Below are 56249 nucleotides of genomic sequence, written 5' to 3'. Positions count from 1 at the left end.
CTTGACATACAGCTAGTTCTCTTCCTGGGATTTAGACAGGTGGATGCTTTGAGCACTACCAGGGGGTCTCTCCTTCTGGGGGGCTGCAGAGCCTGACAGGAAGAGATAGACCTCAAGTGTCCGAGTTTGGGGAAGGCATTTTGGTGTCAGACTGGCTGAAGCAGGGGAGCCGAAGAGGACAGGACCGGCGCTGGCCAGCGTCTCTGAAGTCCCCAAGTTCCTGGAGTAAAGGAGGCCTTGCCCACAGGCTGCCCACAGCTCTATAATTCACTTGCTCTTAAAGGGAGGAAGTCTTGCGGCTCCACCCCTAGACAGATGGACTGGCCACCCAGAAGCCCCAGAGGAGGGATCCTCTGAGAGCCGTGCAGACACTGGGGTAGGACAGGACCAGCTGTCTCCTACTGCCTTGGGGGGATAAACGCTGTGTGCACTAGTGTGCAGGTCCTGGCGTGCCTGTGCTCAGGTGCTGGGAAGTAACCCTAGCCCCAGCCGGGGTGCCCGATGTTCACTTTATTTTGGGAGGTTCTGCTGGCAGGCGTGGTTCTGAAACCCTAGGTGGGCTGTCTTAAGGATGCTCAGGTCTCCATAATCAGTGGGGAGACCACACGCATCACCACGTCACATCCAAGTGGGGTTTACTCCAGGGGAGAGGGAGGGACTCAATCTGCGGAAACCGTTTCTTCCATCTTGCCAAAGAAAGAAAACTGCATGAATTTCTGGGATGCCAGAATATTTTAACAAAATTCAGCCACCACTCATGATGAAAATGTCCAGTGAGCCACGATTCTATTCTTAGCTGGATAAAGAGTGTGACCAAAGGCTGGTAGGGAGCCCCTACCCCCAGGGGGCCCTGGCAGCGTCTCAGCCTCTGTACTTGGCTGTGTGTTTGAGGCACCCCTGAAACCAGGGAAGAAAAGCACGTGAGAAAGACCCATTTTGGAAAACAAGAGTCATGATTGTCCCTGCAGGCGTTCGGCAGCGTGTCCCCACTGGCCAGGGTGGCGAGGCACTGCAGGGTTGCACGAGGCCAGTGGCCCTCCCATGCCAGCGATAATCCCTAAGAGAGCAGGGAGCAAGATCATACACTGTGATGACAGAAATCACGCAGAAGTGAGCCAGACTTGCACAACCTCAGCCATAATCTTCCTAAAGAACCAGAAAGGAGGTTTGTGGGTTGTGAAGGAGTGCCCCGAGTGCCCACCTGGAGGATGCAACGTGATAAAAGTCATAAAGATGTTGGTTCTCTACATACACATGTGTGCGTCTGACACGACCAGAGCCACTCTTCACAGGGCAGTGAGGAACCTTCTCACGCTCTGGAGTGATGGGATGGGTGATAGATGGCAACCCGTATCTAGAAGCCTCTCAGGTAGGATGACAGGGGCGCTGCTGGCTGCCATGGAGGGAGCTGGGCAGGGGCTGGTGTATCACCATAGTGGGGATGTTGGTGGTCCTAGAACAGTGGCCTATGCAGGAAGGAAAGTCCTCAGCAGAGCCTGCAGGGGCATCGGGGCAGAGGGGATGGAAGGGCAGAGGCAGGAGGTGCTGAGGGGGCGCCTGGCCAGGCCCAGGGTGGGGAGGGGTCAGTTCTAAGCCTGGAGGGCACTCGTGGCAGAGTCAGGGCCAGACTCCCAACCCTCCCTGAGCAGTGGGCGCCCCTCCTCCAGAAGATGGGCGTGGGGGTGCCAGGCCGGCCTGCAGAATAGCTGTGCCCTCCACACCCACCTGGGCCTCCCAGCAGCCGAGAGCCCAGCCAACTGTAACGGTGGGCAGGAGCGTCTCAAAGTCACAGGCAGCCAGAGACTGGAGCCTCCTGCCCCCAGGTGGCCCCACCTGCAGCACCTGGCTGGACATGGCTGGCGCTGGACACACCTGGGATCTGGTCTCAGATAGATTCCTTTCTGCTGAAACAGAGGAGAACAGGGCATTTCGAGGTAATAATTCCCTTTTCAGGAAATGCAGGCCAGAGCACTTAGCAGGTAGATTTTCGAATCAAGCGGCAGCCCTTGTTATCCAAGGTGCCACTGGTGGCTCTTCCCACAGGACTGCTTGGTGGACGTGTCCCCCAAGATGCTGGCCAACTCTCCGCACACACTCCTCCCCACAATCTGCCGCTAACCCTCCTTGGCCTCTGCTCCGGGAACACTTGGAGTCTTCTCTGTACTTACTCAAACCCTGCCTTCACCTCTAGACTGTAAGCTACATGAGGGGGGGCAGGCAGGGCCTCAAAGCCCAAGTGTCTGAGTCTGGCACTCAGTAGTCATCAAGAAATACAAGGGTGTGGAAGGAAGGGAGGGAGTGAGGGAGGAAGGGAGGAAAGAGACAAGGAAGGAAGGGAGAGAGGAAGGAGCACAGCCACTGAAGGTGTGGGCAGATTCCAGGGTGGCAGGGGGCAGGCAGTGCCATCCCTGGCTGGCCCAGCTCCCAGGGCCGGTTCCCTTGAGGTCTTGGTGCCCTGGAGGCAGCAGGCAAGGGCAGTTGCTCCTGATCACTTTGCTCCACCCACATCGGCCTCCGCACACCTCCCCCCAGGGCTCCCACAGAGACTGCCTGGACAACGAGAAGAACCTGTGGGCAAATGCATCATTATGACATCCGAGTCATCCATGAAGTCTGGTGACATCACCACCAACAGAAGACTCCTGCACCACAGGGGAGGCGGACAGTGTCTGGCTCATGATTTGATAAAGTCTCTATGCTTGGGAGGTGCCAGTCCCTCTGGGCTGTCTGTGGCCACCTCTCTGCATCGCCCTGACCAAGGTAACAGGTCAGGGATGCTGTGGCAGATCAGGGGCGGGGACCGTTCCCTGACCTTGACCTCAGGAGGCTGAAGGCAGGCAGGCAGTGTAGCCATGTATAGCCTAGACTGTGCCAGGGAAGATGCCGGGAGGAGGGCCTGCTGCCACAGAGGGCCTATCTCCACCTGGCACGTGGCATTTCGTCTTTAAGAGGTGGTTGATCTCAAATCGCAGCACCGCAAAACCTGTGCCCAGTGGGCTCCTGCTCAGGGTGGGATTAGGTCGAGAACCGCCCAGCAAGGATATGTCGGCAGCCACATGTGTAATGTCCAGCTTCCTACCCTGTTTCCCCGAAAATAAGACAGTGTCTTTATTTTAAGGTGTACTCCCAAAGATGCGCTAGGTCTTTGTCGGTGTCGCAGGGCCGCTGACCAGCAGGGACGAGGACACCAACAAAAGGATCAAGGGCTCTTTATTGTAGAAATGATACAGCTCAGAAAAAAGCAAGCTCTCCTCTTCCTTCCTCTTCTTTCTCCTGAAATGGAATCTGTACTGCCAGGGTTTGAGGCAGGAAGGTTCACACGGGATTCAGACAGACCCGTGGGGCGCCCTGCAGGCAGTGCCGACGCGTACCCCGGGTGGAAAGCCTTAAGTAATGGCCAGAACAATAGTGGCTCTGAATCACGCCTAATGACCATTACTTAAGAAAGCACGGACACCTGCCTGACTAATCATCCTTACTCAAAATAATCTGGCTCAGGGCGGCGCCTGTGGCTCAACGGGTAGGGCGCCGGTCCCATATGCCGGAGGTGGCGGGTTCAAGCCCAGCCCCGGCCAAAAATAAAAAAAAAAAAAAAATAATAATCTGGCTCCTCGTGGCCCTCAGGCGAGAAAGCCTAATTGTCTCATCTTCCCTACAGAGTCTAAAACCCTCCTGGTGGGACGCCTCTGTACTGAGTCTCACCGGCTGAGGAGGGGGCCCCCGGGCTTAGGGAAGGGGCTCCGTTTGCCTAATGTAGTACAAGCAGTTAGCGCGTCATCTGTTTCTGGGGAGCAGCTATCTCTACAGGTTAGGTTTTTCCCATCCCTCCGCCTTTTTAGGCCAGCGGCCGTCGTCGTCTTACAGGTCTCTCCATAGGTCTTATTTTCAGGGGATGTCTTATCTTTCCTGTAAGTAGGTCTTATTTTCGGAGGATGTCTTATTTTCGGGGAAGCAGGGTAGTAACCACACTAGAAAGATGAAAAGAAGCGGGTACACACACTTCATGATGTGTTTGTACCTAACCCCAGCATATCCAGAGTGTTAACATTTCAAAATAGAATCAACACGAAATCCTGATAGAGGCATTTACATTCTTTTCTTTCACATTGCTCATGTGCTCGGCCCGGGGTGCTCTGTGCACACGCAGCCCCCTCAGTCTTCAGCTCAGTGGCTATAGTGGCTGGCAGCCACCACGCTGGTCAGCTCAGGGCCCCAGCCTCATGCTTGTCAGCTGAATGCTCAGATGTGAACCACCAGAGACCCTGTGGTCTTCCACACAGAGATTTATTGCTTTTCTTTCACCCGGTCAAGGCAAACTGGACCCGGAGGGTGAGGGCGTGTACACCCACCCATCAGGAGTGGCCGGTGCCCTCAGGGAACTGGACAGAGGCTTCCCTCGTTCAAGTTTGTGGCTCCTGAGGGCTGATGTCTGGACCACACCCTTAGGTTGGTGTTCAAATGCCTATTCATTAATCTATTGTTAGATGGTACAAAGATGTTGTTTTTTCTGGCTTAAAGTCTACTTTTTTCTCCCTTTTGCCCTAGGAGAGAATGATTTACAAAAGAAGAATACTGTTATTGGTTTCACTTGTTTTATTGCTGATGTTGTTTGAATACTATTTCAGGTAAATGTGAAATTTTGATGAAATATGACCTTTAGTGCTTGGCAGAGATGATCTAAACTGCTAAACTGTGTCCACAGAGATTAGTAACCCTCTCTAAATCAATCAGGAGTTACCTGCTCTTGGTGGGACAAAACAAAATAGACTTATTTTAATTCTATCCCTTTTAAACACTCAACAGTTATTTATCTTTGAGGTGCCAGGTCCCATTCTAGGTGCTGGGGACACAGTAACCAAAGTCCCTGCCCTTGGGGGACTTTTCATTCTGTGTGGAGAAGGCTGAGAATAAATAAATACAGAATGCCATGGCAAGGATATCACACTACCTATAACAAATGTCATAAAAAGTAAATCAAGGTGAGAGGCAGAGTGTGCCATGGCAAGGATATCACACTACCTATAACAAATGTCATAAAAAGTAAATCAAGGTGAGAGACAGAGTGTGCCATGGCAAGGATATCACACTACCTATAACAAATGTCATAAAAAGTAAATCAAGGTGAGAGGCAGAGTGTGCTATATTTCAGATAAATTAGAAACTACCTCCAGGATCTTTGTGCCTAATGTTAACCAGACACACAAGAAAAGCAATAAATCACACCATGGAATATTATGCAGCCTTAAAGAAAGATGGAGACTTTACCTCTTTCATGTTTACATGGATGGAGCTGGAACATATTCTTCTTAGCAAAGTATCTCAGGAATGGAAGAAAAAGTATCCAATGTACTCAGCCCTACTATGAAACTAATTTATAGCTTTCATATGAAAGCTATAACCCAATTATAACCTAAGAATACGGGGAAGAGGGAAAGGGAGGGGAGGGGAAGGGGGAGGATGGGCAGAGGGAGGGTAATTGGTGGGATCACACCTGCGGTGCGTCTTACAAGGGTACATGCGAAACTTATTAAATGTAGAATATAAATGTCTTAACACAATAACTAAGAAAATGCCAGGAAGGCTATGTTAACTAGTGTGATGAAAATATGTCAAATATGTCAATATGTCTATAAAAGCAGTCTATGGTGCCCCATGATCACATTAATGTACACAGCTATTATTTAATAAAAAAAAGAAAAAAAGAAAAGCAATAAATCTCCATGTACCAGACGGTGAGCCTGCCCACCCACTGACATCTCTCCAGATAAATTCAAATTCCTGCCCGTCCCCATGTCCATCTTCATATGCAATGCAACATTTCTGCAAGCTATTTGAAAAGCAGTTGTGTTGTCATGGAAAATGTCTTTAAAACTGAAGCCTTTGCATCTGATAAAGGACTGTCTCCAAAACATACAAATAGCTCTTAAAATTCAACAAGAAGGAAACAACTCAGAAAATTGGAAAAACTGGACAGACATCTTACTATAAAAGACACGAATGAAAAGTTAAGATATAAAAAGATGGTCAGTGTCATCTGTCGTTAGGGAATTGCAAACTAAAACAATCAGATAACACTGCACACCTGCTGGAATGGCTCGTGCCTAGAAATCTAAGTCTAAACCCCACTGCTGCAGGGGACCATTGGCCCAGCCCTGTGGAAGACAGTGCAGCAACTTGGCACCAAGCCACACAGCGACTTCCTGCCACAGCCCAGCATTGTGCTCCTAGGAATTTATACAGAGCTAAAAGCTTCTGTCCCCACAAAACCATGGACAAGATTATTCATAAGTGCCCTAAACTGGGAGCAAACAAGCTGCCCTTCAATAGGTGAGTGACACACACACTGGGGGACGTCTGTATCACTCGACAGTCAAAAGAAACAAGGTTCTTTCCCTTGGACCTGGTGGCTTGTGCAGCAGTGGCAGAGATCAAGGTTCGAGACCTTCACAGCAAGGAGGAGGAGCTCCTGAAACAGCTGGACGATCTCAAGGTGCAGTTGCCCCCCCATGTCTCCAAGGTGATAGGGAGCGTGATGTCCAAACTCTCCAAGATCTGAGGCTTCCGTAAATCCGACACCCATGTTCTCACTGTCATTAAGCAGACGCAGAAAGAAAACCTCAGGAAGTTCTACAAAGGCAGGAAGTACCATCCCCTGGATCTGCGAGCTAAAAAGACTTGTACTGCGCCTGACAAGCTCTGGAGCACTGATGATCAAGAGCACAAGGAGCAGCCGCACCCCCCACTGCAGGAGCACCGGTCAGGCCGACGGTCAGGCCCAAGTCTAACAGGACCAACGAAAACACAAAACTGGAAAAAAAAAAACGTGATTCAGACGTTGAAACACGAGGGGAAAGAAGAGTCTGAAAAGTCCACATGCTGTGACTCTGATCAGCAGGTGTTCTGGAAACAGCAAAACTTACAGAGGCGGGAGAAAGGTCAGCTGGGGGCTTGGGTGGCGGGTAGTGTGGGAGGGGTGAAACATAGTTTCTTCTTGGTGGTGACACCATCCTGATACCATCACAGTGGACGGTATGACACCCTGCACTTTTTCAAGCCCACAGGACTTCACCATATGAAGTATAAAACTCACCATATGAAAATTAGAAAATCTACCCCAGACAGGTGTGCAGACCATGAGAAAGTAATCTGCCTGTGTCACTAACGTCTAGGACACGCCCAGGTCACGCTGGGAATAGAAGCCACACGTGAGCCCTGTGTCCAGGCGGATCAGGCCCCTCCCCGCAGGAGCGCACACCAACAGCCCTCCACCTCAGTCATGTACGTGGAACTGAGCAGCGAGTGAGTGACGATGACCAGAACTCGGGGGTCTCACCGTTAGGGTGGGGATGATGGAAGGGGATCATATGAATTTGCGCTCACCTTAGCGTGAGAGACTCACCACACAGCTGCGTAGACGCAGGTTTGCAGGTGTGCACGAAGCTCAACTGGCGTTTCCCACCCTGTCAGCTGGGAAATGACAGGGACACCCAGTAAGAACGGCACGCCCGTACCCAGGTCTTGGCATCTGACTCTGCTCTCATAGAAGGAAGCCAGGTTCCTGGGGAAAGAGCTGGTTCTGGAGGGGCAGATGTTCAGGTGAGCCAGGCACCTTGTGCGGCGAGTATGGGAGTGATTCTCTGAAAGTCTGGTATTGGAGGGACACAGGCGCCAGAGCGGAAGGAGCTCCCAGAGCAAGAAAATACTTTAAGTAGCATTGAATTAAAGCCCAAATTATAAAGCAAACATTCCTGAGTTAGTTCATACTGATGTAAATAAATGATTGAGGGAAGGAGGGAGGAGGGACAGAGGTCTGCACAGAGCTCCCAGCACTTCTCATAGACGCTGCCCCTCAGGAGGTGACACCTGGGCCCCAAGTGTGTCTGTGCTAGGCTTCCCACGCCCTGCCCACCCTGCCCTGGCCCGGGGTCCTGCTGAGGTCTGAGAAACTGCCCCAGGGAAGAGGAACCCCTGCAGAGGAAGGTTGAGAGGACCCTAGGGTGTGGGGCCGGGTGAGGGGGCAGGAGGGGGATGGGATATCCTAGCAAAAGCTGCAGGGCTCTGGTTAATGACAGGGTCTCAGTATTGCTCTGTGAGTTTTAACAAGTGTCCTACACTCCTGGGGGACTTTAATAAAAGGAAGAGGAGAGCAAGCCAGGCGCGGTGACTCACCCCTGTAATCTCAACACTTGTGAAGCCAAGGCAGGTGGATTGCCTGAGATCACAGGTGTGAGACAAGCCTCAGCAAGAGTGAGACCCCATCTCTAACACAAGCCAAGTGTTGTGGCAGGTGACTGTAGTCCCGGCTACTCGGGAGGCTGACAGGAGCATCATTTGAACCCAGGAGTTTGAGGTTACTGTGAGCTGTGAAGCCATGACACTCTACTGAGGGCGACATAGTAACACTCTGTTTCAAAAAAAAAAAAGAACAAGTGCTAGTTTTCACTTTGTTTGGAACATAGGATCACATAAACTAAACTAAAATCTAGTTTATTAAAAAAATAAGAGGGAGACGCTGCACGGGGTTCTAGATGCTTTCTTTAGTTTTTTTTTTGTTGTTGTTTGTTTGTTTTGAGACAAAGTCTCACTCTGTCGCCCTGGCTAGAGTGCTGTGGCATCATAATAGCACACAACAACCTCAGACTCCTGGGCTCAAGTGATCCTCTTGCCTCAGCCTCCTGAGCTGGGACTACAGGCACCTGACACCACAATGCCCTGCTACTTTTTCTATTTTTAGTAGAGACATTCTTGCCCAGGCTGGTCTCAAACTCCTGAGCTCAAGAAATCCTGCCACCTTGGCTTCCCAGAGTTCTGGGATTACAGGCATGAGCCACCGTGCCCAGCCACTAGCTCTAGATATTTTGTTACTCAAATTTCATTAGGTCTTTATTCAAATTCAAAAATTAAGTGATTTTTTCATTTATTTAATGAACAAGAAATAATTTACTTGTAGGGTTGATACTTTTTTTTTTTTTTTTATTGTTGGGGATTCATTGAGGGTACAATAAGCCAGGTTACACTGATTGCAATTGTTAGGTAAAGTTAGGGTTGATACATTTAGGAAATAAATATACAGGATGTCCATTTACATTTGAATTTCACATAAACAAGAAGTCAGTTTTAGCAGAAGTATGTCCCATGCAAGATTTGAGACACACACTAAAAAATTATTCTTTGTCTATGTCAAACTAAAACTTAACGGGCGTCCTGTGTTTGGCCTGGCAAATCTCTCTACAGAAAAGCAGCTCTGCTGTCAAGAATCTCTGTGGGACAGACTCCCTACACGCTGGGGGGCACAGCTGCCAGGCAAGTGGGTTCTGATGGCAACAGAGGGATGGGGGCAGGAAGCACATTGCCTGTATGCATGTGGTCTGTGTGCGTGCGTGTGTGTGCTGAGTTGGGTACAGACTGACAGAACACGAGACAGGTTTTGCACAACAGGAGGCCTCTGCAGACGGCCTGTACAGCCGCCTCCACATGGGAGGAGAGAACAAGGAGAGGCCCACATGTGCAGTGGCGCTGCTGGGTAGGGGAAGTCACCTGCAGTTTAGTGGGTGTGGCAACTAGAGCGGGCAGAGCGTGTGTCTAGACGACATTTAAGGCAGTTGGATGTTCGAGAACTCTGTTGGGCACTTTCACGCCTTGGGCTCATGGTCCCAGCCCGCTGTGCGGAAGTCGCAGGCCCGTCTCTGCAGCTGGGGAACCTCACCTGCTCCCGCAGGACCAAGTTTGGCACTCACTGCCCTGTACATGTCTCTCCCATGGAAGATGTGTTTCTTCAGAGGGCCCTGTTCTCTGCACCCTTCATTCCGTGGGGCCCAGAGCCTCCATGAACAATGACTTTTCAGCAAGTCCCTCATTTGCAAGTCTCTCTTGTTTCTAATGAAGCTTGGAGTGAGCAGTCTGAAGTCTGACGGAGTCCAGCCCTGGGGAATCCCATAGTGAAATACCTGTGACTACGGGCACTCCTGAGAGTGTCAGACAGGGACTCAGTCTTACAGTCATTTATTTCTCTTAGTTACAAAATGCCCAGTGCCCAGGAGTTATGGGAGAGAGGAGCCTAATCAGCCTGTTAATTGAATAATCAACATGAACCATCAGTGACCTCTGGATGAGTAAAGTATTCATATGCAAAGAGAATCAGAGGTGACCATCTGGACCCCCTAGCCTCTTCAACATGCACTAGAGCCACTGGTGTTTGACAAATTTTAAAAATCTACATTTCTGGCTTGGCTTCCGTAGCACAGGGGTTACGGTGCCAGCCACAACCTACCCAGTCTGGTGGGTTCAAAGTCGGCCCAGGCCAGCTAAACGACAATGACAACTGCAACAAAAAATAGCCGGGCATTGTGGCGGGCGCCTGTAGTCTCAGCTACTTGGGGGGCTGAAGCAGGAGAATCACTTAAGCCCAAGGGTTTGGGGTTGCTGTGAGCTGTGACTCCACCGCACTCTACCAAGGGTGACATAGTGAGACTCTGTCTCAAAAAAAAATCTACATTTCTGTCTACATGAGTTCTCTCATATGATTTTTTTTTTTTTTCTTAACTCTTCCTCCCAACAACCACAGCCTTGGTCATGACCTCTGCACCCTGCATCTCTCCCAGACCAGTGTGGCCCCTTCCAGACCTGGCTGAGATCTCTCTTCTCCAAATGGTTTCCTGAACTCCAAATTTGGGTTGACAGCACTTCTAGGCTCCCACGGCACCTGGCCAGTCCCTGCCACCCCACCTGCTTAAAGCTGTCCTCTCCACCTCAAGCTCCCTGAGGACAGGGCCAGCTCTGTGGAGAATGTTAGCAGAGGAGCCTTGTAATCACCTCATTTTCCCTTTGTACCCAGGCGTCAAGTAGAACTTCAGCTGTCAGACTGGTTTAAACCCAGGTAAGAGAATGCACGTTCGTTTGCACGCACAGGAAAACAATATCTCTCAGTTTGAGGTGGTAAGTTTTCCCCTCAGTCACTATATCATAGCTAACCTGAGAGGTTTCCAGAATTGGAATTTTTAGTTTTAAGGCTCTTATATACAAACCTAGGGTTTACTTACCAAGAATTGGGCAATCAGGGTGATAAAAAGCCAACATGCTGCCTGCTTGAACGTGCCTGGTTCATTCAGGAAAAGGGCATCTCTTTGGAGATAGCTTGAAATGCTACAGTGACTCTGTCTGACTTGGGCACCCACCAGGTGGGAGACTTACTCTTTGTACAGTTATGGAGTGTCCTGCTGTGTGGTGTGGCGACAGCTCATTTAACCAGTTCTCTGTGGGTTTACGATGATTTATAGTTGGGGCTATTGTAAGTAAAGTTTTTGTGAAGAAATTTGAACATGTTTTTGTACACTCGTGTGAATTTCAGCATTGTACAAGTTTTGAAAATGGGGTCATTAGATCAAAGAGTGTAGCTATTTACAATATTGATGTAAATTTAAAACTATGAAATTTCCTTTTGATACTTACCCTTTTATTTTCTTGTCTATAATCCGTAAGCTGAAGTATTATTTTTCTTTTTGTTGTTGTTGGGGATTCATTGAGGGTACAAAGAGCCAGGTTACATTGATTGCATTTGTTAAAGTCCCTGTTATAATTGTGACCTGCCCCCAAAAGGTGTGTCGTACACTGTGACCCCCCCACCGCTCCCTCCTTCCCTCTCTCTGCTCTCCCCTTCCCCCCCCCTCCCTCTCTCTCTCCCTCATTCCCCCACCCTCCACCATGTACTAGGTCATCAACTGTCCTCATATCAGAATTGACTACATAGGATTCATGCTTCTCCATTCTTGTGATGGTTTATTAAGAATAATGTGTTCCACTTCCATCCAGGTTAATACAAAGGCTGTAAAGTCTCCCTTTTTAATGGCTCAATAGTATTCCATGGTGTACATACACCACAGCTTGTTAATCCATTCCTGGGTTGGTGGGCATGTAGACTGTTCCCACATTTTGGCGATTGTAAATTGAGCTGTGATAAACAGTCTAGTGCAGTCTTATGATAAAAAGATTTTGTGCCTTCTGGGTAGATGTCCAGTAATGGGATTGCAGGATCAAATGGGAGATCTGGTTTGAGTTCTTTGAGTGTTCTCCACACTTCCTTCCAAAAAGGTATTGGTTTGCAGTCCCACCAGCAGTGAAAAAGTGTTCCCTTCTCTCCACATCCACTCCAGCATCTGCAGTTTTGAGATTTTGTGATGTGGGCCATTCTCGCTGGGATTGGATGGTATCGCAGGGTGGTTTTGATTAGCATTTCTCTAATAATTAGGGATGATGAGCATTTTTTCAGATGTTTGTTAGCCACAAAAGCTGAAGTATTATCAACTTTTTTATTGTGGATATAACTGCTAGTGAAAATATCTCAATTTCATTTACATTGCTGTAATCATTACTGTTTGAACATCTTTTTATATGTTTACCGCTCATTTGAATTACACATTTTGTGTATTCTTTTTTTCACATGAACATTTTGAGCAGATTTCAGGAGCGCAGAACTTGACTAAGTATAACCCGTGGCTCACAGTAGCCATCTCTGATTTGTGTAAAACCTGCTCTTAGTACTTACATTTGCTTATTTTTAATAAAACAGAAACTATAACCTTCAACACTTATCTCCCATGCCCTCCCTCCACCCTCACTCCAGCCCTGAAATCATCAATGTCCTGAATATTGGCGATGAGGCAGGTGGTCCTGGTTGGTTGCAATCTTGCCTTCCTTTTTATACAATTTTGTCTCATCTGTAAGTATTCTGAAAAGATTCATTTTTAAATGTTAGTGGTTATAACTTTATAAAGAGGATATCCTGTTTCCATTGTCCTCTGGGGCTAACCTTACCCCCTTATGCCATATTGCTAAGATTCACCCAAATTTTGTGAATTCATCCATAATTGGTTTTGACAGTCGTATGATAATCCACAGTGGAAATATACCAGCTTACTCTTCTGCTGTCTGGCTCACGGGCACTTCAGTTGTCTTGCTGTTATGAATAGTGCTGCTGTGAATACTCTGCCGTGAGTGTCCCAGTTCATGGGATCAGGTGTGGGCACCTTGGAACCACTGGGTCGTGGGGCCTGTGGGGGTCCTGCCTAGGAGATGGTGCCTGTCTAAGTCTGGTCAGGCCTAGATAACAGAAATTTATTTTTCACAGCTCTGGAGGCTGGAAGCCCAAGGTCAGGGTGCCAGCGTGGTCACATTCTGGTGAGGGCCCCTTCCTGGCTTACAGACAGCAGCCTTCTCACTGTGTCCTCACCTGGCAGAGAGGAAGAGGAAGTGAATGCTCCCCTGTCTCTGCCACAAGGATGCTGATCTCACCACGAGGGCTCCATCCTCATGATGTAACTAGCTCCCAGAGGCCCCATCTCCAAATACCACAACATTGAGGAGTGGGGTTTCAACACATGAATTTTGTGGGGGGAGGGCCACAAACATTCAGCCCATAGCAGTGCCAAATAATTTCCCAAAGTAGTATACTAAGTCAGATTCTCAAAAATCTCCTTGTTCTTTGACACTGGAGCTGCCAAAAGAATGGATGTAAAAAATATCTCTTAAGTTATATTAGCAAAATGATAAAAGGTCCCTGACATTGACCTCTACAGAAAACCAGAGAGAAAACTGGACGTAGGAGTGAGAATCAGCTTCTTCAGAACTCTGGAAACTAAAGACGTGCCGTGATCTAGGGGCATATGCTCCACTGGAGCTCGGTGAGAACGGTGAGATTTTTGGCATTTTAGTTTGCTCTGGTCACACTGCTTCTCCCCAGCTCCACAGTAGCCTTGGAAACTAATAACGTATATGGGAAGTGAAGCCCAGTGAGCACAGTGGAGCTGAGCTCCCTCAGAGGCTCAACGCCAAAGAGCTCACCACTGACTCACCTACAAGTCTGTCTGTGCTTGGCCTGACCCAGATTTCTCTGAGTCAGGTCAGGAAATTTTTCCCAGGACATTTGTTGGAAACAAATATAGGCAATTGCTTAACTTCACAACTGCCCAAGGCGTGGCAGTGGAGCAAATAATAAGTTAAATTAAAAACTTAAGAAAAGCTGGGAAATTAGATACCAGGGTTTGAAAAACTGACTAATCGGAATACCCGGACATTTGTAGCATTGTGCATCCATTCAGAACAGACCTGAGAAGATGCTAAGCTCTTAACCACTGGAAGATCTTGGGCTCTGTGCAAACAGGAAGTGAAGGCTCTGGCGGGGTCAGCGGCCATGGGCCTGGCCGGGTGATGGGGTGTGCCCCAACATGCACACAGACCCATCAGGAGGACTAGGAGAATTATCAATTCCAGGCATTTAAAGAAATCTTCTCTATCACTAAGCTAAGTGGGCATAGACGTATGTTGCAAAAAATCAGAAAAGTTTTAAGTCTTAAGGCCATAAATCATGAAAAATGCAGACTTTACAAAATTGTTCAGAAAAGGCATGAAACAAATGAATAATAGAAAAAAGCAAAAACAACACACCCTGGGGAGGGAGGGAAAATCAGATTTTTAGAGTTGTCACATTATGATGTTTAAAATATCCAGTTTTCAATGAATAATTATAAAATATGCAAAGAAAAAAGGCAAAATGACTTTTACACAGAAAAAAAAAAAAAACAATTAATAGAAACTATCCCTGAAGAAGACCAGCTGTTGGACTTACTAGACAGAGTTTAAATCAGCTGCTGAAAGATGTGCAAAGAACTACAGAAACCTATGGACAAGGAGCTAAAGAAAAGTATGAAAACAACATCTTACCAAATACAGAATATCAATAAAGACATAGAAATTATTTTTTTAAACCAAATATAAGTTCTGGAGTTTAAAAGTGTAATAATTGAATTTTGAAATTCACTAGAGATTCTCAAGACATGCATTAAACTTCAGGTAGGATAAACTCAGAGAGATCCACAACCAGACATGTTGTAATCAGGCTATCAAGACCCAGAGCAAGAATTTTAAATGCACCAAGACAGAAGTGATTCAATATTTACAAGAGATCCTCGATAAGATTAACACTGATTTTTCATCAGACATGAGAATGAAATATTAGAAGTGCTGAAAAACAAAAACCTGTCAACCAACAATTGTATATTCATCAAAACTGTCCTTCCAAAAGTGAAGAAAATATTCAGACATTCCCAGGAAAGCAAACAGTGAGAAAAAGCATCACTAGCAGACCCACCCTATGAGATCCGCTAAAAAGAGCTCTTCTGGCTGAAATGAAGGGGCTCTGGACGGCAGCTCCAAAGTACAAGAAGAAATGCAGGTGACTTCATAGGTAAATATAAAAGATGGATTAAACCTAATTTAGCTTGTAACTCTTTTCTTCTCCTATCTTATTTACTTATTTATTTATTTTTAGAGATAGGATCTCACTCTGTCACCCAAGCTAGGGTGTAGTGGGGTCATCATAGCTCAAACTCCTAGACTCAGGCAATCCTCCTGTCTCAGCCTCTCAAGTATCTGGGAACTACAGGTGCCACCACCATGCCTGGCTAATTTTTTAATTAATTTTTGTAGAGTCTTTCTTTCTGTGTTGCCCAGGATGGTCTTGAACTTCCAGCTTCAAGCCATTCTCCTGCCTCAGCCTCACGAAGTGCTGGGATTATAGGCATGAGTCACTGTGCTGGCCTTGTATCGTATTCAGCAGATAGCTGCCTAAATCAATAATTATTATTCTGTGTTGGGCACAATGTATACAGATATAATATGTAGGATAATAACAGCATGAAGATGGGAGAGGGAATATAAAAGGAAAGGTTTTGTATGCTATTGAACATAAATTTGTATTAGCCTAACTAGATTCTTACAAGATGTTAATTGTCATCCCCCAAGGTAACTACTAAGAAAATAAGTATAAGAAGTAAGTATAAGACAATACACAATAAAGAAACAAGTGAATTAAAATAGTATCCTTTCACAACTGTAATCCTAGTACTTTGGGAGACTGATGTGGGAGGAGTGCTTGAGGCCAGGAGTTCAGCCGGAGCAAAAGTGAGACACTGTCTCTACAAACAAAGAAAAAAAAAAGGAAAAAGAAAAAAAATTAGTGGAGTGTGGTGGTGCATGCTTGTAGTCCCAGCTACTCTGGAGACTAAAGCAGGAGGACTGCTTGAGCTCAGGAATTCAAGGGAGCAGTCAGCTATGACGACTCCACTGCACTCCAGCCTGGTTGACAAGACTGGGAGGAAGGAAGGAAGGAAGGAAGGAAGGAAGGAAGGAAGGAAGGAAGGAAGGAAGGAAGGAAGGGAGGGAGGGAGGGAGGGAGGGAGGGAGGAAGGAAGGGTACTTTAGAAAAATACCCATTTAACACAATGGAGGTCATTAATGGAGGAATAAAAGAACAAAAAATTACATGACATAAAATGCAAATAACAAAATAACCATTTCAATATACTTTGTAAATGGGTAGAACATGCCACTTATTGTTAGAATAGGTAAAAACATTATCCAACTATATATGTACTGTCTAGATGAGATATTCTAAATTCAAAGGCATAAATAGGTTTAACTAAAAGGCTTGAAAAATGTATGTTATGCAAACAGTAACCATAAGTTAGAGTGGCTGTGCTAACCTCAGGTAAAATAGAAAAGACAAAAATTGTTGCTACAGACAAATAGGACATTTGGTAATAATAAAATCATTGATTCGTCAATAAGCTACAATGATTATGGACGTGTGCACCTAACAACAGAGTCCTAAAATCAAGCAAAAACTGACAGAATTGACAGGAGAAATAGACAATTCAACAATAATAGTTGGAGACTTCACTACAGCACCTTCAATTCCACCTCTAGGCATATACCCCGAAAAATTAAAACCATTATGTTCACAGAAAAACTTGTATATGAGTGTTCATAGTTGCATATTCATAATAGTCAAAGTGTATATAACTCAATTATCCATCAGCTGATGAGTGAAATGTGATATGGCCATACAATATTATCAAACATATGTCCAGAACAAGTCAATCTACAAAGACAGAAAGTAGATTAGTCCTTGCCAGGAAGTGCAGGGAAGAGAGGTTGGGGAGTGATCGCTGTTTTATACAGTATAGCAAAGAAGTATTTCATTTTCTTTGGAGCAACTGTGAATAGCATTTGTTTTTAATAAGAGTTTCTGCACTTTCACGTTTTGTGTATAGAAAGGAGACTAGGTTTTTGTTCCTTAGTTTTGTTTTGTTGTGGTTTTTTTTTTTTTTTTGAGACAGAGCCTCACTCTGTCTCCCTGGGTAGAGTACCATGGTGTCACAGCTCACAGCAACCTTTAACTCTTGGGCGTAAGTGATTCTCTGGCCTCAGCCTCCTAAGTAGCTGGGGCTTCAGGCACCCACCACGATGCCCGGCTATTTTGTTATTGTTGTTGTTGTTGTAGTTGCCATTGTTGTTTCAGCTGGCCCAGGCCAGGTTCAAACCCTCCAGCCTCGGTGTATGCGGCCAGCACCCTACCCCCTGAGCTACAGGCACTGCCAGGAGACTAGTTTTTCATCTGCTCATCGTGTACCCTGCCACCTTGCTGAATTCACTTATTAGTTCCAGATTTTTCTTTTTTTTAGCTTCCTTAGGATTTTCTGTGTAGACAATCAAGTAATCTGCAAACAGGGACAGTGTGATTATTTCCCTTCCACCTGAGGCCTTTTATTGCAATTTCTGGCCTTGATGCAGTGGCCAGCCCTCTGTCACGGTGTTAGAACTTGCCATGCTCCTGATCACAGGTGAACACGTCCATCTTGCTCCATCCAGTGTGTTGGCTGTGGGATTTGTGCAGACGCTCTTAACCAAGTTGAAGTAATTCCCCTCTATTTCTAGTTTTTCCTGAGATATTTTATCATGAATTGTGCATTGGACTTAGTATAGTTTTTGTATGTTTATAGACAGGGATATGTGACTGTTTTTAGCTTTTGATGTGATGGTTTCTGTTGGTTTCAAATACTGAACTGGTCTTACATAATGTGAATCCCATGGCAGTTTCATTACTACTGAAAGCAAATGTCTCTCTCCCTTTCTGGTCTCATCTTCCCGTTTCTGCTGTATTGCACTGGTGGGCTTAAAGTGTGAAGGGGAATGTGAAATGGCACCCTGAGAAGTGTCTAAGAAAAGGGGAGGGAGAGGAGGGAGAGGAAGAGGTGCACAGGGAGGGAAGAATCCCTGTCCCCAGCTCCCTGCTGCCTTCCAGTCTCCTGGGGAAATTCTGACTCTGTGAAGCCTAGTTTTGAGCTGCATTAAAGCTTAGGAAAGGTGGTGCCTGGGCTCACATGGGCGTCAAGGGGACAGAATGAGTGACCTATGCACACAGATGTAGAGCCTGGCACATGGTGGGTGCTACTAAGCAGCAGTGACCCACTGGTGTGCCCGCCACCACCTTAGTAACCCATTTCTTGTTTGTTCTGCAGAAACCGCCTTGATGTCGTGACGATGACAGACTGGCTTGCTCCAGTCATATGGGATGGGACTTTTGACAGGCAGGCCCTGGAGAAATACTACAGCAGACAGAACATCACGGTGGGCCTTGCTGTCTTTGCTACTAGCAGGTAGGTGCCGCAAACCTTTGCCCTGTTTTATTTAGGAAAAGCAAGGAAAAACATCCATGGGCCATCTGCCTCCAAAGAACTTGCCATTATTGACGCTAACTATTTTTTCTGGCTATCTTGTACAAAATGTTTGTAGTGGTTGTTTTCCCTGCTGGTGGCCAGGTCCTCCACGCCACTTGGGAATGTCCTGGCTAATGTCCCTTTGGCTCTCATCTCCTTTTCTCACACCCACCAATTCAGCTGAAGTCACCACAGACATGACTTCTCTGCCCTCACTGTGGGGACCCTTCAGCACCAGCCACGCCTGTATGGGGCAGCGTGTCTGATGGCGTCCTCCTCCTGAGGAAGTGCAGGAGAATAAGTCCCTTCCTTCGTGTGTCCCAGGTCTTCACACCAGTACCTGAAGACATTCTTGAAGTCGGCGAACCTGCACTTCATGTCTGGCTACAGAGTCATCTTCTACATCATAGCAGACCTCTTCTTCAGGGTGCCAGAAATACAGCTGGGCCCTCTGCGAACACTCAGGGTGCTCCCAATAAACAAGGAGGGCTGGTGGTACAACCCGCACCTGGTGCAGATGAAGGGTCTGGGGGAGTACATCGTGAGCCACATCCAGGCTGAGGTGGACTTTCTCTTCAGCATGACGGTCAACCAGGTCTTCCAGAGCGAGTTTGGGGTGGAGACCCTGGGCACGTCTGTGGCTCAGCTCCACACGTGGTGGTATTTTAGAAACACCAACAATTTACCTTACGAGAGGAAGCCAAACTCAGCTGCTTACATACCATTTGGGCAGGGGGACTTCTACTATGATGGGTCTGTGATCGGCGGCACCCCCCACATGATCCTGAGCCTCATCGAGGACTATCTCAACAGAGTCATTCTCGACATCGAGAAGGGGCTTAACAGCACCTATGAAAGGTACCTGAACAAATACTTTTTCATCAACAAACCCGCCAAGGTGTTATCGCCAGAATACAACTGGGACGCTACCTACTCCCCCCCTGCCAAGATTCGGTACGTTAGGGTGGTAAATCATCGTGAGAGGAAATCTGATTATTTCCTTAAGTTTATGAACTATCAGTGAATCACAGCAATTCTTTACAGGATGCTTCGTGACTTTCCACTGTTTAGAGGCATAAAAATTCACACCCTTCCAGAAGAAATTTTTCCTCTTGCCATTGTGAACAATCCAATGGGCTAAGACAGGATAAAGGGTGAGAGGGCACACCCCACGTTCACAAGAGCAAAGCCATTATGTAGTATAGGCAGCTTGGAAACCCTTTGGGCATAGAATGAATTTTTTTAAATGGAGAAAGAATCTATTCCAGGGAAAAAAGTATATTCACAAAATGGAAATGTATTACATGTAAAGGAAAAAATAAACATTGGCTCCCTCCTCAAATATCTAGCCTGTTTTTCGGTGCTTGGGGTGACGAGGCTTGTGACGGAGCCTGTTCAATAAGTGACTCAATGTAGATGAACCAGAGAGACTCAACTGAAGACTCTTCTTTTACTGCCCCCCCACCCCACCCCCCAGTTACAGAAATCACAGAACTTTCAACATCACTCTATTCAGAGCTGGGAATTAGTGTTAAGATAACATGTGGGATGAGATATTTTCCCCATTTGTCATTCATTTCCTTCAACACTATTTCTATCGAATAAACAACGCTTTTTACAACAGCCACTGTGCTGCATGTTGAGTGGTAGACGCTTGGCTATTTCATGCCCTGGCTTCATTTCCAGGTTCACTGACCATTCTGCTCCTGAGCTAAAGCCACACGGGTCTCATCACTGTGGCTTTATATTAGGACAAAAGGGTAGGAACGTTCGAATTAGTCTTTTTAAAACATTTCAAAATTATTTCATGCTTTCATGTAAATTTTAGATTCAGGTTTTCAGTTTGGGGGAAAATTCCTTGAAATATTGATTGAAGGTCTGCAGATATGTGGAGTAATTTGAAGGTTACTAAATCTTCACACTGTCGAGAAATATGCAGAAATACTACATCCCTCTTGACTCAAGTCCTTTTTTTAGTGCCCTGAGACAAGGATATTGTTCCCTATCTTCACCCACAGTGTGTCTTGTTCAGCGTATGCAATTGTCAATTGCACTTTGCAATTATGGTTTTCCCCCATGTTTTCCTGGTCGGGCCAGGTCATGGGCCGGAGGCAGGTGCTGCTGGCGTCAGCTGAGCGTCATGTTAACTGCAGCCTTCGAGTTTAATTCCGACTGTTTATTTCACGTGGCTGACTGGGGCAGAAGTGGAGGCTGTGCTGAAGTGTGGCTTTGCCAGGGGTTTCCGGGGCAGGCCCCAGCCGCTCCTATCTCATGCATTTCCAGATAAGGGGTATTGAGGGCTGCAGCCCAAATTCCTCAGAGCCTGCCATGCCAGTGGGTGGCCCTTGCCCCATTAGGAGCAGAAGTGAGGACCACCTGAAGGGTCCTTGGCTCCGAGGAGTGGGCGTTAACCTGAGCGGCTCACCTGTGCACAGGTGCACCAGCCCCTGTTCATCTGGCAGCGTGTCCTGAAGGAAATGGGTCTCCATCAGCTCTCGCTGCAGCACTCTTCTCCATTTGGGGGAAGCCTGGACATGTGGGTTGGGAGCTTGGGGGCCGTGTGACACCTCCTCACCTCCACCTCCTCATTGTTTTCAAGTCCAGGGCCCAGACTGGGAGATGCTACCAGGCCCTTGGCTGCTGGTGGCAGGACTTGGTGAGCCAGGGAGAGGGAGGAGCCCTTCCCAGCAGGAGAGAGACAAGGACAGAGGCAGGGCTGTAGGCTGGGGCTTCCTCTGGCCCCCAGGACGAGTCCCAGCCACAGGCCAAGGTGAAGGGGAGAGAGGCCAAAGGCAACACGAGGGCCAAGGCCAGGCAGGAAGGTGCAGAAAGGGGCTGGACCTAGGCTTGGGGTGGGGGGCATTGGCCTGTGGAGGGAAGAGGAAACCATGGTGAGTCTTCATTCATTTTAAAATCAAACAATCATCAATCACACAGGACAGAAGAGTCTCTCTCTAGGACCACCCACCCCTACTGTCCAGCCCCTCATGGGGGCTGTGTCCTGCCAGTCCTTGAGGGGTCCCAGGCCCCACGCAGCCCCACCCACCCTTGGACCTTGCCCCTGTGCCCCTCTGCTCCAGCCACCGTTCCAGCTGTGAGAGCCAGGCAGCCTGGGGCTTCCTCCCCATCTCCCCTTGAGCTGTCCACTCTAGCTGCCCCACACTCACAGTCTAGCCATGCTCCCCAAACCCAGCTCTGGGCCTCCCCAACCCCTGAGCCCTTTTTTTCTGACAAATCACGTTGTTAAAATGCTTGCTACAACGTAACCTGCACAGGGATGGAAAATGTCTGTCTAGGACTAAGCACATTGCAAACTCCTAGAACAGGCCTGGCCAGTGTATTTGTTGATCAACTGAATGATGCACAGGGAGGTGGCCCAGGGGAGAGGCTGGTGGGGCACTTGGCTCAGGAGACAGGAGATATGGGCCACTTCCAACTCCTCCTCCTCCTGGCTATGTGACTTTGGCCTTGTTACTGCACATCTGAGTCACATCTGTGCAGGGAGACGGCACTGGGCCCACATCACTGGGTCACTTGGACTGCTCGAGGCCAGGCAGGAAGACAGCTCAGCACAGGCAGAGTTCTTAATGGTGCTGGTCTATGACTATCATCACTCTGGGGCTGGATACCAGCGAGCGCAGGCCCAGGGCCCTCCCTGCAGCCCCTGGTGGCACTTACCGTTGGTGTTAAACACAGGTGCCTCTTGTAGGTGGAATCGCTCCACATACCCAAGATATTTCCCCAGCCACTGGGGGTCCTCGATCATTCTTCGCGCTGAGATCAGAGAGGTGGTAGTGACGGGCTGAGGCCCAGGAAGCCTTAGACTCTTCTGCCCCTTCCCCAATGTAAGCCCCAGGAGCACAGCAGGGGAGGTGCCCCTTGAAGCGCTGAGTCAGGCCAGGCCCAGAGGACACCCAGAGAGTCCCACACCTGGCACCAGACCCCCCTCCTCAGCTGTGCTGGGCCCCTGCTTGGGCTGCCCCTGTCACCCAGTGCCCCCCTGCCTAGCCCTTAGGCTGTGACAGCCCCTCGGTACCCCCACTTCCTTCCCTGCACCCCCTTCCCTGAAAGCAAACTCAGTGGTCTCTCCCTCCCATCTGGGGACCAGGTGCCACTCTGGTCAGTGCTGGGGGGCACCAGACACCTACCCAGCAACACCCACATGTTGGTGACCTGCCCATCCTCAAAGCGCACGTAGAGAATGAGGTTGCTGTAGTTGGTGCTGACAAAGCGGATGTCCATGCTGCCCACCTGGACTGTGGAAGACACCGGCTGGTGAGGAGTGACACCTCTCTCCTCCATCCTGTGGCCCGGATCCCCAGTGGACAGCACGATGCCACTGAGAGGACTGCGGGGTCCCTCCAGCCCCCCCGTCATGGCCAGGACTGCGCCCCTGCCCCCCCCCCACTGGGGATGCCCAGGCTTGGGTGGTACTCACAGGAGCCGTGGTATTGGCCTTGCAGCTCAGTGGGGTGCACAGTGATGTTTTCTTGTCCACACACCCCCTCTCCTCTGGGACAAAGGAAGGGAACTCAGGTCTGCCCCTCATACTGTCTCCATTGCCCTTACCCAGGTCACTGTGACCAGCCCAGGGCTCTCCACCAGGGCAATCGCCTCTGTACAGTGTCCTGGCAGCCTCCCTGAGGCTCTCAGGCTCGGGATGGCCTCAGACTAGCACACACATCATGACCATACATCAGGAGAAAGAGTGTCCATGGGGTTTGGGGATAGGGCTGGAGGGCCCCTCGGCAGCAATGGGGAAGCAAGTTCTTCCCCATCTATGGGATGAAGCCAAACCTCCTGGAAGGAGCAGGACCTGGTCTGTCCTTGGCTCTGAGTGTCAGTCTTGGGGGGGCATGCTGAGTGTTCCCCCAGCCTACCCCCTGTCCTGGGGTAGTCTCTCATCTGGGGTGAGGAGCTCTGTGCCAATAGACCTCTGGGATTCCACAGGGCACCAAGGGTGTCTGTAACTGAGCCTCTGCCAGGATGGGGGTCAGTAGTGTCACAGCTCAGTGGGCTGGTCCGGCCAGTAGGCCCAGCATCATTGCTGGGAACAAGTGGGCAACTCTTCAACACCAGAGGTCACACGTTAAAATGCCAGGTTCAGGGCTCACTTTGCCACTGGAAGCTATGGCCACAGAGGTCCCTGTCCCCAGTGGGCACCTCTGCTGGGACTGGCCACAGCCCCCGTGGGCAGGCTGTGTGTGTCTTTCCTACCAGCCCCACCCCTGGAAGCCTCGGAGTCTCCAGCTCTCAGGGTGGGGTCAGGCCCCAGCTTGGTGCTGTGGGTCTCCATGGCTCTTTCAGCTGTTACTCTCCCCTGGGTCTGAGAACCAGTGCCTGCATGCCAGGGGCAGTGGCCAGGCCCACACTTACTTCCAGAACAGCAGGAACTCCACGTCCCCACCATCCCTGGCATGGATGGAGTGGAGAGAGAGCCTCAGTGGGTCCGTTGGAGACACCAGGTCTGTGTGGCTGGCCGCCAGCCGAAGGGTGAACCAACGTCCCTCCACCTGCAGGTACGTGAGGCCAGCTAGTCCCCGCTGTGTGGCACCCAAGGCTCTGTCTACTCTCCACTTGGTGCCCTTTCCTGGGGCTGTGTGGGCAGTCATCCCCCTCCCTCTATACTGATCAGTGTCCACCTGAGGGGCCAGGTGTGGGGTGAGCTTCCCTCCCTCCTTCCCTCCCTTCCTTCCTTCCTCTCTTCCTTCATGGGGGCATTTGCCTCCACCCTACCAGCCCACAGGATCCCCTGTCCCTTAGCTCCTCCCCTGACTGGTCCTTCCCTGCCCAGTCCTGGGTTGAGCTAGCTGGCCCTGCACCATCCCTGCCCCCAGGGCTGGCCCTGAACCTCCTGGGGTGGACACCCTCCCCACCACGGCCCAAGGGCTTTGCTTCTCTGGCCACTGCCCTGCTACCCTTAGGGACTTCTTGGTGGGCTGTAATGGCCGAGGTCCAGGGGCACCACTCCCACCCTCAGACTCCCCAGTGCCAGGCTTGGCCTGAGTCCCCCAACCCCACCCAAGTTTTTCCCCAGCTGGACTCTGGGAACCTGAACCAGGAGCTCACCTTCTGTGCCTCAAAGCCTGGCTGCACTGGCACTTCTTCTAGCATCTTCTGGGTACCAGCCAGGCTGAGGCCAAGGACCAGCAGCAGGAGTGGGCCTCTGTCCAGGGCCATGGCTCAGGGGACAATACCCTCAGCCAGCTCCCCGTCTCTGCTTGGCCTCCAGCAGCACCGAGAAGCTGCCTAGGCCAATCCTGCTGTCCCTCCAGCCTCCTTCTGGAATGACACCACCTCCCTGCCGCCACCTCATCTGATGCAAACATGCTGTTTTGGCAGGGGAGTGGCCTGGCTGTCAAGGCAGTTTAACTGCATTTTGAGTCTGTCCTGGGAGTCTGGAATGAGGCCCGTGGCTGGACCAGACACTTTCAGAAGGCACAGGCCCTCTATGACCATCCGTCTGCCCACCAGCTGCCACTTCCAGTAATGTCAGAACCACCCTCCCATTCCTGCCCACCTCTCACCAAGGCAGCTCCTGCCTGGGATGTGGTGAGGGTACCAGCATGGTGCAGACATACCCCAGGGCACACATTGGGTACAACCAGCTGAGGCTCATTGCAAACACCCATCACCAGCCCCCCTGCTCCTACCCTGCAGCCACCAGGCAGGCCAGGAACCTCCCCACTTGTGCCCAGAGCTCAGTGCTGGGTGGATCGCTGCAGTCTGCCCACATGCCCAGGGGTTGAGAGAAGACCCAGGCAGGGAGCCCCAGTGGCCTGCCCCTACCCTTGCCCTCACCCCTGGCCGCAGCCATGCAAAGAGGCCTGCAGGTCCCACCCCACCCGTGCCATGCCCCGTGGCTCACAGAGAGTCTGGTTGGAAAGTGCAGCTGGTCTGAGGGTAACGAAGGCCTGGCCTCAGGGCTCCTAGGCACACACTGGAGCTGCTCCAGGCCAGTGCTGTGGGGTCAGCTCTTGGAATGACCCCTTCCAGAGGATTTGGATGGGTCATTCAGGCCCCTGAGCTTGTTTTCTACCCATGGACTGGGGCAGAGAGGACAGGTTAGATAAGAAAAGCAAACAGCTCAGCCAGTGCCCTCCAATAAGTTCTCAGTGGGCAGGGTCTCAGATTAAGACCCTCCGAGTTCTTTAGGGTTGGCAAGAAATGCTCTGCCCCTGGGGCCAAGCTCCTCCTGGCCACAGGCTGTCAGTTGGCACCTGCTCAGGTGGGACCCATGTCAGGTTGGCTGGGTGCCCCTTGGCATCTGGGCAGGACTGGAGTGTGCTCAGGGATCCTGGCATACACTGTGGACATCCATTGCCTAGCCACTGCCCTAGGTCTGGGCTTTCTGTCTCTGGGCACCTTCCCTGCGACTCAGCTTCTAGGCAAAGGAGCTCAGGCTCCCCAACAGGGTATACCATCCTCTGAGCTGAGGGGCCCTGAGGCAGCCAGGCGCAAGCCAAGCCCTGGGGCAGGTGGGCAGTGCAAACATCTACCTGTGTTCCTGTGAGACCCCAGAGGGCTGGGGGAGAGTGCCCTCAGTGCCCACCACTCAGAGTCCCTCCCCGTGTTAGGCCTCTGTTCCAGGACTCTTGGCTTGCACCTGGCTGACTCAGGCCCCCCCCCCCCCAGGCAGCAGCACAGCCAGATAGCTCATGACTCCTGGAGGGCCTGAAGCCTCTGTCATCCAGAGTTGGAGAAGGGTCTGGACTGTCCCCCTGCCCAGATGGAGAGGAGCAGGCAGGGGACCTGAGTGGAAGGCCTTGCCCCCAAGGACAGCTGCCCAAGAATCTGCCAGGACCCAGTTCCTCAGAAGTGGGAGTAGGGGGACAGCCACAGCGGCTTCTGCAATCATGCAGGGCGTATGTGCACAGGTGTGTGTGCAAATGCATGTGCACATGTGTATTGTAAGAATGCATGCATGTGAATGCATGCCTGTGGGCATGTGTTACACTTGTGTGCATACACACATAGGTGTGAGCATGCATGTGGCACACATGTGCACACACAAGCTCTGCTGTGTGACTGTACACCATGTGCACTTGCCACTCTGTGCACAAGAGGAAGCTCAAGTTTATTGGATGTTGTGGAAATGCCCACAATAAGGGGAGGAGCAAGATGGCAGCCAAGTAACAGTTTCCTTGCAACTGGGCACAGTGAGACTGGAGAAAGAAGACTCCAGGCATCTCTGGCTGGTAGGATCTGCCCAGAAACATCCCTTTGGGGACATAGGGAGTCAGAAAGAGACTTCTGGACCCCATGAGGGGACAAAAGCACTGGAGAACTGGCAAGTGGTTGTGTGTGTTTGTTCGGTCTAATCCTGCCAGCAGCTGTAAGTACAGCAGCAGTGAGATTGCAAACTGGAAAGGCCTTACCTGTGAGCTGTTTTGGTTTTTTTTGGACTGGGCACTCAGTTGAACTACCTTGGGAGAACTTGGGCAAGAGTGCAAAGGACTTTAAGCATTGTCTAGGGCCCCAGACTGAGCCACTGAGCCAGACGGTGTTAATAGTGTTCATCTGTGGGTCAAGCAGAGCCATTGTGGGAGAACTGCCCACAAGCTCCGCCCTCAGGTTCACAGAGCAAGGATTGGGCAGGAGACCTTGGGCAAGTAATCTAGTGACTGAGCAGCCTAAAGGCAGGGACTGAGATGCCTTACAGCCTTGACCCTCAGGTGCATAGACAGAGACCATTTTTGGCACACTGGGACCAAGCAAAACCCTAATCCAGAGGCATGGTAACTTAAAGAGCAAAAGGAAGTGAAAGGAAAGTTAGAGCAAGGAAACAGATAAAAGAAAACACTCACGAGGAAGAATCAGCAGAAAAATCCTGGCAACATGAAAAACCAGTCCAGAGCAACCCCCACAAGGGACTGTAAGGTAGCTACTGCAGAGGATTCCGCCTATAAACAAATGTTAGAAAGGACAGAAAGGGAATTTAGAATACAGATGATGAAAACAATGAACGAAATGATGGAAACAATGAAGGCAACTGCTGATAAAGTGGGAAATAACCAAAAGGAAATCCAAAAACAGAATCAAATAAGCGATGACTGATATGAAGAATATAAAAAGGATATAGCAGAACTGAAGGAATTGAAACATCAATTAGGGAAAATAAAGATGCAACAGAAAGTATCAACAACAGATTAGACCATGCTGAAGAAAGAATCTCAGAGGTAGAGGACAAAGCTATTGAGATAACTCAGATAGTTAAAGAGGCAGAAAAAAAGAGAGAGAAAGCAGGACATTCACTGACAGAATTATGGGTCTTTATGAGGCATTCAAATATACAAGTTATAGGTATCATAGAAAGGGAAGAAGAATGCCCCAGAGAAATGGAAGCCATACTAGAGAATATTATAAAGGAAAACTTCCCAAATATCACCAAAGATTCTGACACACTCCTTTCAGAGGGATATCAGACCCCAGGTCACCTCGACTCTAACCGAGCTTCTCCAAGACACATTGTGATGAACCTGTCCAAAGTCAAGACAAAAGAGAAGATTCTTCAAGCTGCTAGGAGTAAGCGCCAGTTGACCTACAGGGGCAAATCCATCAAGGTGACTGCAGACTTCTCTAATGAAACTTTCCAAGCAAGAAGACAATGGTCATCTACCTTTAATCTACTTAAACAGAACAATTTCCAGCCCAGAATTCTATATCCTGCTAAGTTAAGCTTTAAAATTGACACAGAACCAGATTTTAGTCTGTACTACAAAGCCATAGTGCTCAAGACAGCATGGTACTGGCACAAAAACAGAGACATAGACACTTGGAATCGAATTGAACACCAAGAAATGAAACTAACATCTTACAACCACCTAATCTTCGATAAACCAAACAAGAACTTACCTTGGGGGAAAGACTCCCTATTCAATAAATGGTGTTGGGAGAACTGGATGTCTACATGTAAAAGACTGAAACTGGACCCACATCTTTCCCCACTCACAAAAATTGACTCAAGATGGATAAAGGACTTAAATTTAAGGCATGAAACAATAAAAATCCTCAAAGAAAGCATAGGAAAAACACTGGAAGATATTGGCCTGGGGGAAGACTTCATGAAGAAGACTGCCATGGCAATTGCAACAACAACAAAAATAAACAAATGGGACTTCATTAAACTGAAAAGCTTCTGTACAGCTAAGGAGACAATAACCAAAGCAAAGAGACAACCCACACAATGGGAAAGGATATTTGCATATTTTCAATCAGACAAAAGCTTGATAACCAGCATCTATAGAGAACTCAAATTAATCCACATGAAAAAAGCCAACAATCCCTTATATCAATGGGCAAGAGACATGAATAGAACTTTCTCTAAAGACGACAGACGAATGGCTAACAAACACATGAAAAAATGTTCATCATCTCTATATATTAGAGAAATGCAAGTCAAAACATCCCTGAGATATCATCTAACCCCAGTGAGAATGGCCCACATCACAAAATCTCAAAACTGCAGATGCTGGCGTGGATGTGGAGAGAAGGGAACACTCTTACACTGCTGGTGGGACTGCAAACTAGTACAACCCTTCTGGAAGGAAGTATGGAGAAACCTCAAAGCACTCAACCTAGACCTCCCATTCGATCCTGCAATCCCATTACTGGGCATCTACCCAGAAGGAAAAAAATCCTTTTATCATAAGGACACTTGTACTAGACTGTTTATTGCAGCTCAATTTACAATCGCCAAAATGTGGAAAGAGCCTAAATGCCCACCAACCCAGGAATGGATGAACAAGCTGTGGTATATGTATACCATGGAATACTATTCAGCTATTAAAAAAAATGGAGACTTTACACCCTTCGTATTAACCTGGATGGAAGTGGAAGACATTATTCTTAGTAAAGCATCACAAGAATGGAGAAGCATGAATCCTATGTACTCAATCTTGATATGAGGACAATTAATGACAATTATGGTTATGGGGGGGGGAAGCAGAAAGAGGGATGGAGGGAGGGGGGTGAGGCCTTAGTGTGTGTCACACTTTATGGGGGCAAGACATGATTGCAAGAGGGACTTTACCTAACAATTGTAATCAGTGTAACTGGCTTATTGTACCCTCAATGAATCCCCAACAATAAAAAAAAAAAACAAAGAAAATTATTAAATACAAAAAAATAAATAAATAAATAAATATCTGTCAAATGAAAAAAAAAATAAAATTGACACAGAAATCAAATCATTTACTGATATGCAAAAATTGAGGAAATTCGCCACAACAAGACCAGCTCTACAGGAAATACTTCAACCTGTTCTACACACTGACCATCACAATGGATCAACAGCAAAGTAAGAACTCAGCAATTAAAGGACAGAACCTAGCTTCCACACTGATGCAAAAGATAAAACTAAGCAATGGACTCTCACCAAATAAGATGAATAGAACACTGCCACACTTATCAATTATCTCAATAAATGTTAATGGCTTGAATTCCCCACTGAAGAGACACAAATTGGCTGATTGGATTAAAAAACACAAGCCATCTATTTGTTGTCTGCAGGAAACGCACCTCACCTCAAAAGACAAATTAAAACTCAGAGTTACAGGTTGGAAGACAATTATTCGGGCAAACGGAATTCAGAAGAAAAGAGGAGTTGCAATATTATTTTCAGATACATGTGGATTTAAAACACCTAAAGTCAAAAAAGACAAAGATGGTCACTTTAAATTGGTCAAGGGAAAAATACAACAAGAAGACATTTCAATTTTAAATATTTTATGCACCCAACATAAATACTCCCAGATTCTTGAAACAGACCTTACTCAGTCTGAGCAATATGATATCCTATAACACCATATTAAGAGGGAACTTTAACACTCCTCTTACAGAGCTGGACAGAAATTAAATAAAGATATAAGGGACTTAAATGAGACTCTAGATAAACTGTGCTTGATAGACGCATATAGAACACTCCATCCCAAAGCTAAAGAATATACATTCTTCTCATTGCCCCATGGAACATTCTCCAAAATTGATCATATCCTAGGACACAAAACAAATCTCAAAAGAATTGAATTTTTACCTTGTATCTTCTCAGAAAATAAGGCACTAAAGGTGGAACTCAACTCCAACAAAAATGTTCAACTCCACATAAGGCATGGAAATTAAACAACCTTCTGTTGAATGACAGTTGGGTGCAGGAAGAAATAAAACAGGAAATCACTAACTTCCTTGAGCATAACAACAATGAAGACACAAGCTACTAAAACCTGTGGGATACTGCAAAAGCTGTTCTGAGAGGAAAATTTATCACTTTAGATGCCTACATTTGAAAAACAGAAAGAGAGCGGATCAACAAACTTACAAGCCATCTTGTGGAATTGGAAAAAGAAGAACAATCTAAGCCTCGACCCAGCAGAAGAAAACAAATATCCAAAATTAAATCAGAGTTCAATCAAATTGAAAACAAAAGAATCATTCAGAAAATTAATGAAACAAGGAGTTGGTTTTTTGAAAAAATAAAGAAAATAGATGAACCTTTGGCCAGACTAACTAGAAATAGAAAAGTAAAATCTCTAATAACTTCAATCAGAAATGATAAAGGGGAAATAACATTTGATGCCACAGAGATACAAGAGATCATCTCTGAATACTACCAGAAATTCTATGCCCAGAAATTTGATGATGTAAAAGAAATGGATCGATATTTGGAATCACACCATCTCCTTAGACTTATCCAGGAAGAAATAGAACTCCTGAACAGACCAATTTCATGCACTGAGATAAAAAAAAAACAATAAAAAAATCTTCTAACAAAAAAAATGCCCTGGTCCAGATGGCTTCACACCAGAATTCTATCAAACCTTCAAAGAAGATCTTAATCCCATACTGCAGAAATTATTCCAAAAAATTGAGGAGGAAGGAATCTTCCCCGACACATTCTATGAAGCAAACATCACCCTGATACCAAAACCAGGAAAAGACCAAAGTAAAAAGGAAAATTTCAGACCAATTTCACTAATGAATATAGATGCTAAAATTCTTAACAAAATCCTAACCAATAGATTACAGCTTATCATCAAAAAAGTCATACATCATGATCGAGTAGGTTTCATACCAGAGATGCAAGGCTGGTTTAACATACTCAAGTCCATAAATGTTATTCACCGAATCAACAGAAACAAAAACAAAGCCCATATGATCCTCTCAATAGATGCAGAAAAGGCATTCAATAAAATCCATCATCCTTTTCTAATTAGCACACCGAAGAGTATAGGCATAGGTGGCATGTTTCTTAAACTGATTGAAGCTATCTATGACAAACCCACAGCTAATATTTTACTGAATGGAGTAAAACTGAAGCTTTTCCTCTTAGAACTGGAACCAGACAAGGTTGTCCTCTGTCACCTTTACTATTCAACATAGTGCTGGAAGTTCTAGCCAATACAATTAGGCAAGACAAAGAAATAAAGGGAATCCAAATGGGAGCAGAGGAGGTCAAGCTCTCCCTCTTTGCTGACGACATGATCTTATACTTAGAGAACCCCAAAGACTCAACCACAAGACTCCTAGAAGTCATCAAAAAATACAGTAATGTCTCAGGATATAAAATCACAATCAAATGTCCACAAATCAGAAGACTTTGTAATGCCAAAACAGCCAAGATGAGAGGCTGATTAAGGACACAGCTCCTTTCACCATAGCTTCAAAGAAAATGGAATACCTAGGAATATACCTAACAAAGGAGATAAAGGACCTCTATAAGAAAAATTATGAAACCCTAAGAAAGGAAATAGCAGAGATTAACAAATTGAAGACTGTACCATGCTCATAGCTGGGAATAATCAACATTGTTAAAACGTCTATATTTCCCAAAGCAATCTACCTATTCAATGCCATCCCTATTAAAATACCAACATCATACTTTCAAGATGTGGAAAAAATGATTCTTCGTTTTGTATGGAACCAGAAAAAAACCCGTATAGCTAAGGCAGTTCTTAGTAATAAAAACAAAGCCGGGTCATCAGCCTACCAGACTTTAGGCTGTACTACAAAGCCATAGTGGTCAAGACAGCATGATACTGGCATAAAAATAGAGACATAGACATTTGGAATCGAATAGAAAACCAGGAAATGAAACTAACATCTTACAACCACCTAATCTTCAATAAACCAAACAAAAACATACACTGGGGAAAGACTCCCTGTTCAATAAACAGTGCTGGGAGAACTGGATATTCACATGTAAAAGACTAAAACTGGACCCGCACCTTTCTCCACTCACAAAAATTGATTCAAGATGGATAAAGGACTTCAATTTAAGGCATGAAACAATAAAAATCCTCAAGGAAAGGATAGGAAAAACACTGGAAGATATCAGCCTGGGGAAAGACTTCATGAAGAAAACTGCCGTGGCCATTGCAACAACAAAAATAAACAAATGGAACTTAATTAAACTGAAAAGCTTCCATACAGCTAAGGAGACAACAACCAAAGCAAATAGACAATCTACACAATGGGAAACGATATTTGCATATTTTGAATCAGACAAAAGCTTGATAACTAGGATCTATAGAGAACTCAAATTCATCCACATGAAAAAAGCCAACAATCCCATATATCAATGGGCAAGAGACATGAATAGAACCTTCTCTAAAGAAGACAGACGAATGGCTAACAAACATATGAAAAAATGCTCATCATCCCTAATTATTAGAGAAATGCAAATCAAAACCACCCTGAGATACCGTCTAACCCCAGTGAGAATGGCCCACATCACAAAATCTCAAAACTGCAGATGCTGGCGTGGATGTGGAGAGAAGGGAACACTTTTTTTTTTTTTTTTTTTTTTTTGTAGAGACAGAGTCTCACTTTATTGCCTTTGGTAGAGTGCCGTGGTGTCACACAGCTCATAGCAACCTCCAGTTTCTGGGCTTAGGCGATTCTCTTGCCTCAGTCTCCCAAATAGCTGGGACTACAGGCGCCCGCCACAACGCCTGCTATTTTTTTGTTGCAGTTTGGCCAGGGCCGGGTTTGAACCCGCCACCCTTGGTATAGGGGGCCTGTGCCCTACTCACTGAGCCACAGGTGCAGCCCGATAAGGGAACACTTTTACGCTGCTGGTGGGACTGCATCCTAATACAGTCTTTTTGGAAGGAAGTATGGAGAACCCTCAAAGAACTCAAGCTAGACCTCCCATTTGATCCTGCAATCCCATTACTGGGCATCTACCCAGAAGGAAAAAAATCCTTTTATCATAAGGACACTTGCACTAGACTATTTATTGCAGCTCAATTTACAATCGCCAAAATGTGGAAACAGTCTACATGCCCACCCACCCAGGAATGGATTAACAAGCTGTGGCATATGTACACCATGGAATACTATTCAGCCATTAAAAAAATGGAGACTTTACAGCCTTTGTATTAATCTGGACGGAAGTGGAACACATTATTCTTAGTAAAGCTTCACAAGAATGGAGAAGCACAATCCTATATACTCAATTTTGATATGAGGACAATTAATTAATGACACGGTGGGGGTGGGGGAAGGGGAGAGCAGAGAGGGAGGAGGGAGGGGTGAAGGAAAGGAGCAGAGAGAGGGAAGGAGGGAGGGGGCTGGGGTCTTGGTGTGTGCCACACCTTTTGGGGGCAAGACATGATTGTAAGAGGGATTTTTACTTAACAAGTGCAATCAGTGTAACCTGGTTTTTTATACCCTCAATAAATCCCCAACAATAAATACATTTAAAAAAAGAAAGAAAGAAATGCCCACAATCACTAAAGTGTGCACAGGGGCCCGGCAGAGAGCAGTGTGGGGTGAGTGGGCAAGAGGAGCCCCCCAGAGTCTGTGACGTCACAGAGGGCTGCACCTAGCAACAGGCTCCACCAGCCAATCGCAGATGCCACAACCAGGAAGCTTCAGGGTGGAAGAGGTGGCGGGGGAGGGGGCGGGGGCTGGTGGGGGGGAGGGGGTAGCAGGGGTTTCCTGCATCCATCAAAGGCATATACGGGGGCATGCTGGAGCCCAGTGGTGTGGTGGGTGGGCTGGCGGGGCTCTCGGGAGCACCGTCCCCCTGCAGATAGATACCAAGTGCACCTCTCTCAAGCACCAGGCACCTGCCGGGCACGGGGTCATATGGCTACAGAGCCTTCTGGAACTCACAGCTGGCATAGGGCCCCCCCCCCACAGCGGCCTGTGTAACGACAGCACCAGGACAGCAGGTTGGTGTGGTCTGGGGTTATGCCCGCCGCTCAGAGGAATGAGGGGAGCAGGCACTGGAACAGCATTGTGAGGACCACCACAAATGCACGGCCCCTCTGGGACCAAAGTGAGCCCTGCTGAGTTGGGACCTGCCAACCTCAGGCCTGTTCCTCCCTCTGGCCTAGAATTCACAGAACGTTTGTTGAAATTGCATCACAGTCATCACAGGCTCTGCCTCTTGCACCCGAGGGATCCCAGGGACAGGCAGTGAGCAGACAGAGCCTGGTTCGCTCCGGCAGTCCTGATCACTCTACTCTCCCTGCTACCACCCTCTCCCCACTCAACAATTACCCCCTGGTGACTCCGCCTGAGAGGAGAGAGCTCCCCAGGTTGAAAGTGGGAGCCAGCAGTGTCCAGCTGTTGGGGACACCCCACTCTCAGAAGGCCAGGCCAGTGTGGGGGCACAGAGGCCTGAGAAAGCTCAGGCGTCAGTGCCCGGGGTCTGCAGACACTCCCTGTGGGTGCTCCCAGGAAGCTGTATCTGTGAGGTGCAATCTGCCTCTGTCCCCACACTGGGCACTGGGCTTCCAGACCTCAGCCTCCGATGGCCACAAAGCTGCTCTGTGTTTTCTTCAGGCACCCCTGGGCACCTCTGGCCCTTCCTGGGGGTAGATGCTCGTCCAAGGGCAGGAGCAGCAGGCAGGTGATGGCAGCTGACCGACTCTCTCAGCGCCCCCATCCCTGAGCTAGGATCCCCGTATCACTCAAGGCGACGATCACTAACTCACCAGACAGCTCAGCAGCCCAGAAACACCCGGCTCACAGTGACATCAAAGCCAACGGTAACACACAGACACACAGGTGTTATGGGTGGCACAGAACAAGGGCTCGTGAAACCCACGTGGGCCTGCAGGTGGGCCCCGAGTCTGCCAGGCAGAGGCACATACAGCCAAGGCAGGACGGCTCAACTTCTTGGGTGAAATTTCCCTGCAGTGCTTCTGTGAAATCAGCGAGGTTCCCTGGTGCTTTCTCATAATGAGAGGACTTGGGCTTGGCCAGGTGGACATCGTGGGGACATCGGTGGCTGTGTCCACACACGAGGCAGCTGACATCTGACCATAATGTGGGACGAGCTTTTGTGTCAGGGTTAAACCTTCCGGTTTTGAGGACTGAAACCCAGCCCATGTGGTGGCTTCAGTCTCAGTGGCCCTGATTTCTGTGTATGCTGGATGGCTCTCCCAAGTCACCCACCTTGCCAAGAGGTCTAGAAATCCCCATGTTGACGCAGTGTGGGGGCCTGGAGACCCAGAGGCACCCACCGCCCATGGTGGCTCCACCCTCAGTATCGGGGGCCAGCGCCCTACCCACTGAGCCACAGGCACCGCCTGCAAATGACCATATTTGATAGAGGTGGAAATCAGGCACGTTATAAAGCTAAGTGATGGAGGCAGTGGTGTTGCTGCCAGGGCGGAAGCTTGGCTGACAGAACAGAGCAGAGAGCCCAGGGACCAGCTCTACACAGGCCCCGGCCACAGCCAAGGCAGGCGGTGCGGGGCCGGCTAGAGAGACGACTCAGGCAGAGCTGTCCCATGATCTGGGAAGGAGCCAGCAATCTCCTGCACTGAGACAGCACACACCCCAACATGTTAAGGATCAAAGTCACACAGAAAGTGTCCACCACAGGGCTGTCCAGGGCAGCACTGCCCAAATCAGAGTGGGCGGCTGTCTGGTCAAGGGGTGCACCCCTGTAAGGGAAGGGCACTCCATGCTGGGCTGATGTGGGAACAGAGGACAACAGGGTGTCCAGGATGACAGAGCAGGGCTGGGTGGTGACTTAGGGAGCAAGGCTTCTCCCTCCCAAAGGCCCCGTGGCATGATGGCCGATGGGACACCATCCGTCAGGTGTGGCCGAGTCTGCCTCTGTTATGCTCACACCCTCACAACCCCAGGAAGGCGGCACACCTGTGACCCACATTGATCTGCCCTGTAAGGACGATGACAGGCACGTAAACACCACTCAAAATAGCAATGTCTTCGTGCTGGCCCTGTGGCGGGCGGGTGTCACATCGTGGTCTTAATCTGCGTTTCTCCTGGCGAACAGTCGTGTTAAATATCTTTAACCTTCCCCTTGCCGTTCCACTTCCTCGCTGTGGAGTCCCTGTTCGGGGCTCCATCCATTCCTCAGCAGGGCAGTGGAGTTGCCTCTGTTCAGGATAGTGCCCTCTCTCACCAGGGTCACCTGCCCACGGGCCTCCCCCCAACCCTCTTCATGGGGTCTTGACTACCATGCAGTCCTATTTATCTGCTTTCCCTTCTAGGGTCCTGACCAAGAAGGTCATAAGGGTTTAGTGCTTGATCCGACTAGAATTGGTTTTTGTGCAAGACATGAGGCGGGGTTCAGGACGTGCCCGTGTCCCTCCAGTTAAGGACATCACACTGGCCACCCCCCCAACCCCCTGCCTACCTTGGCTGTGGCCAGGGCCTGTACAAAGCTGGTCCCTGGTCTCTCTGCTCTGTTCTGTCAGCCAAGCTTCTGCCAACACCACTGCCTCTATCCCTTAGCTTTATAATGTGCCCTATTTTCACCTCTCTCAAATACAGCCCTTTGTGAGCGGTGCCTGTGGTTCAGTGGGTGGGGCACTGGCCCCATATCCCAAGGGTGGCGAATTTGAACCCAGCCCCGGCCAAACTGCAACAAAAAATAGCCAGGCATTGTGGCGGGCGCCTGTAGTCCCGGCTACTCGGGAGGCTGAGGCAAGAGAATCAACTAAGCCCAGGAGCTGGAGGTTGCTGTGAGCTGTGATGCCACAGCACTCTACCAAGGACAACAAAATGAGACTCTGTCTCAAAAAAAAAAAAAATACAGCCCTTTGCAGTTACATGCAAATTTAGAATGAGCTCGTGTAGAAATTGTGAACACACTCTGAATTTATAGACTAATTTGGAGAGGACTGACATCATAGCAATTTCCCTCACATTCCTAAAAGATGCCCTAGAGAGCCACGAACTTGTAAGTAACTCATTAAAAGTTTTAGATCAATACTTATTAGATTAATGGGACTGTAATTTTTGTCTTGCTTACACGGCCAACACCTGCAACACTGGCCAGGTCCCACTGCCCGCGAACTCTCCTCTGGTTACCAAACACCTGGAAGATCCCCCCATAACAAGTCCTGGTCCCCAAATACCATGGGGCCTGCATTGCTGAAGCTGTAAATCGCAGCCTCAGCCCAGCCCTTCCATAGCCCAGCCAACGCGCTTTAGCCAGCACAGACTCAGGGGGACACAGCTTGCTGGTGTGTTTATTGCTGAGAGAACAAGGGCTCAGAACAGGAAGTAAACCCCAGGCCCAGAGGTCTTGGGGTCCACTCCTGCCTTGGGCTTTGGCCCTCTTCATCCTCCGGGGTGCCTCTTCCATCTGCACGGGGCAGAGGCTCTGGACCTGCCATGCACAGAGATATTCCAAATGTACTTCCCGGGGACTGCAGGGTGCTCCAGCCCCTCCCCAGCTGCAGACCCTCCCTACATGGGCTAGAGGGGCTCACTTCACCCCATACCTGGACCAAGGGACCCAGAAGAGGAGCCCTCAGACTGTGCCAGGGACACCTAAGGTGGCATCTGGAGAGGCCGACCCCAAAGACACTGGTCCAAGGCCAGCCAGGCTTCTGAGACCCAGGGCTCCAGCCCATTCCCCCAGGGACACCCAGGATTGGACGCAGGGCAGCTACCCCAGGCCAAGGCAGGCCAGCACCTTACCCAGAGGCAGGGCCAGCAGGAGGTCTCCTAGACTCGGCACCTCTCTGTGGGGAGGGAGTGGAGATGTCAGGAGAAGAGACTCCACTGGACGGACGCAGCAGCCCCAGGACAGAGGGGAAGGGGAGGGGGAAGGACCCTCATGGTGCCTCTTCACCCCCTGGAGGCCTGGGGAGAGCTGGGGAGGAGCCCACAATGGATGAGAGGAGCCCCTGATCCCACAGGCCAGCTGGACGCATGCTGCGTCTCCCTGGGCTGAGCTTGGCAGGAGCTTACCGCCCCCCCGGGTCACATCCAGGAAGATGGGCATCGGCACGGACAGAGTCTTGACGGCGTTGCTGAACCTCTCCATGACCTGCTCGTCCACCCTCAGGGTCCTTGCTGTAGGGGAGGCTGGGTCAGCCCTGGGCTTCTTCCTGTTCTCCAGGGCTCTGCCCGCTTGACCACGGATCTCCTATACCCCTGCTGTGCAGCCCAGTCCTCCTGGACCTCCCTGGACAGCACCAGGTCCCAAGCTCCAGGTGGGGACTCAAAGGTGGGGGTCATGACCAGAACCCCCAAGCAGGGCTGGAGTGTGGACTGGGATGTGCCTCTGTCACCCCACAGAGAAGGGGAAACCTAAGCCTGTACCCCTGTGTCCTTCAGGAGCTTGCATTTGCTGAAATGACCATGTTCAGCGTGCTTTGATCAGCTCCCCCACACACCAAAGCTCCCAGGAGTGTCCAGCTCCTTACCAGGCTGGGCCCCACTAGCCCCACGTCCAGGCCCAGCCCAGCAGCACCTACCCAGGTACTGGCACACCAGGCTCTGTGAGGGGGCAGCGATATTCTCCATGCAGAAAAACAAGTGGTCATCATAGTCAGTGTCCAGGAACATGAGCCTGTTCTCCCCCAGATCTGGGCAGAGGAGAGAGGAAGCACAGGAAAGGTGCGTCCTGCGGCCCGGCGCCTGGACTGGACTCTGGCCCTGGGCCCCTGCAAGGTGCGGGGCACTGGGCATGGGACACGGAGCAGGTTATGGGAAGGGCCCGGGCAGCTCAGGGATGAGCAGAGATGGGGTAGTCGCAGCTAAGGGTCGGGGTGAGAGAGTCTGAGGCACTATTGCTGATGCAGAGATGGAGATTCATCTGGGCTTCGGGCTGGAGAGACCCCACCAGAGAAGTCAGAGCGAGCAGGGCGGGGCGGGGTGAGGGCATGGGATAGGGGGTGGTAAGGGGAAGACACAGGCCCAGAAGGCAGCCGGGCAGTGGGAGCGTGGCCAGAGAGGCCGAGGCCAGTCCCACATGTGAGAAGCAAGCTGCATTTACCCCAGAAACTTCCTCTGCGTCCTTTTATGAACATTTTTTAAAGGCATTTCCCACAAAAGACCACAGGCCATGACCACCTCCTGTCCTTTTTAAGAAAATCATCAACAAAATAGAAGAAACTTACAAATTATCATAGAGAGTTAGATGGAACAGGAACACATTCTATGTTCCTCCTTCCCCAACAAAGAGGTTCCAGGAGCTGGACCTGGGGCGACATGGCCAGACCCACAGGGAGGGCGTCCACCCGGGCTGGTACAGCCCCCAGCTCCATTGAGAGGCTAGGGCTTGGTGCGCACCCAAGTCCTGTCGCTGTCAATGCAGGAGTCAGGGCCTCACATGTCTCCAGGGAACACACACCTCTGGAGCCAGTGCCAGGCAGACCTGGGCCACCCTGACTGTCCATGCAGAACGGAGCAGGGTCGGGCATGGTGCTGCCCCCATCCTCCCCAGCCACCTCCTGGGACAGAGTGACCAGCCCTCAGGCTGGGGGCACTCACAGTTGATCTGGAAATTCTCCAGACTCTCAGTTTTCTCTGCAAAGATCCTCTTCTCAACGCACCTGTTGTCCTCCCTAAAAGGCAGCCACACTGAAGCCTCTGAGCTGCCCACCCCTTCCCGGAGCCATGGGGAGGCTGAGCCCCACTCTGGTCACAGCCCAGAGGCAGACCCACCATGCTTGCAGGAAGATTTCCAGGTTGCCCTCGAGGGTGGGCCTCAGCGCTGAGATGAACACTCGCAGGGAGCTGCTCTGGACCTCCAGGAGGGAGGAGGTGCTGGCTGCCATAGCCATGGAGTGCCATGTCCCTGCCAACTGAGGGGCCTTGAGCTGCCCTGGGGTCACCACCCGTGGGCTCACCGTCACTCCCCCAACCCCATACAGGTGAGATTGATCTTGTGAAGTTGAAGACACAGAACAGGGCCAAGGGCTCCGAAAAGTGGGGCCTCGCTCTGGCTCTCTTTAGATTTCTGAGATTCTGGGCTTCCCTGTGGCTCCCCCCATCCCGAACTTCCAGTCATCCCCAAACCTTCTGGATGTCCAGATGCTTCATGATCTCAAGCACATCGATGGCCTGCACGCCACAGACGAGGGCCAGGCTCAGAGCAAGCAGGAGGCACTTCATGACCACACTAAGGCTGCTCTTGTGAGCTGGAGGTGCAGGAGGCTGAGGGGTGGGCGCGGGTCCCTTATATAGGGAGGGAGGCAGGGCCAGGGGCCTGGCCAGGCAATTCCACGAGTCCCAAGGCCCTCAGGCAGCTCACAACTAGGACGTCAGGAGGACTTCCTCCCTCCAAGTCTAGTCACAAAGATCCGTGTCCTCGGGCTGGGAAGTTCTCAGTAGGGTAGGCGTGGGGCTGGGACCCAAGCTGGGGCCAGGCTGGTGGCCAGAGGTAAGGGCGCTTCCTGGTCAGGGCTCTTGGGCAGGGGCAGTCAGAGGCCACACTGAGGACAACTGTGCCAAGAGACAGCCTGTCAGGCAAGGGGTCTGGGTTGCTCTGGAGTTGGCTAGTGGGTGGCTATTGCATCACAGGGGCCACAGGGTCGCGACCCCACATGTGCTCCTGGTGGCCCCTCCTACGGGTGCTCAGCAACACTACATTCCCTTGGCTGGCCAAGGCCTCCTGGAAGGGCCAATGGTGAGAGAAGGCGGCAGGGGCTTTGGACGGCTGCCTGTGGTGGTGAACAGCTGTGTGCCCTCGGAAGGGACATGCCCTCTGCGCATGGATCACTAAGGGAAGATGCTCTGACAAAATGAATGTCCCAGCCTGTCATTTTTGGAGCAGGTGCTGGACCCAAAGCTGCCTCTGGGCCTCTCCCCTGTGTCCCCTCTTTGGGTCAAGGACAGTCCTCTCAGCCAGGACACCCAGTTTCCTGTTTACAGAGAAGGACAAGGGAGTGCAGGGCTGAACAGTGTCTCCCAAAGCCCATGTTGGCCTGAGCCTCAAACTCGGACCTTACTTAGAAGTCAGGTTTTTGCCAGTGTGACCAGCGAGGTGGGTGGTCCTGCAGCAGGTGGCCCTGGTCCAAGACTGGGAGCGGACACATGTGAGGACAGGAGCACAGCCTGGGCACGGTGGCACCAGAGCGAGAGGAGAAATGGTGCCGCCCACACCTGGACTATGCTCCCATGAGGCCCTGTGGTCAGAAGCCACACAGCGTGGGGGACTTAGGTGTCAGGACCCAGAGGCTGCATGACAGGCGGAGGCCAGCTCCAGGGCCTAAGTTCCAAGTCCAGCTCCTGTTTTAGATGGGGTCAGGCAGAATGAAGGGAAATCAGTCAAGAGAAAGCAAAATGTCCTTTTTCCCAGTAATCCTGGACATGCTGGGGTTCCCATCCTCCAGCAGGTCCTCCCTGCAGGTTCTTGGAAGGCCTGGCTGTCCCTGTGTGTGGCCACCTCAGAGCTCACTGTTCAGGCCTCTATTCAGGACTTCCAGGAACAGTGCTGCTGCCGTCCAGCCGTGGAGAGGGGCAGGCCCGGGGCCTGGCCAGGCAATTCCACAAGTCCCCAGGCCCTCGGGCAGCTCCAGACTAGGACATCAGGAGGGCTTTTTCCCTCCGTGTCCAAGCAAGAAGCTCCGTGTTCCCAGGCTGGATAGTTCCTGGTAGGGCAGGGGTGGGAAGGGCCCGGGCTGGCAGCCAGCAGCAGCAGCACTTGCTGAGGTGGGGGTGGGGGTCTCAGGCAGTGATAGAGGCCACACTGAGGACAGCTGTGCCTGGGGAACAGCCTGTGGGTCAGGTGAGGGGCCCAGGCTGCTGTGGAATCTGCCAGTGGGTGCCATCAGCCCACAGAGGAAGGCAGTCCAGGCTGCGGCCCCGTGCGCTCCACGCAGCCGCCCCAGTGTGGTGGTGCCTTACATGCACTTCTGGGAAGCCCTATTCCTGCACCCGATTCTCTCGACTCTCGGGCAGACAGGCGTGGGGGTGTTGCCCAGCCTGACCCTGCCACTGTAACCCAGGGGCAGGTCTGTGGTAGCTGCTCCTCCAAGTAGCTGCAAGTGCACGACCCCCACACAGCACAGAGTGTGTGGGACAGACTCTCACTCGCCCCCTGCAGCCCCTCTGTGAGCCGCCAGAAATGATTCAAAGGGCACAGGGGTTGGGAAGGGAGGAGAACTGTCTCTGTCTGCGCACATCCCTAATGTGATCATCTGGGCAGAAATTTGCCAGGAATCTACAAAAGCCCCCCTAGAACCGGGAGAATTGAGCAAGTTCACAGACCAACACACTAAGGAAAACAGAAACTGATTCCGAAAATCTAATATTTATCATCACTTAGAAAAGAGAAATGTGTAGGTATAAATCTAACAAAACCACACACAGCATGTCCATTCTGAGGGCCGTGAATGCTGACACAGAAGACAGTCCTAAAGTGACAGAGACACGCAGTCTCCTGGGGGAGGAGGCCCACTGGCCGCTGTCGGACCCCACCAGCCTCCTCTGCAGGGTTAACGCCTGTCAAACCCAGCAGACAATTTGTAGATACACACAAGTGGGTGGAAAAGATGGGCAGACCTATAGTATGTAAGTCAAGGCAAAGCAGCTAAAACCTATTTTGAGGAAGAATAAAGTAGAAAGAGCAGTTCTGCCTGAGTATGAGATGCCTGTTGTCTGCGGTAACATAGCCAGTGTGGTTTAGCAGAGAAAGGGGTGCTCAGATCCACAGAAAAAGGGAGAGGGGCCAGGCAGAGGCTCACACACTTAACAAAGCAGCGAACCCGATTCTGTGGGAGGACAGTCTTTTCAACAAGTGGTGCCAATAGACAAACCTCCACCTAACCTCACACCTGACCCGAAAAGTGACTCCAAGTGGCCCCTGACCTTGAATGTAAGATACTGCTTCTAGATGAAAACGTAGCAGAAAATCTTTAAGACTTGGGCTAAGGGAAGAATTCTCAGACTTGAGTCCAAAAGTGAGACTCACAGAAGAAAACACAAATCTAGATTGTGCTGTGAGAAAATGAAAGCTTTTGTTCTGCGAAGACCCTGTCAAGAAGACAGAAAGACAAGCTAAAGATCGGAGAAAACAGTCACATGTCTGACGAAGGCTAGTGTCCCCAGGCACGCAGAATCCTGTGAGCTCAGTCACTTCACGTAAACACGGCGTGATCAGGACCCAGTGGTCTAGCTTTGTTGTTGCTGCCGTTGCCACTGGGGTCTTCTTCATACACTCTTTCCCCACCCACTGCCTTTAAGAGTTTCCCATACTTTCTTCCAAAGTTTTTATACTTCTGTCTTAAATCTAAATCTTTTTTCCAGTCCACTTTTGTGAGTGGTGAGGGTGTGGGTCCAGCCTCTGCTGTGCAGGGGGCTCCCCCGGCTGACCAGCAGGGCTCTCTCCGCCTGTGCCTGGCGTGCGTGTCAAGGATCAGTGGGCAATGCTTGCAGCTTCATTTCCAGGTTCTGGGGTCCCAGGCGGTTATGTAAGATGCCAAGGCAGTTGTTTAGGGTAGGTGAAGGGTGTACGTGACCTCTCTACACTTTTTTGTTTTATTACTTATTGTAAAAAGTAAAAAAATAAAAGCAGAAACTTCGCTACTGGCTGACACACAACAGCAGCTGTCATGTGTATCTGCCTTAAACCAGAACACTTAATAACAGTGTTTTTTGGCTGTGTGAGGAGAGGCAGCAGAGACGTATGACCCTGAGGGACAAATGTCAACACACTGGGCACTGTGACTCCCACCAGGGCCAGCTCAAGGAAATCTGACCCAATAGGACCCAAGGCCCCTCCCTGTCAGCTCTGGACCCGCCTGCCCACTGCCCCCAGGCCGGGCTGGACCTTTCTTTGCCTGTCAGGGCAGCTGGGTGCTTGTCCAGATGGGGGTGACCCCAGCCTGTCCACCAAGAGCTTTCTGAGTTGGGGTCCCCCTGCACACAGCATGTTCCTATGTCCCACATTCTAGTCAGTGGGGCAGGGCCAGCTTGGTCTCAACCTCGGAGGAGACTCCACCACCCAGGGACATCCAGGGCCCCAGCCACAGGCACCTGGTCCTAGAGCACCCTTACGACCCAGGCCCAACCTATCCCTGCACACTCTGGGTCTCAGAGGCTGAGACCAGCCCCTCCTGGCTGGCAACACACACTTCACGTGGGTCCCGCCTGGGCGCCGTGCACACTGGGCACCACCTGTATGCTGGGCAGTGTCTGCTGTGTGGTTTGTCCTGCACCAGAAGCCAGGGTGTCCTGGAGGATAGGAGGGATCTGGAAATTCTGCCTAGCCTAGCAGAGGGAGGTGGGAAGCGACCCAGGGACACCTGGAGGGGTCAGGGCAGCACCGAGGGCTCCTAGGAGCCACAGCCATGGTTTGCAAGTGGAGCCAGTCCCCTGTGTGCACCACTCTGCCTGTCAGCTGGGGGCCTTCTCCAGGCAGGGCCTTCACCTGCCAGGCCCATGAGGTGGGCAGGTGGGGTAGGCAGAGCCAGCACAGGGATGTGGGGCTTGTCCTGGGAGCTTAGTATATGCAGAAGAAACAAAGATGAGCCTGGAAGGAAAGTGAACCCAGGGCCAGGTCAGCAAGGACTTGTGACCAGGTTCAGAGCCTTGACAGGGGGTCACAGGGGTCTTTGTACTCATAGAAGATCCTGACAACACAGTGGGAGGAGAGGGCAGGGCAGGGCTGTGTGGGATTGAGGCAATCCCGTTGTTTGTTTCAGCAAAGATGCTGCAGAACCGCAGCCGGGCCCCTGGTGTCTCAGGGGGACCAAACGAGGCAGAGCTGGGTCAGATGAGGGCTGAGAGCACTTCTCAGGCTGGGCCCATACACTGAGAGAAGCAACAGAAGGGCCCTGGTTGGGAAGTCCTGGCCCAGCCCCTGGAGCCCTCGGGGCACTTCCATCACCAGAAATGGGCCACCTATTCAAGCTGCCCTTTGAGGAGCTGTCTTTGGCAGGATCTACCAAACCTGGGAATAGCAGCTGGCTCAGTCTCCAGGAACCTGGGACATGATCACACAAACCACAAATGTGCCTGGATGCCCCATGACAGACTCAGCTCCCGCCATCCCCTGAAGAGCTCAGATTTCCACCTGGGAAGTTTGTGACTCTCGTGCTAAATTCCTTTGGTCATCCCAGTGGTCCTGAATGCCCCCTCATTCCCTTCATGGTCTGTGTCCAAGAGTCAACTCTCCCGAATCTCCCCCAAACTGTCCACCTAGCAGTTGTCCTCCCTGAAGCTGACCCCATGCGGGGAGGGATCAGTCCTCCCTGACTTCCCGGGGTCCAGTCACAGGGGACACCTCACTCTGGTTGCCCTCATCCATCATCTTGTTTTTTTTTTTGTTGTTTTTTGGGGTTCTTTTTTGAGACAGAGTCTCATTTTATCACCCTCGGTAGAGTGCTATGACATCACAGCTCACAGCAACCTCCAACTCCTGGGCTTAGGCAATTCTTTTGCCTAAGCCTCCCAGGTAGCTGGGACTATAAGCACCCACCACACACCTGGCTATTTTTTTGTTGTTGCAGTTTGGCGGGGGCTCCATACACCACCCTCAGTATACGGGGGGCCAGCGCCTCACCTACCCACTGAGCCACGGGCACTACCCCTATCATCTTGTTATATTCTAGAGTCTGAGGTGTGGGTGTAGTGTCATTGGGGAGAACTCATGAAAATGACAGTGTTAGCTCAGCGCTCTTAGCACAGTGCTTACGGCGCCAGCCATATGCACGGAGGCTGGCGGGTTTGAACACCACCCAGGCCAGCTAAAAAACAACAATGATAATTGTAACAAAAAATAGCTGGCGTTGTGGTGGGCATCTGTGGTCCCAGCTACTTGGGAAGCTGAGGCAAGAGAGTCACTTAAGCCCAAGAGTTTGAGGTTGCTGTGAGCTGTGATGCCACTGCACACTACCCAGGATGACATAGTGAGACTCCGTCTCAAAAAAAAAACAGGAAAGAAAAGAAAATGACAGTATCAACCATCCAACCATCCATCCATACACCATCCATCTACCATCCATCCACCATCCACCATCCATTCATCCATCCATCCATCCACCATCCACCATCCATTCATCCATCCACCATCCACCATCCATTCATCCATCCACCATCCACCATCCATTCATCCATCCATCCATCCATCCATCCACCATCCATCCATCCATCCATCCATCCATCCACCATCCATTCATCCATCCACCATCCACCATCCATTCATCCATCCACCATCCACCATCCATTCATCCATCCATCCATCCACCATCCACCATCCATTCATCCATCCATCCATCCATCCACCATCCATTCATCCATCCATCCATCCATCCATCCACCATCCATTCATCCATCCACCATCCACCATCCATTCATCCATCCACCATCCACCATCCATTCATCCATCCATCCATCCATCCATCCACCATCCATCCATCCATCCATCCATCCATCCACCATCCATTCATCCATCCACCATCCACCATCCATTCATCCATCCACCATCCACCATCCATTCATCCATCCATCCATCCACCATCCACCATCCATTCATCCATCCATCCACCATCCATTCATCCATCCATCCATCCATCCATCCATCCACCATCCATTCATCCATCCACCATCCACCATCCATTCATCCATCCACCATCCACCATCCATTCATCCATCCATCCATCCACCATCCACCATCCATTCATCCATCCATCCATCCATCCATCCACCATCCATTCATCCATCCATCCATCCATCCATCCACCATCCATTCATCCATCCATCCATCCATCCATCCACCATCCATTCATCCATTTATGAGCTGACTGAGCAACTGGAGTGGTAATTACTGTGAGTGTGTGGCCAGACCTGCATTTTTCCTAACACAGTTGAGCACTCCAGGCCTCTAACCATACTATTTGCAAAACCTTTCCCCTGGTATCAAGTGCCATTTTATCCTGAAAATATGCATAAACGACACTGCATGACAACCCCTGGCCCTTGGAACTGGCCAACCACCAGGCTCTGGTTTCCTAGCACCAGCTCCTGAATCATCTCTGAGTTCTGGGCCTCACTCTCCGTGACCTCAGGGGCCCCGTATGCCAAAGCTGGGGAACCCTGGGCTCACACCACAGAGCACAGGCTTAGCCCCTTGGTCAGCAGGAGTGACCGCATGGCCAGCAGGCCCCAGTCCTGCTGCTCTGAGCCTAAATAGGCTCCATATGCCCCCTGCTCTGAGCAGACCTGGAGATGGGACTCCTCTCACCTTCACAAAGGCTGCCAAATTTTTCAGGATGGGGGCCTGTTCCTTTGACCCCGTGAGTGGACATGGTTTTGTGTGGCTGGCGAGGCTCACTCTGAGGAAGCCTTATCCACAAGAGAAGACATAGGAGGGGAAGCAGACCCCAGGAGGGGCTCACGGTGGCCCCTCAGTCTTCTCACACATCCAGCCCCACCCCCTCCCAGCCCTTGCTCCACCAGCCTGGAACATGGCCCCTGAGCTCCTGGATTGCTGGGCCAGGCCAGGCTCCAGCTCCTGCCATGATGATATGGCCACACTTCCTCTTTTGTCCCAGCCCTCCTGACTCCCAGCCGGCACCCCCATCCCCGACCACCCCACCCGATACACGACTGACCAGACCCACCACAGCTCCTCACTTGCTGCCCACATGCTTTTCTGTGGGTGGACAGGTGTCCCTGACTGCCCCTCCCCAGCTCCTACACACTCTCAAGCCCAATTTTCCAGATTCCTTTCCTGTGAATTCTGTGAGAAAGAGTATATCATCTTGTTGGATTTTCTTTCTGTTTAAATTAGCTAGAATTTGTTTCTGGTATTTGTAGTCAATAACTCTGATTGACTCCAATGCTCATAAAAGAAAAAATGAGTCCCTGCAGTGCCAGTCTCCCAGTGTCCTCAGGCTGGGTCGGTCAGAAACCCGATGAAGTCACCCAGACACAGCACAGGACGCTGAGACCCAAATATATATTAAATAAGAGAAGAAGAGACCCACAGAGCTACGGTGGAAGCCTCGAAACTCATCTGACCCCAGAGGATGGTGACAGGGACTCAGGCAGGTGCGTGTGCATCACCGCTCACAGCAGCGTGTTCGTCCGGGTGTCTAAACAGCGTGTCTGCACAGCGCAGAACGTTGTTCAGCCATGAAAAGGAATGACATCCGACGAACTTGCAAACATCATGTGTGTGAAAGGAGCCAGGCACGGACAGACACACGGAGCGATTTCAGGCTCATGAAATGTCCAGGAGACACAAATCCGTAGAGACGGGGATTCCTAGCTGCCAGGATGGGGGGAGGAGACGGCAGTGACTGCTCACAGGGCTTCACTTTGGAGTGACAAATGTTTTGGAGCTGGGCAGTAGGGTGGTCACACAACATTGTGAGTGCCCTAAATACTGCTGAAGTGTCCACCCTGAACGATTGATTTTATGTTATGTGGATTTTCCCTCAATAAGTTACTAGGAAAAGAATTCATCTGGTGGATTCCAGAGGTGCAAGAGCGAGCACAGTGTTCATTAAGGGAACAAAGGTGACTTTTCCAGAACAGACAAAGACACCAGTGTCCAGGCTGAGTGTAAGTGGAGACTCCATGGCTCAAGGCACTGGACCAGCTTGCTCTGAGGACCCTTGGCCAGAGCCCCTGCACCCACCCTCTCTGCCCAGCCCCTCGTGCCCTGGGCCTGCAGCACCCTCTGTGGAGAACCAGGACAAGGCTGGAACCCTGGTGCTCCCCACCCCCATCCCAGCAGACCCCCGAGGGAACAACCAGAACAGCCCACCCCCAGGGCCCCACAGACAGGCAGAGTCATGTGGACTGCTGAAGCTCTTTATGCAGAAGCAGGAGAAGGGGCAGAGGGGCAGTGGAGGTGCAGGAGGTGCATGTGGCTGGGCCTCAGGACCTCCTCTCACATCCCTGCACAGGACAGAGGAGCTGAGTGGTGCTGCCCTGTGTGCTGGGGAGCTGAGGTGTCCCCTTCCCTGGAAAAAAAGAGGGGCAAGTAAGGATAGGATGGGGATAGGCGCTGCAGGGTGGGGGTCCATGGGGGGGTTCTTGGGATGGCAGGGTGAGAATACATGCAGGGAAGAGTGGACTCAGTATGGGGGCACATTGGGGCAGAGGGTTTACAGGGTGTGGGCCCATGGGGGCCAGGGGACTCCAGGGTAATGGCCTATTTTTATTGGGGTGGGAGGCTACAGATGGGGGCCTATGAGGGGCCTATGGGAGGGCAAGGGCCTGTAGTGTGGGGGCCCCCTGGGGACAGGGAGTTGCACGGTGTGGGCATATAAGGGGCAGGGGAGTACTGGGGGGCCAGTGGCTGGTCCTTGGACACTACAGAGCTGGCCTGAGGAGTCCTTTCTGCTATCTCCCCACAGGCAAAGCTCTGTCCACATGAGGAAGGTGTGACGGAGAGAATGGGGCCATAGTGGGACCTGGAGGGGTGTGCGGCTGTGCTCGTAGAGGGTCCAATGCTGATGTGTCCTACTTGAGGCAGAGGGGCTTGTGGGCCCCTCTAAGGAGCAGTGAGCCACCGGGAGCACATGTGCCGGGTAGGTGGGAAGCCCCCCGAAAGCCTGAGGAAGGGCTGAAAGGAACATCACGCCTGGGCGGCGCCTGTGGCTCAAGGAGTAGGGCGCCGGTCCCATATGCCAGAGGTGGCGGGTTCAAACCCAGCCCCGGCCAAAAAAAAAAAAAAAAAAGGAACATCACGCCTGACAGACTGAGGGTGGCCTGTTGGCTTCCACCAGTGTCTGAGGCATGGGGGGCAGGGAGGGGGCAGTCCCTGCCTGTTGTTTCGAGTTACACAAGCGTCACACAAGCATCAAACCCAGGCATCAGTTACAGAAAAGAAAGGAGTCCCTCAGCATCCTGAGAATGACACTGGGCGGGCAGGATCTCAGACCAGAGAAGGCAGCGTCCCTCCTATCTGCAATTCGTGGTTCCCGGGGGCACTGTGACGCCCTTCACACACCAAGGCTCTTGTTGCTTCAGGTGTCACTTACCCTAGCCTTGAGCAGGAACACAGCTTTCTGTAGTGGCCAAGAAAGACTCAGGGTGAGGAGACACCATGGAAAGGGCTCAAGCCCCATCATAGCCCCAGCCCACACTCAGCAGTACCCAAGACCCAAAGCAGGGCCTTGGTGTCCCATGAGGGGACTCAGGATACACAGGGGACTTGGGCAGAGCCAACCACATACCCATCTGCGTGGGCATGAAGATGGCCTCCTCCAGGAGCCCCTTGCGCTGCACGAATTTCTTGAACTCTTCCAGGGCCTGGGGGTCCGCCGTGACATTACTCCTACCTGAGGGGAGGTGGGCAGGTGAAGGGGGATTTATTACACGGCACTGCAGGAGACCACAGAGTGGATGCCCAGTGAACACAGAGCCCTGGGGTGGGCCGGGCATGAGAACACAGCTGCTGCCCAGCTGACAGTTCTCTGGATAGGGGCACTCCTGAGCCACTGAGTGACCCCAAGAAACCTGGGTGGCTCCAGAAGCCACCCTGCAGGGTCACACCTTGACCTGGAAGGACTTCGTGAGGCCTTGGGCTACCCTCCCAACATGGAGGGGTGCCTGCCCCAGGAAGGCCTCTCTCAGGATACCACCTCCACTGACAGCACACTGCCTGGCACTCAGAGGCCAGCAGATTCCCATCCCTGGTGGCAATGTGGCTGATGCCTGTTCCATTGGCTTCTGCAAGTAGAAACGTGGGTAGGAGACATGGGTCTCCAAGGGCCCTCACCCATGATCTTTGCCATGCGATGCAGCCTCCCATGGTGCCGGTCTTCACAGTAAAACACGAAGTCGTCTGTCCCCAGCAGCTTCTGCACTTGCAGTAACTTCCTGCCCTCATCTGTGGGCGGCAGAGAAAATGGATCTGTGGTCTTTCCTACAGGGGCTGCTGCTGACCATGTTATGGGACACTCTGCCAGAGCTCCCCGCTCCCCCGACACTGGGGCCACAAGAGACCAGAGAACATCAGAAGCTCCGAGCAGCTGCCCTGCCCCACTCCCTCTTCTAACCCTCGGTCTCCCCCATGGGTCAACAGCTGAGACCACCCAGAGGGAAGGCATGATCCTGTCAGAAGGCCTCCGGGAAGGGAGAGGTTGGCCCTTCCTGGGAGGTGGCAGGGCAGGGCCTCCTAGGAGAAAGGCTGCCCAGGCATGCCCTGCTGCAGTGGGGCTGGTGCAGCCGGGCTGGACTCACCAGCTGTGTATTTGCCAGGCTCATCCGTTTTCTGCATCATAATTATTTTCTGGTGGCATTTATCTTCCTTCCTGGAAAACAGGAGGCACTTGGCGGCTGCTCCCAGGACACCCCGAACCGTCGTCAGCTAACCTGGTGCGTCACCCAGACCACTGCCCCCAGGACACCCCTGAGCCGTCCTCAGCTAACCTGGTGTGTCACCCAGACCACTGCCCCTAGGATACCCCTGAGCCATCGTCAGCTAACCTGGTGCATCACCCAGACCACTGCCCCCAGGACACCCCTGAGCCGTCCTCAGCTAACCTAGTATGTCACCCAGACCACTGCCCCTAGGACACCCATGAGCCATCGTCAGCTAACCTGGTTGTCACCCAGACCACTGCCCCCACCCCCCGCAGAGCTCAAGGGTGCTCAGTCGGGGATTTTCACCACAAATTAAACAAGGGGCCCCATGCAGGGCTGGGGAGGGGGAGAGAAAACAGCCTCAGGGGGCTCAGAGACAACACTCACATGAAGGTGACTGTGACTTCCATGTCCCCATTTTCCAGGGTTGTCACCTTCACAGGGAATACCTTCCTGAGCCTGTTGTCCTTCTGCAGGTCATTGTCAGTCACCACGGCCTTCACGTACCAAGTCCCTGAGATCTGGAGCAGCCCAGGCCGTGAGCTCCCCATGGACCAGCCCAGCTGTCCCCCAACCCAGCATCCCAGCTGCAGCCCCAAAGTCAGGCTGGGCACATCTTCACCCTGCACCCCAAACCCCGCACCCCACTCTCAGGTACAGCCAGCCCAGCCCTCAGCCTCCCAGGCTCCATTGACAGAGGGTGTTGGCCCCGATGGACCAGGCTTGGCACTGGATGAGCCCTCCCTTGGGCTTCAGGAGACAGCGCAACAGGATCTTGAGCTGAGCCTGCCTCTTGGGGGGCTGAGTCTGCCCCAGGACAACAGGGCCCCATTCTCTGAACACTCTAGGCCGCGAGAGCAGGGTCAGAGCCGGCCTTAAAGGACATCTCCTAGAACAGGGCCCCTGGCCACCTCCCCAGCCTCGCTCCTTCACCCTCCCACAGGCCTAGCCCAGCTCACGTCCTGATGTTCCAGGGCCAAGGACAGGGCAGCGACCAGGGTGAGCACGGCTGTCAGGAGCAGGGCCTTCATCTCCAGGGCTATTGCTCACAGCCTCAGCAGGTCACCTGAGGTGTCTGGTGGCTGTGCTGGCTTCCTTCACAACGTTTTTTATAGCCCCAGCCAATGGCTTGTGAGCACTTGGCACAGACCCCACCCCTCCCCCACCCATTGCAGCCAATCCCGCATCCGGGAAAGTGGACTGTTGCTATTGTTGGTATCTGATGAATGGCAATTAAGTGCCACTCAGAGAAGAAAAGATGTGATGGCATTCAATGTTCTCACTACCCAGACGTGCTCACTCACAGACAAGTGGGAGGAGCCTTGTCAGAGTGGGGGCAGGGTGGGGAGCCAGGGAGGGAAGGCCATGGCTTTGTGATGCTCCCTCTGCCACTTGTGCCCTCCCAGTGCCATGGCTGGGGTCCTGGAGAGCTCTCTGAGGGAACTTTGGCTGTCTTACCTCCTACAGATAAGAAAGGGACTTAGCTTCATCACCACAGAGACACGTGGTACTGTCCCTTAGAACCAGCCTCTCGCCTGCCCTGGAGGCCCACCCTGCATTGCTCGGCTCCTGCCTAGGACACTCCACCTGCTAGAGTTTCTTGGGGTTGGGGAGGGCATATGTTGTGGGTCCAGGTCAGTTTAAACGTTGCCTCCTCAGGCCACAGTCAGGATAATATCACCTCTCACATCCCACATGGGTGCTGTCAGGAGATAGAAGAGTGGAGTCAACCCACAGCAGGCACCATGGAAGAAAGGAGGGAGGCAGGGGAGCGATACCCCACCCCACCACTCCATGACCTGGAGCATTTCTCTGGATGGCTGTGCTCCTTCTGATGGTAGTTCTGCTGAGCTGCCCCTGCTCCACAGCTCATGCTCTCTGTACTTCTGGTGACACCCCTCACTGCCCTTGCCTCTCTCAGGGTGGTCATGGCTTCTCAGGACTCCTAATTCCTAGGTGCCTCACCGAAGTGGACAGTGTCTGAGCTTTACTCAACATTTGGGTATAAGAAGGTTTTCGTGGCATCACCAAACAAACACCCAGATCAGAGTGTGTGCTGGATGGGACTGAGGCACTAGTAGCAGGTAGGGGAGAAACTTAAGATAAATGTCAGTGAAGGCTGTAAGACCAACTGGACAATGCCATTAACTATATATTTTAATTATCTTGAAAACTGTGGCCAGCCCCCACCCTGAGGCCTTGGTTACAGAATGAATCTGATTTGGAGCACAAGAGAGTCAGTGCACGCAATGTAAGACATGAGCTGTAGTTGAAGGTGTTAGTGGACAGCCGTCTCGGCCCACCTGCATATGTTATCAACAGTTCCTGGCATACTGACATATTCACAGCATCCCACCATAAGTGCCTGCATCCTTTCTTCTGTGTTTCCCCTGACACAGACCAGTGAAACCCAGATGTGCAGGTAAATTAACATACAAGTCAATAGGGATAGTAACTGCGTGGAAAAACAGCCTGAAATCTTCCTTTTCAACATGACAATCTGATATGGTCTCACCCTATGTCTCAGAGAGTCCTCAGGACTGAGTCCCAGCTGTTCACAATGGTAACATCACTTTTATTGGTTTTTCTGCCTTCCAAATGTTATTTTATCTCAGACTTCTTTCCTCCATAACTATAAGGAAATTAATTTATGTTTTAAGGCACCCAATTTGTGGCACTTTTTTGCAGTAGCCCTAGGAAAATAATATCAGCCCTAGTATATTAAAGATTATATTAAGTGTAAGTTGTCTAAATATTCCAGTTGGAGCACAGTGGTTGGCAGAGTAAATTAAAAGCTGTGATACAGCTATATGCTGTCTACAAGAAACTTAATTCAACTTTGACAATAGAGGCAGATTTAAAGTAAAAGCATGAAAAAGTTATAATAGGCAAACATTAATCAAAAGCAAGCAGAACTATTATTTTAATAATAGATAAAATAGACTTCAGAATGAAGAGGGACATTATATAATAACAAATGGCAAGACATAAGGGTTTTAAATATGCATGCTCCAAACAACAAAGCTGCACAACATGTGAAGCAAAACAGATAGAACTGAAAGGACAGAACCATAATCAGATCTAACAATTTCAACATTCTTCACTCAATAATTAATAGAATAAGTAGTCAGAAAACAAGCAGGGACAATGAATAACTCAAGCATATCATCAGCCAACACAATCTAATTGACATTTGTAGAACAGTCCACCCAACAACAGAACTACACATGTTCTTTTCAAGTATACACAGGACATATAGCAAGAGAGACCATATCTTGGATCATAAAATGAACCTCAACAAATTTGAAAGAATTAAAATAATATAGAGCATGTGCTCTGACCACACAGAATCAAACCAGAAATCAATATCAAAAAATGGAAAATATTTCTTCAGATGCTTGAAAACTGAACAACATACTTCTAAACAATCTACAGGCTAAAGAGAAAGTCTTAAGGTAAATAAAAAAATACACTGAACTGAGTGAAAAGGAAAACACAACATACCAAAATTTGTGGGACCCAACTAAATCAGTGCTGAGAGGAACATTATGGCACTAAATGCATACAGAAGAAGTGGAGAAAAGTCCAAAATTAATCGTATAAGCTCCCACTTCAAGAACTTAGAAAAATAAGAACAGGGACCAAACTAAGATGGTCGCCGAGTAGCAGCTTCTATGCAGCCGGGCACAATGAGAGTGAGAGTGAGGAGAGAAGACTCCAGGCATCTCTGGCCGGTGGGTTTTGCCCAGAGGCTTCCCTTGGGTGACACAGGAAGTCAGTGAGAGACTTCTGGACCCCATGAGGAGGACAGAAGTGGTGGAAAACCGGCAAGTGGTGGGTGTGTTTGTTCGGTTGGAGGCTGCTTGCAGCTGTAACCATAGCAACAGCAAGACTGCAAGCAGGAAAATCTTTACCTGTGGGCTGTTTTGGTTTTTTTGGACTTGGGCACTCAATTGAACTGCCTTGGGAGACCTTGGGTGGGTGTGCGGATGACTTTGGGCATTGTCTGGGGCCCCAGACTGAGCTGTTGAGCCTGAGGGGAGCTAATATTGTTCAGCTGTGGGCTGCCCACACAGTTACTGTTGGGGAGCTCCCCCTACGTGTTGCAGTGTGGGGATCAGCCAGGAGAACTTGGCTGAGTAATTTAGTGACTGAGCTGCCCAAAGGTGGGGACTGAGACACTGGAGAAGTGCAGAGATCCAAGTGTTTGGC

At 50.5% G+C, this 56249-nt stretch overlaps 4 protein-coding genes across 4 annotated transcripts; 1 reads left to right on the top strand and 3 right to left on the bottom strand.

Moving 5' to 3' along the window:
- Positions 1-5720: 5720 nt before the first annotated feature.
- On the top strand, positions 5721-19575 carry GLT6D1 (glycosyltransferase 6 domain containing 1). The gene is made up of 8 exons (XM_053571957.1): positions 5721-5732; positions 6135-6327; positions 6417-6517; positions 6602-6935; positions 7170-7299; positions 10835-10876; positions 18354-18491; positions 18876-19575. The coding sequence occupies exons 1-8, from the start codon at positions 5721-5723 to the stop codon at positions 19573-19575; spliced, it is 1650 nt and encodes a 549-aa protein (XP_053427932.1).
- Positions 19576-21332: 1757 nt separating this feature from the next.
- Positions 21333-24731, bottom strand: LOC128561708 (beta-lactoglobulin). Its single transcript, XM_053556258.1, has 6 exons — positions 24621-24731; positions 23928-24064; positions 22990-23063; positions 22700-22807; positions 22230-22325; positions 21333-21418 (listed from the first exon to the last, which is right to left on the bottom strand). Exons 1-6 carry the CDS (start codon positions 24729-24731, stop codon positions 21393-21395), a joined length of 552 nt encoding a protein of 183 aa, XP_053412233.1. The 3' UTR covers positions 21333-21392.
- A 13868-nt stretch (positions 24732-38599) lies between these two features.
- PAEP (progestagen associated endometrial protein) lies at positions 38600-40886 on the bottom strand. The gene is made up of 6 exons (XM_053571872.1): positions 40791-40886; positions 40437-40576; positions 40263-40336; positions 39245-39355; positions 38736-38840; positions 38600-38637 (listed from the first exon to the last, which is right to left on the bottom strand). The coding sequence occupies exons 1-6, from the start codon at positions 40884-40886 to the stop codon at positions 38600-38602; spliced, it is 564 nt and encodes a 187-aa protein (XP_053427847.1).
- Positions 40887-49521: 8635 nt separating this feature from the next.
- Positions 49522-53152, bottom strand: OBP2A (odorant binding protein 2A). The gene is made up of 7 exons (XM_053567252.1): positions 52997-53152; positions 52425-52558; positions 51915-51985; positions 51451-51561; positions 50906-51010; positions 50711-50737; positions 49522-49687 (listed from the first exon to the last, which is right to left on the bottom strand). Exons 1-6 carry the CDS (start codon positions 53066-53068, stop codon positions 50712-50714), a joined length of 519 nt encoding a protein of 172 aa, XP_053423227.1. The 5' UTR covers positions 53069-53152; the 3' UTR covers positions 49522-49687; position 50711.
- Between the last annotated feature and the right edge of the window lie 3097 nt (positions 53153-56249).

The sequence above is a fragment of the Nycticebus coucang genome, chromosome 2 (assembly GCF_027406575.1).
Source record: "Nycticebus coucang isolate mNycCou1 chromosome 2, mNycCou1.pri, whole genome shotgun sequence".
Lineage (NCBI taxonomy): Eukaryota > Metazoa > Chordata > Mammalia > Primates > Lorisidae > Nycticebus > Nycticebus coucang.
The sequence above is the reverse complement of the archived record's forward strand: the minus strand, read 5'-3'. Positions and strand labels throughout refer to the sequence as shown.

What these genes read in the sequence shown, in the direction of transcription:
- LOC128561708 (XM_053556258.1), bottom strand. Translation starts at nt 24,731, where the DNA reads ATGGCCCTGGACAGAGGCCCACTCCTGCTGCTGGTCCTTGGCCTCAGC. An exon ending in AGGCCAATACCACGGCTCCT is followed by an intron (nt 22,808 to 22,989) that starts GTGAGTACCACC and finishes TGTCTTCCACAG; the next exon opens with TCCAGGTGGGCAGCATGGAC. An exon ending in ACCTGTGTTTAACACCAACG is followed by an intron (nt 21,419 to 22,229) that starts GTAAGTGCCACC and finishes TTCCCTCCACAG; the next exon opens with GCCAATGCCCCCCACCCCAA.
- PAEP (XM_053571872.1), bottom strand. Translation starts at nt 40,886, where the DNA reads ATGAAGTGCCTCCTGCTTGCTCTGAGCCTGGCCCTCGTCTGTGGCGTG. An exon ending in GAAATCTTCCTGCAAGCATG is followed by an intron (nt 40,337 to 40,436) that starts GTGGGTCTGCCT and finishes GCTGCCTTTTAG; the next exon opens with GGAGGACAACAGGTGCGTTG. An exon ending in GGAGAATTTCCAGATCAACT is followed by an intron (nt 39,356 to 40,262) that starts GTGAGTGCCCCC and finishes TCCTCTGCCCAG; the next exon opens with ATCTGGGGGAGAACAGGCTC.
- GLT6D1 (XM_053571957.1), top strand. An exon ending in TGCCCCCCCATGTCTCCAAG is followed by an intron (nt 6,518 to 6,601) that starts GTGATAGGGAGC and finishes GTCATTAAGCAG; the next exon opens with ACGCAGAAAGAAAACCTCAG. An exon ending in CTTACAGAGGCGGGAGAAAG is followed by an intron (nt 6,936 to 7,169) that starts GTCAGCTGGGGG and finishes ACTAACGTCTAG; the next exon opens with GACACGCCCAGGTCACGCTG.
- OBP2A (XM_053567252.1), bottom strand. Translation starts at nt 53,068, where the DNA reads ATGAAGGCCCTGCTCCTGACAGCCGTGCTCACCCTGGTCGCTGCCCTG. An exon ending in TGGCCCTGGAACATCAGGAC is followed by an intron (nt 52,559 to 52,996) that starts GTGAGCTGGGCT and finishes GGGCTGCTCCAG; the next exon opens with ATCTCAGGGACTTGGTACGT. An exon ending in GAAGTCACAGTCACCTTCAT is followed by an intron (nt 51,986 to 52,424) that starts GTGAGTGTTGTC and finishes CCTGTTTTCCAG; the next exon opens with GAAGGAAGATAAATGCCACC.